The sequence below is a fragment of the Salvelinus alpinus genome, chromosome 1 (genome assembly GCF_045679555.1).
Source record: "Salvelinus alpinus chromosome 1, SLU_Salpinus.1, whole genome shotgun sequence".
NCBI classification, from domain to species: domain Eukaryota; kingdom Metazoa; phylum Chordata; class Actinopteri; order Salmoniformes; family Salmonidae; genus Salvelinus; species Salvelinus alpinus.
The window spans coordinates 87,587,044-87,659,132 of NC_092086.1; the positions used below are offsets into that span (position 1 = coordinate 87,587,044).

The 72,089-nt window shown below is 41.6% G+C and overlaps 3 protein-coding genes, 2 long non-coding RNA genes and 1 pseudogene across 7 annotated transcripts in view; 2 read left to right on the forward strand and 4 right to left on the reverse strand.

Moving 5' to 3' along the window:
- The window catches only part of LOC139532646 (protein Wnt-11-like), a 20,917-nt gene extending 6,615 nt beyond the window's left edge, over positions 1–14,302 (reverse strand). Inside the window, exons 1-5 of the mRNA XM_071330549.1 lie at positions 14,106–14,302; positions 12,458–12,653; positions 10,607–10,851; positions 7,976–8,253; positions 1,459–1,751 (exon numbers count right to left, since the gene is read on the reverse strand). Coding sequence (XP_071186650.1) covers positions 1,459–1,751; positions 7,976–8,253; positions 10,607–10,851; positions 12,458–12,540 — 899 coding nt within the window. The 5' untranslated portion in view covers positions 12,541–12,653; positions 14,106–14,302. The remainder of the gene's footprint in view (positions 1–1,458; positions 1,752–7,975; positions 8,254–10,606; positions 10,852–12,457; positions 12,654–14,105) is intronic.
- Positions 14,303–23,116: 8,814 nt separating this feature from the next.
- On the reverse strand, positions 23,117–46,815 carry LOC139532687 (uncharacterized). 2 transcript variants are annotated; one of them, XM_071330629.1, is made up of 11 exons: positions 46,378–46,815; positions 41,960–42,080; positions 39,268–39,378; positions 39,047–39,095; positions 36,958–38,771; positions 36,695–36,728; positions 34,743–36,556; positions 33,019–33,067; positions 30,996–32,803; positions 25,829–25,865; positions 23,117–25,614 (listed from the first exon to the last, which is right to left on the reverse strand). In XM_071330629.1, the coding sequence occupies exons 1-11, from the start codon at positions 46,476–46,478 to the stop codon at positions 23,762–23,764; spliced, it is 7,791 nt and encodes a 2,596-aa protein (XP_071186730.1). In that variant the 5' UTR covers positions 46,479–46,815; the 3' UTR covers positions 23,117–23,761. The 2 variants fall into 2 exon arrangements, with proteins under 2 accessions (XP_071186730.1, XP_071186721.1); XM_071330620.1 differs by having other exon boundaries at positions 23,117–25,704; positions 46,378–46,814.
- On the forward strand, positions 44,066–51,549 carry LOC139532727 (uncharacterized). Its single transcript, XR_011666645.1, has 2 exons — positions 44,066–44,398; positions 47,877–51,549. It is a non-coding gene; the product is annotated as an uncharacterized lncRNA (long non-coding RNA).
- Positions 47,060–52,283, reverse strand: LOC139532697 (52 kDa repressor of the inhibitor of the protein kinase-like; annotated as a pseudogene).
- Positions 52,284–52,312: 29 nt separating this feature from the next.
- Positions 52,313–54,215, forward strand: LOC139532722 (uncharacterized). Its single transcript, XR_011666644.1, has 2 exons — positions 52,313–52,590; positions 53,134–54,215. It is a non-coding gene; the product is annotated as an uncharacterized lncRNA (long non-coding RNA).
- LOC139532708 (cytoskeleton-associated protein 2-like) lies at positions 52,643–56,976 on the reverse strand. Of its 2 annotated transcripts, none has more exons than XM_071330650.1 (7): positions 56,599–56,976; positions 56,168–56,234; positions 55,299–56,080; positions 54,222–54,576; positions 54,058–54,118; positions 53,610–53,880; positions 52,643–53,437 (listed from the first exon to the last, which is right to left on the reverse strand). In XM_071330650.1, exons 2-7 carry the CDS (start codon positions 56,210–56,212, stop codon positions 53,161–53,163), a joined length of 1,791 nt encoding a protein of 596 aa, XP_071186751.1. In that variant the 5' UTR covers positions 56,213–56,234; positions 56,599–56,976; the 3' UTR covers positions 52,643–53,160. The 2 variants fall into 2 exon arrangements, with proteins under 2 accessions (XP_071186751.1, XP_071186756.1); XM_071330655.1 differs by having other exon boundaries at positions 56,168–56,271; positions 56,599–56,781.
- Positions 56,977–72,089: the final 15,113 nt, after the last annotated feature.

Here is a 72,089-nt window from a genome sequence, read left to right on the forward strand (position 1 = left end):
TCGGGGACGCAACTGCGCGCATCCTTATCCAATTCCGAGTTGCATATTGAAGATATTGGAAGAACTGTTCTCATTTACTATTTGTCAGCCAACTAGATGAGTAGGTCTAACAAACATCAAAAGCACTAGCCTATGTCAGTCTACTATCCCCGATAGTACAAAAGTTGACCTATTCTATTTTGTGCGAGAAATAAATATTCCAAATATAGTCTGGGACAGTCGTGGGATGCGATAGATCCCAAATTAATACAACCACTAGCATCCCCAACATTTTTTTTAGGCAATGTGGCTGATGCAACAGATCAGAACATTTAGCTTAACATTTTAATAAACTATTAGGCTATTTCTTCACAATATAAGCCCATAAATGCTGTAAGCATGAATGTTCCATTAGCGGGAAAACACCATAATCAAAAGTGACCACAAAGGTGATTATGCCTGTAATGCTTTTATTATAAAGCTGCTTTTTTATGGTGAAAATTATGTTCCCCAAACTTGAAACTCACGCGCTGCATATGTATGTATGACAGTTAAGCTCTACATCCCTTGTAAAGAGTATTAATGTGCTTCATTTTAAGAAGTTATTTGGCCACTTATCAAAACATATAGGCCTATGGTCTAGGCTACATGAGGTGTGCGACTATGATTCTAAAAAGTCACAAAAAAAAGCTGGGTATCATTCACAAGTGGTAGTATATAATTCACAATTGATAGGCTAATATTGTCACCCATCAGTTTATTCTTGATTTAATCTTGTCTTTACATGTACTAAATAATATATGTGTGAAATTCGTTTTGATTTAGAATGGGCCATTATCATGCACCTGTATCGAAACAGGGGCAGCGGGAAAGAATACATGTCATCTATGCACTTAAATAGCGAATGGAGGACGCTTTTCCTGTAGTTCATTTTCATGCCAGCCAGGTAGGCTATACTCCTGTTGTAAAGATAAGCAATGTGCTTAATATTTGCTTAATATTATGAAAGTTGAGAAATAAATATAGCCATCACTCTGTTTCTCTCATATTTGCATAGCCTATAGAAATGTTGTGCAACATGAGCTCATGGGCTCTCATGAAGTGTTTGATTCGATTTTCCATAACATTTGCATTTAATGGGACAATAGAGTTATTAATATAACATTAGAATATTTAAATTGGCTCAGAATAGGGCTCGTTCACATGGATTTTGTATTGTAGATTAGTGGCACTTAATGTGTTGTGAAAAGTGTTATGAAATGTAATGTCATGTAATATTTAAAATTGTATATAGCTGCCTTAATGTAGCTGCCTCAAATACACACATACATACACATACACACAAACACACACACACACACACACACACACACACACACACACACACACACACACACACACACACACACACACACACACACACACACACACACACACACACACACACACACACACACACAGTTCCTGTAACAGTCTCACCTGTCCTGGGTGCCGACGGAACCCAGCTTGTCGTTCTTGGCACAGAAGTCCGGAGAGCTCTGCAGGTAGACCAGTTCGTTCTCTCTGACCGGCCTGATGTCAATGTCCTTGGGGACCAGCTGCTTGCGCGTACCCATGGGTCTGTGCACAACCTTAGTGGCTGACAGGTACTTGGTCTTCAGGTCAATGGCGATGTCCTTCAGGTCCTGCAGGCCTCTCCAGCAGGTCCGTATGGAGCAGGAGCCAGACACACCGTGACACTTACACTTCATCACCAGCGCATCTCTCAGGGCCTGGAGGACGTGAACGTAAAACACTGTTACTATTGAGACAAATGCTATAGCAGAAAATATGTCAAAGATTGCACAAAGGGATTGATTTACAGTTATTGGCCCTGAAAAGAGCTATATACAGTGCATTCCGAAAGTATTCAGACCCCTTGACCTTTTACATCTTTTGTTACATTACAGCCTTATTCTAAAATGTATTAAATAGTTTTTCCCCTCATTAATCTACACACAATACCCCATAATTAGAAAGCAAAAACAGGTTTTTAGATATGTTTGAAAATTACCAAAAAAATTCAACAGAAATACCTTATTTGCATAAGTATTCAGACCCTTTGCTATGAGACTCGAAATTGAAGTAAGGTGCATCCTGTTTCCATTGATCATCCTTGAGAGGTTTCTACAACTTGATTGGAGTCCACATGTAGTAAATTCAATTGATTGGACATGATTTGGAAAGGCACACACCTGTCTATATAAGGTCCCACAGTTGACAGAGAATTTCAGAGCAAAAACCAAGCCATGAGGCTGAAGGAATTGTCCGTAGAGCTCCGAGACAAGATTGTGTCGAGGCACAGATCTGGGGAAGGGTAGCAAAATATTTCTGAAGCATTGAAGGACCCTAAGAACAAACTGGCCTCCATCATTCTTAAATGTAAGAAGTTTGGAACCACCAAGACTCTTCCTAGAGCTGGCCGCCCGGCAAAACTGAGCAATCGGGGGAGAAGGGCCTTGGTCAGGGAGGTGACCAAGAACCAGATGGTCACTCTGACAGATCTCCAGAGTTCCTCTGTGGAGATGGGAGAACCTTCCAGAAGGACAACCATCTCTGTAGCACTCCACTAATCAGGCATTTATGGTAGAGTGGCCAGATGGAAGTCACTCCTCACACCTCCTAAAAGGCACATGGACAGCCCGCTAGGAGTTTGCCAAGGGACACCTAAAGGACTCTCAGACCATGACAAGCAAGATTCTCTGGTCTGATGACACCAAGATTGAACTCTTTGGCCTGAATATGAAGTGTCACGTATGGAGGGAACCTGGCACCATTCCTACGGTGAAGCATGGTGGCGGAAGCATAATGTTGTTGGGATGTTTTTCAGTAGCAGGGACTGGGAAACTAGTCAGGATCGAGGGAAAGATGAACAGAGCAAAGTACATAGAAATCCTTGATGAAAACATGTTCCAGAGCGCTCAGGACCTCAGCCTGGGGTGAAGGTTCACCTTCCAATAGGACAACGACCCTAAGGACACAGCCAAGACAATGCAGGAGTCTCTGAATGACCTTGAGTGGCCCAGCCTGGACTTGAACCCGATCAAACATCTCTGGAGAGACCTGAAAATAGCTGTGCAGCGACGCTCCCCATCCAACCTGACCGAGCTTGAGAGGATCTGCAGAGAAGGTGCTTTAACAAAGTACTGAGTAAAGGGTCTGAATACTTATGTAAATGTTATATTTCAGTTTTTTTGTTGCTTTTTCATTATGGGTTATTGTGTGTAGATTGATGAGGGAAAACATTATTTAATCTATTTCAGGATAAGGCTGTAATGTAACAAAATGTGGAAAAACTCAAGGGGTCTGAATACTTTCCGAATTGTCCTGTGGGTTTCTTTAGTTGAACATCATATCCAATTGGATAGAACCCTAATCATCCACATTATCAGCCAATAACCAATAGTGGCTTTATTTCACTTTTGTCATTTTATACACATAAGTCTACTTATTTACTTGTGTTTGGGAACAAACACATTGTATACAAATGAAAGCTGAATTTGTCATATCCTCATATCCTCATTTACGATTGCTCAGTATGCTCAAATAGTCATCCATATATCCATCTTTCAAGCCAAACTACTACTGCTACCTCTACTGCTACTACTACTACTACTACTACTAGCCTTAACCCTTGTGTGGTGTTCGGGTCTGTGGGACCCATTTTCAATGTTATATGAAGAACATGTAAAATAACAACTTTTCATTGAGTGCACACTGTGCACCGCCCTACACATTTTTATTACATATGTGGTGTCCGGGTCCACTGGACCCGAGGGTAATAAAAGTGTGGAAAAGTGTTTGTGTAGGTGAAAACAAGTAAAAATTCAATCAAAAGGTTTACTGTGTGTCTGTCTTCCTCCTCCTAACCTGGCTCTCTCCCTGCCTGTCTGCCTGTATCCCGCTATTCTCGCACTCTTTACCATTTGTAGTGTGTGAAACTACACATTGTCTTGAGGGAACCTGCACAATGTTATTATAATACATTAGTCTGATACATTGTAGCTCCTTACCACAATCAATCAATATGGCAAAAATAATCTCTGCTCAGAGGGCCTTAGAAATAATTTTTGCAGAGAGAGAAGCTACAGTAGTGTGGAAGGAGCGTCTTCCACTTTGGAAGATGAAGACATTTCAGAATATGAGGATCAAGTCTCTGTCAATTCGGAGTCTGACAGTGAGTTGGAAGAAGAGGATGAGATTGACCCTCAGCCAGCCCCAGAACCAGCCCATCAGCAGCCAGCCCGTGGGCAACCAGCTCGTCAGCAGCTTGCAGGAGGAGAAATATAGATGTCAAAAAATGGTGACATTGAATGGTCTTCTTGCCCAAAGAATGAGCCACCCCGCATGGCTGCTAATGTGACAAGGATGCAACCAGGGCCGACGCGGATGGCGGTTACTCATGTGCAGGACATAAAGTCTTATTTTGAACTGTTCATCCCAGACACCATCCAGAAAATCATTCTGGACTGCACTAATTTGGAGGGCAGGTGTGTTTTTGGAGAGAGATGGAAGGAGATGGACAAAACTCATTTACATTTTTAGATCCAATGGGAAATCCGCAGAATCCTTGTGGAATGCAGAAACTGGCAGATAACTTTTCCGTGCAACAATGTCTCTGGAAAACGTACACATTATTTCCAGGATTATCCGCTTTCGATAACTGAGCCACCAGACCAGCTCGACGGCAGAGAGACAAGCTAGCTGCAATCAGGTCAGTGTAGGAAAAGTGGGTGGACTGCCTTCTCCTCTTTTACATCCCTTGGCCCAACGTTACTGTTGATGAGCAGCTTATGCCATTTAGGGACTGCTGCCCCTTCAGGCAGTACATACAGTCTAAACCCGCAAAATATTGAATCAAGATCTGGACTGCTTGTGATGCGACTTCATCATATGCGTGGAACTTGCAAGTGTATACAGGGAAGCCCGATGGAGGAGCCCCTGAGAAGAACCAAGGGATGCGGGTTGTCCTGGATGTGACACAGGGACTCGGTGGCCACAACATCACATGCGATAACTTTTTTACTTCGCACAAGCTGGGACAGGAGTTCCTCAAGAGGAAGCTGACGATGGTAGGAACAGTATGAAAAAACAAGCCAGAGCTCCCACCTCAGGCCGACTCGTCCCTAGTGTCCTACGTGCCAAAGAAAGGCACAAATGTGGTACTCGTCAGTATGCTACATAGGGATGGGAGAATCTGTGGCCAGGAACTTCAAAAAACAGAAATCATAATGGATTACAATGCCACAAAAGGAGGGGTGGAGAATTTAGCTGGTTACAGCTGCAAAAGAAGAACCCTACGCTGGCCCCTTGTGATATTCTTCAACATCTTGGACATCTCGGCTTACAACGAGTTTGTCATCTGGATGGCGTTGAACCCAGATTGGAACAGAGGGAAGCTGAAGAGAAGACGTCTCTTTCTTGAGGAGCTGGGCAAGGCATTGGTAAGACCTCAAATCTAGAGGAGGCAACATATCCCAAGGACCCCAGCTTCTGCAGCCATCGTGAGGATGATTCAGGAGGAGGATGCTGGTGCCCCATCTGCCCGAAACACAGAACTAACCAACTCCAATACCGGAAATAAGTGTGAGTGATGTTGTTGCATGTGTGTCTGACTCTCCTACCTTGGCCTGCTGTAACTATATATGTGAGTGAGATGTTAGTAAAATTCCTGAACTGTGTTTTCATCATTGTAGATTGCAGCCGGTAGCAACAAGAAGAAGCGCTGCGATGTGTGTGGAAGAAGGACAGGAAGACACAGTACACATCCATCAAGTGCAAGAAATACATTTGCTACACACACACAGTAAAACTCTGTCCCTCATATGGGGTGTAGACTGGCCTTAATTTGTGTTCATTTATCATTTCCATAAAATACTGAAAAATTTGTCCTTTCAATTTGTTCAGTTCAAAGCAATAAACATCAATAGTGATGCAAACCTTGTTAAATTTATATTTGTTCAAGATAAACATGATTTATTCCACCCATGTCTTGATAAAAATAGATTTCTGTTAACAAAAACTCCATTTTATTTAAAAAAAACAAATAGCACTTTATTGATATGTATGCTGTCTATATTGCTTGTAATTTATATAAGTCAACATCTAAGTATTAAGTATTTTTAGGTCAATTGTTATGGCTGTATTGTTTAAAAACCCAATAATATTGTGGGTCCATTCATTGGGTGAATAACAAAAACATGAACACCACACAAGAGTTAAGACTTGTGACTCGACGTTGACTTGAGACTGATAACTTGAAATTATCTGGCTAGGTTTTGTAAAATGTTTTCACTCATTTTGTGGCACAGAGTCTCTGTGGATTACTCTCCAAGCAGCCAGAGACAGTAGCCGCAGCATCGACATGCAAAAGAACGTGCAACAGATTGGTGAATGAATTGGACCAGCAAACTGTTAATCAACACAGGTCGGAAGAGCTAGCGCAGTGGTTCTCAAAGAGAGAGCGTTTTGGGGGGTCGCGAGTATGAAGCTGAATGGGAAAAATACATATTTTTCCTACATATTTTAATAGGCTACATATGCATATATATATTTGCCTGTTTGATCTGGTTTCTAATATAGACCTACCCTACGTACGGTATTATACCAAAAGATTGTCTCAAAAACATCTCATCTGTGCTTCAGAACCAAAAAGTTGCAGGTCTTGATTGTTGACCAATGACCAGTCATCAGCATTGACGCGCAAAGGCGAGCGCGCATATCCAGAGATTAGTGACCAGAAAGAACTTGCATTATTTTCTCCAGTTTTGCCTGACAAAAACACAGTAGGCCTTCGTTTATATTATTTATCCATATAATATACAGGTTAGAAATCAACCACGGAGGCATCTTTGCCAGAACAATAATAGGCTACCTGCCGATTTCATTGATCATGTTCATATTTCAGATAGTCCTAGTTTGGGTGGCTACTGGCTATATCATGTCTAAGGCTTGCTATAACATCGCACTGCCTTCAATATTATGGGATGAAAATGTAACATATTCTGGCGACTTAATTACGGTATTTGTGAAGAAGAAAAGGGCTATCCAGTTCAGGTGGCAACGAGCATTCGGCAGGCAGGCGGCCCTCCAAAGTGAAGCACTAAGCGTGCAGTGCAGACAGACAATGCTTTCCAGACGATCCTGCAACCTCCACTTTTTACAGGTAGGCAGTATTTTGCTTGCTCTGGACTACAGAGAAGTGACATAATATCCCTAGTTGTTATTGGCTGCTAACAGGAATGGTTGTAATGGCTGTAATGACAGGCTACATTTGCGCAGCGATTATGTGCACGTGTTAGCGTATGTGCCTCGGGCATGTGTGTGTGTGGGTCGCAAACTTTTAACCAACTATTTTTGTGATCTTGCAGGTCAAAACGTTTGAGAACCACTAAGCTAGCTAGGGAGAGAAGATTGCCATAAATATATATCTAGCTCCAAATATTGTTTGGTGATCAAAAATATTAACTGTTTACTTTGCAAGCTCACCAGCAATGGGGCATCAGTCATAAATGACTAGCATAGGCCTAGCTACTGTTCTGTTGGTATGTCAAAACTGCTTGAAATGTATAATTGACTTACATTATGAAGCTTGCGTTTGGAATTAGTTGCAAAATATATTATAACATAATCAAAATGTGTTATAGACAAAATAATGAAAAGGGCTGTCTGGAAGTCTCAATAAACAGTCACTTCATGTATAGGTTTTATTTTTTTACTTGACTTGAGACTTGACTTGAAAAAACGTGTGACTTGACTCGACTTGAATTGTTCTTGGAATGCATGACTTAGATTTTACTCGAGACTCGACTCGTTCTACTTGGGACTCGACTTGAGACTCAGATCTTGTGACTTGCTCGTGACTCAAATAATAGTGACTTGGTCCCACCTCTGAATACTACTACATAGAATGAACAGTAAGTCATCAGTGATCTGTGATAATAAGATTACTTTGTACCTGTCTCCCCACTTCACTGTTGTGCAGATGCATCAGCTTGTTGGCGTGGGAGCCTGCCTTCTTCATCTTCATGGGGGCGTCAGAGAACTTGGAGCCCATGACCAGGCCATAGTGCAGGTTGTCTGCACATCCGCCCCAGCGGTAGCCCGGCTCAGGGATCTCCCCGGGGATGGGGCCGCACGAACACAGGCGCAGGTCCCCCGACGTGCACGCCTGCGCTATGGTGTGGCTGATGGCCGCCGCAGACAAGGCATACACAAACGCTGACTCCCTCGTGCCTGTTTGGAACAAGACAAGGCCTTTTGAGTGAGGGAAAATACCTCAGTGAGTATAAGAGTATAACTTTTGTAGTAGAATATAACCTTTATCTATTGTATCATCGAACAGTTTGCCAAGTGAAACCGCAGTAAGAGTAACATGAGATAGTCACTAGACAGATATGGTTATTCAGCCGGAGTGGATCATATGGATCTAATGTAGGTGATGAAGTGTGTACACACAGAGGGCAGATATGTCAATGCTGGACGATGGAGGTAGGAGACAGGAAGAACCAGCCAGACCACAAAAACATCCCTGTATGAAGAAGACCACTATTTTATTGTTGGCCAGTGGCTTCTCAAGACTGGTCTAACAGTTGACAGATGGAGCTTGTCTTCTCCTGAGGCGTATCATCATGGAGCTATCTCTTTAAATCTTTGATTAGGTGCCAGCTCTTTGTTGTGTTTTATATATATATATCTGCACCCAAACTCAGTAAAACTGGAACTGACATTGGCTCTGCCTGGCTCAGCAAAGATCCCTTTGGCAATGGAAATAAACCCATCAAAGTAGAAGTACAGAACATGGAAAGACTCAGACAAATCACTGAAAGGAGTGTGCATATAATGAGACAATGATCGATCAAAATCTTTAGGCACGTACTGTATACATTACTAATGCTTTGTACTGGAAGGAGCAACTAAGAGCCTGCCTATTCATACGACGTATGTTCAGTTGAGTTCGCTGATAATATTTAACATCTTGCATTACTATAGAAAACTAGATTCGTGTAGGTAATGTGTGACGTTAAAGGGATTTAAAACTGAGAAGGATGAGTTGTCACAAAAAAAGATGTCTAGATCCCTTCTAATAGTCACTGTCCAACTCAAAAATGTCATCTGAAAATACCTCTTACATAATGGAATCTATTGTGCCACAAAAGAGAGTCAAGGCACTGTTAAGCTATGAAGACAACCACATCAAGTACTTGGAACATAAAGAGAAGGACTTTGTAGCACGGATATTAGGGAGGTGGGTGGCTAGGGTGATAAAGGACAATTTTCTTTCTTTCAAGGGGACACAAAGAAGAATGGTAGCCTTTGCTTGGCCCAGTCTGCTCTGCCCTCAGAGCACAAAAGACCCCCAAGGACGATGATTAAGGCTTTAAACTCTCGCTTGTAAATGATCTCCTGCAACACTTGAATTAGCTTTTTGAATCCCACCAAGGACACAGAGTTTCTACTGTGCTGATAATTTGGTCTGAGATGATCACTCCTAGTTCTATTGAAAAAAAACGTTTAGGTTGCACACCTAGCACAATGGATCTCACACCACCATTTCAATCAATTGATCTCACAGCACCATAAACAGTAGGGGAGACTGGGGTTTGTTGTCTCACGGGTTTTTGTATTTGGCATTTTATTAGGATCCCCATTAGTTACTGCTGAAGCAGCAGCTACTCTTCCTGGGGTCCACACAAAACATAAAACATGACATAATACAGATAATTAATAGACAAGAACAGCTCAAGGACAATCTAAATGGCACTGTGCAATATTGTTAAGGTTAACATGTGTGCATTCTTTGAAAGAACCTATCCACCTGGTCAATTCATGTCAGCATGTCAAAACATTGAGGTTAGGAGAATTTGTGTTTTCTTTACTTTTTTTGTTTTAATTATGGGAGTATCCATGAACAATTATGTTTGTTGAAAAGAGGAAAGGGAGAGCTATATTTCAAACCTATTTTCTGAGTTCCAAGGTCCAGCCATGTAGTAACTGCCAATCTTTATTGGCATTGGAGTTGGTTGTCACTATCAACTCCATTATAATAAATCCCAAGCTCTTTTGTGCTTGTGCTATAAAAAGTTCCCTTCGTTGCCGCTCTCTCACACATATATTTTTTATGTCACCCCCCCCACACACACACACACATGCTTGTGCAAACAAACACATACACACCCAAATTTACTCAAAATGTCATATGTTTTTCTCATGGCATAAAATGTTGAATTTGTTAGAAATATCTTTAGTTCAAAGAAAGGCTATTTCTAAGATGCTGTATGCTATATTGCTTCATTTCCTGTTACAAACGAATAAGCTACTAGCAAACATTGTGATAACCAACAACATACTGTGTGACATCCTATCCCGCGATGGGGCTGGTTGTCACAGGTGGACAGAGTGTGTTTGATGGCTTATAACTCCATGTTGGAATAAGATATGAGGGTCCCCATTTCAACCCAATACCTTGGTCTTTCTCCTAATATTGAAAATAGCCTTTTAAGATATACTGGTGCTGAGAAATACACACAAGAGTAAAAAGTGTGACAACCAACCCCGGTCTCCCCTAGATTGTGACTAGTAGGCCTACCTCTGTCAAGATCTGGACGATACCTCGAGGAGTCACTGGGGATATCAATAGAGGAACAGTTCCAGCGCATGTCAGCGAAGGTCTTCTGGCAGGTCTTCTTGACCTCGCGGGCTGCGGCGATTATGGTCTGCATGAGCTCCAGGTTGCTCCGACACAGTTGGGCTTGTGACGACACCAGGCCGGGAAGCAGCTTGCAGTGCTGGGTCTGGTTGATGTGTAAGGACGTGGGTGTGTGAGATAGGGCCCTGGAACAGAAACAGATGTAATTATAAGTACTTCATTATGATGGCTTCAACTCAGAGGTTTCTATACCGCAAGAATGTCATCTGAAAAATTCCAAGATCAAAATATTTCAAGTTTTTGATATGAAATATGATATGATTTTATGAATGCAAAAGCCGATGCCATAGCTGAAAGTAATTTTCTCACTTCTAACATACATACATTTTTAGGCCCATAACTATAGTTACGATACATACTGAACCATTGCGCTTCAAACATGTTTTGAACCAATCAAACAGATTATCAGAACTGTTGGAACTTTTTACATTTTTGGCATTCGTACCACTTGACTTGGAAGATACAAAAATACCAGAGAGAGGATGCCATTGACAATCTCTCAAGAAGTCACGAACAGGTAAAACATAACAGACCACAGCTTGGCATCAGACTATTCTCCTGATTTAGTTCAGCAGAGGAGGTTCCAGAACATGCCAAATTATTAATTCATCATTGGCAAAAAGCCTGACCCAGATCTAACTGACAGCACTACATCTATCCATCTATCATCATTTACATTCTTCATTGTTAAAAGGATTGCATTCTACCGAGAATTTTGTTTGGCATAAATCATCTGATTACGAAATCTAAAAGGGGGGCACACATACTTGATTTGCACATAGACAGAACAGAAGATTAGTTCATAGAAAAACCACCAGAGAACCTGGTCAGTCAGTGTCTGACTCTGTTTTCTATGTTTGCAGCAGCACTGCGAGGGAGAGAGAGTTCCGTGAGAACCAGCCAGTGCCTCCTGCACTTAGGCCTGTTTCGGATTAGGAGTGAGGGGAGTGGCCACTCCATGCCCAACGATAAATTGTGACAGACTCCCCTGTGCTAGTGGTAACCCAGAGCTCACAGGTGTTTATGGCTGCATCTGGTTCACATCCAGGCCCGTAGAAATATCAAGGCTGGGAGAGACCCTTTCTACTATAGAATTTAGCACAATGTCATGCAATCTCCATCTCTCTCTCTCTCTGAGGCACATTTGCTGTTCGACTGTTATAGCCTATAGAAATCTTACAACAACTCACTCATAGGTTTCAGATGCTACAATGGTAAAAAAAGAACATCCCAAATCACGTGCAGGCATAAAATGTCAATCAATCTATGAACCAAAGTAAAATATGTACCAAAGTCAATGAGGAATTTGTATATCTAAGGGAAAAACTTCCAAATTATGTCACTCTTGGTTATAATGATGTTTAACACACAAGCTGCTTGTTGCTTTCGAGTACTCTGTTCTAACAGATTAATTTTTCACTCCATAATTCCCGTTCAAATCTTCTCATTAACATTCATCAGGGGACAAATTGAGAACCTGGACTGAAATAATGCACAGCCTTTCTTTTAGTTTACCGGCAGAAAATGTGGCAAATGTTCATCCTCAGAGGGAAAATAAAGTTAAATTATATTATATTTTTCTGCAGGTTTAAATTAAATACAGTAGGAAACAAGAAGGACTTGGAGAGCTCCAGCTTCTGTTTTACTGCCTATGCACAACACAGGCCACAATAAACAGTAAAGCAAAAGGAAAAATGCACACACATAAAATACAAAATAAAAGGTCCTTACAGCCATTTGATGCCGGAGCAGATCTGGGACAGCAGCAGAATGGTAAGCAGACAGAGTGGGAGGGTGTTAGACGTTTTCTTCATAATGATAGTGTTCCAACTTAGAGATGACAGTAATGCAGGTGGCTGTTGGCTTTTAGGCTCTTATAGGTGCAATCACAAGTCAAATGCCATGACACCGTCTCCCCCTCTTTCCCCTGTTTGGTGGAATAGAAAAATACACCATTAAAGGAACACTCCACACTATTCAAAACAAAATGTCAAAAGATAATCTATGCTATAATGGTTTTGTTCACAGCCACATTTCTTATGTATAGTGGAAATCGAAAAACTCTATTTCAAGAAATGTATTAATTGTGGAACTCTTGTGCACATCCTTCCCACTGGTGCAACAACACTCACTGCAGGGGCTATTGAGAGTTGACAGATCCCCCCCCCCACACACACACACAAACTGAATTGTAATTTCTGCTTAACTTCAGATACATTTCAGATAGTAATATGATCAGTGGATGGCAACAACACACCAGCAGAGCACACTACCCTACAGCAGACAGGCTGTACTTGTACAGGGCATTACCTCCATCTGATAGGGTTTTTAATTGTCGTGTGATGATAAGGAAACTCTTTGAAAATAACTTTAATTTTATGCCTCAAACAAAACACTCATCTCACTGATTATAGTGATATTTAAAGTGGAAATAATAGTTGCTTAATACGTCTCATCAACACAAATAATAAGACAGTATAATAACACCATTATTTCACTCTATTTTCACCATGTTGCAAATCTCCCGAAGCATCTCTAACCATGTGGGTAATACAAACCTACAGCCTAATTTATATACATGTTGCGAATTGTGATCTAAATTGGCTACGCTGTACGGGAGCTCAACATCAGACCCTTTGGAAATGTCAGCTACAGCACATGTGGTATAACGGTTAGCAAGCAATCAACTACCAGCAGGCAATCAGTTTAGATAAGAATATCCGATTTTACATTAAAAACATTTATTCAACACTTAAACATTTAAAGATATTTAACATTTCTTCACAAAACCTTAAAGTTGTGGTAGTTCCATTTGTCCCGATCTCCCATTTTATATAAGGTGCATTGGGTTTATGCGAGGGAAACCACTCTATGCATGCAGAGGTTACATTGGTATTTTGTGTGGGGTGGAACTGTCAATGAAATGAATAGTTCTGCCCATGATCACCTTCAACAAATATCTATTAAATTCCCGTTGTATAATAAAGCCGTATCAGCCACTAAACCTAAACATTGGAACTGTATTCCTCATCGTTCTCTTTCAAATTCCCCTCTATCTGCATGTTTGAAGCTGTCTCCTTGTTATTATAGCCTTCTACCTCTATTCAGTCGCAGTAGGAACAATAGGTAAATAAAGCTACTCTTAAAATGTAGTTTGAGTCACGTTCAAGTTAATAAGGTAGCCTACACTCGAGTCCTTATTCGAAAATATCTGGGATATTATCTATCCAAACTAAAATCAGATATATAGTAGCCTAATCTTTAAATAGCCTAGTTCGTGTTCAACCAATTAAAAGCTATCAAACTCTGAAAATAAGCATGTCATCGATAACTTTAGACTTTGACAGTCATGTCATGAAACTAGACCATTGCTCCTCACCTTTAATGATGATTCGTGTCAGTGTAATATCCTTTTGAATTCAAAATCCTCCACAAATTCGTATAAATCCACAATTTCGCAATTCAAATGAATCCAAAGAAGTAAGCATCGTTTACTCCCCAGCAACAGTGGCTACCTCTTCTCTCTCGCAGGTTATTCAGCGTGCAGTGCCTCTCGCTGCGGAATGTGTTGGACTCATGGCAGTGGGGCAGCCTCAACTCATAAGTACTCCTGCGCCGCTTTGATCTCACTGGTGATGTCAGGCACAATTAGCATAACAAAACGTGTTGAATTTGGACTTCCAAGGAGAGACGTAAGATACCCACACTGTCATTGTCCAATCTTGCTCTACATGTTAGATAATTTTAACCAGTTGCGCTATAGTTTTTGCTATATATTTTCTAGGTTGCCCCCAACACTAATGCTCACACTAATGATAATAGTCTAATATATAATAGAAACCACGAATAGTTTCAAGTTTTAATGTCACACACACAAGTACAGTGAAATGCCTTTCTTGCAAATTCAAAACCCGACAATGCAATAATAAATAACAAAGTAATACTAGAAAAAAACACATAAGAAATAAGAAGAAATATGAAAAACACAATAAGTAAGTAAGTAAGCATACCCTGCAGTCAGTTCCAATACCATATTTACAATGTGCAGGGATACTGCAGTGATGGAGGTAAATACTGTATGTATACGGTAAGGTGAAAAGGCAACAGTATATAAGATAAACAGAGTAGCAGCAGCTTGTATGTGAATGAATGTCCGTGTGTGTAGAGTCTGTACAAACGTATGTGCATATTATGTGTGAGTGAACAGATGTTGTGTAACTGTGTAGGGCCCTGTGAGTGTGTAGGGCCCTGTGAGTGTGCATAGACAGAGTACAAAACTAAAACAAAAGGTCAATAACGATACAAGGTTAACTCAGATAGTCCGTGTAGCTATTTTGTTAACTATTTATAAGTCTTATTGCTTGGGGATAGAAGCTGTCCAAGAGCCTGTTGGTGCCAGACTTGATGCACCGGTACCGCTTGCCGTGCGGAAGCAGAGAGAATAGTCTATGGTTTGGGAGGTTAGTCTTTAACGATTTCCAGGGCCTTCCCACCACACCGCCTGATATAGATGTCCTGGATGGCAAGGAGCTCTGCCTAATAGGCCCAATAATATATGATGATGATTATTATTATTATTATGCTATTACCTTAATGGGCCTGTTGTTTAATTATCAGCATCATCTATGTATTAAAAAAAACCTGAAATGTAATTTCAACTCAATGTGGACAATTTGAATATGCTGAGTTTTGTTAAATATATTCAATAATAATAAACAAAAACAGGGGCGTACTGAAAATGTTTCATGCACATAATGATTCCACCATGGTCACCTTATTAATAATTTTACAAGCAAGGCAGGTAACTATTTCCTTATAGTTTCTGTGTTTTAATATCAGTGAATGTTCCCATGCATCGCCATATGCATTTTCTATTAACCAATAACCTGGCTCACTTTGCCTCATGCAGAGAATTCCGTAACGCTCAGTGCTCTCCCCTCAGTAAAACAACCACACACCCAAGCGCTGTAATAACCATGCAATTAAGACACCTTCATTAAGATTGTTTCCACTGTTAACACGGTTCCAGTGTGTTGTTGTCTGACTGAGGCAGAGCTCCGCAGGTCATTTGAGCGGGTGTTTTGCCTTTTTATTTTATGGGGACAAACTTAATGAGAAAGGAGCACACAACAATGTAGGCTACAATTACATTTCAGAACGCATGGTCCTATAGGACCATTAAGTATGAGTGTAATTTATGTACATTGGATTACGAGGGTAAAAACGCACATGACAGAATAAAAAGTAGGATGGCATTTTATTTTACTGGCTAAACCAGCCCAGAATGAAATTCAATAATTTATAAATGAAAATTTAGAAAAAAACGTTTATTAATATGGGAAATGTTTTATGAACAGTCCTACTGTAATGTTACATTACATTATGGAATACTTTGCCGAGTAATTTTGAAACCCTGATACAGTCTTTGCAAAAACAAAAGACAAACTGGAAAAGTTATTTCGTGATATTTAAACAACACCACAATTCATCAGATTTTACAATGCTGGGCTAAAAACCTAAATCAACTTTAATATTCATGTTCCATTTTTTTTATACCTGTAATAACAGTATAATGACAGCATTTTTCTTCTGTTTGGAAATTGTATGAAAACAGAAATGATATGTCCATTGAATATAAGTGGTTTAAAAATTATCCTGGGAGGCTCCAGTTGCTAGCTGGTGGAGCCAGAATACACGGATTAGAAATAGAATCATGACATACAAAAATATGAAGGGTTTTCAGCGTAAAGGAAATTCTATTGTCAACTGAAACTAGTAACACCATCACAGCGGCTCTTTCTCCCATCATCTGTTTTTACTCAACAGGGGTCCTCTACCAAACAGTATTATTTTTCTGGTCGGGTATCAGGAAACTTGCTTGAAACGCAATAATGGGAAAGCAAATTAATACGCGCACGCACGCCGCCGCCCCCCCCCCCCCCCCCCACCCCACCCCCTGCAGGCATGGTTTAAACCACTGACCTTGCTACCTGCCCCACGCCCAACATGCTAGCAGATCCTCTACTGGCTGCTCCAGAGGGGAGAAGGATTAAGATCTGTCACAGTTTCTTACTGCCGTTTGATCATGTGGGGTAGACACATTTACTAACCAGGACATGCCCACTTTCCCTCTGCACAGGGGGATTCTGTGGCCAAAATCTCTTTGGCAAACATGGTACAATCCAAGGTTGTTATTTGACAGTAACGTGTCTAGGGAACGCTTGGAGTTTGAGTTAACCTTTTACTGCAGTGGGCTAAATCAGGGTCACACAGAGTAGTCAAACAAATCCTATTTGTAGTGTGACTGCACTATGCCATGTTTCTGGTTCCGGCGGAGTGGGTGAAATGTGTTTTATGGCAGTAAACTGTGAATGGACATGGGTTGTACTGTGTGTGGGGAAGGAGGGGGCTGCAGCAGAGCCTACTGTAGCTGGAGCACTATAGCACCATCTCAGGGTTGACCGTTTTACACAGAGGCTCTCCATTCCTGTCTGAGCCAGGATCAACATACAGGCCTTTGATCTCCCATCTCACCTTTCAACCAACACACAGGGGAAAGGAATCCTTTTGGCTGTTCTGACTAGACAGCAAAGCCACACGACTTCATAAAAATGAAAAACCTCATAGTTGTTTTACCCAATAACAGCCAAACCTTCATCAAACCTTTGTTTAGATTTAGCACCTGCAATTATTCTCTGTATATGTATAACAAACTCACAATGCCTTGTTCTACCCCACAGAAAGAGCCTGAAGAGGTCTGAATACAATGTTTAAACGTTTGGGAGGAATGGCTTTCCCAGCTCACAATGTTGTCCCATTGTCTCCCCAATCTCAAGTGTACCAGAGCTATATCAAGAGGAGATAAGACCACTCATCTTTCGCCTCCTGGGATACAGGCCTGAATGGGCCCTGAGTCACAGCTACCCAGCAACTACCCCCTGAAAAGACTAACCTGTCTGGCATCCATTCAACCCTTTCCTTTTATTTTTCTATCCCTCCTGTTCCATGTTTCTAAGCATCACCACCAGACTGGCAAGTTTCATCATGGTGTTGCATAAACTTGTTTTAGCGCTCACATCAAATCAAATCGTATTTGTCACATGCGCCGAATACAACAGGTGTAGTAGACCTTACCGTGAAATGGTTGCTTAGAAGCCCTTACCCTTAACCAACAATGCAGTTCAAGAAATAGAGTTAAGAAAATATTTACTAAATAAACTAAAGTAAAAAATAAATAAAAAAGTAACACAACAAAATTACATAACAATAACAAGGCTATATACAGGGGGTACCGGGTACCGAGTCAATTTGCGGGGGTACAGGTTACTCCCATCTACAGGCACAGAACATTTTTGTTAGTTCAATCAAGTAACTAATGTGAATGCCATTGTATTATTGTGAGAAAGATCTGAAAGTTGATATATGCTTATGTTTGTAGCTCCCACAATGCAGTATACCTAACAATACACAGAAATCCAAACACTAAAAAGAAAGAAATGAACTAATATCAGAATGAGCAATGTCAGAGTCCGGAATATAAATATATATATGGATATAATGTTGTGTATAGACAGTATGGACAGGATATGAATAGGAAAGATGTGTACAGCAGTAGTTATATAGGATGAGCCTTGACTAGAATACAGTATATACATATGAAGTGGGTAAACATTATTAAAGTGACCAGTGTTCAATGACTATGTACATAGGGCAGCAGTCTCTAAGATGCAGGGTAATGTATCGGGTGGTAACCGGCTAGTAACAGTGCCTAAGTTCAGGGCAGGGTACTGAGCGGAGGACGGCTAGTGGTGTCTATCTCTAGATGGTAGCGGGGTGAACAGGCCGTGGCTCGGGTGGCTGAGGTCCATAATCATTTTCTTGGACTTCCTGTGACACCGGATGGATTAGATGTCCTGGAGGGAAGGCACATATACAATGCAACTGAATTAAGTGTCCTCTTGTTGATGAAGTACGAAGCTTAATATTTCAAAAGATCCTCACTGTCAGCTTAACTTCTTCTGAAAGCAGATGGAAATGCTTGAAATCTCTGAGACACAGACAGACATAGCTCTTTCTGGCTTCCTGCAACATTATTCCATAAATTATTACCTCTTACTAGCTCAGACTTTGATGAAAACGGTCTATTTTAATTTTTTCATCAAATGTTTACCACCAAACACTACGGGATCCTATTATCAGTTTGTTCTGATATAAAACATGACATTCGTGTCTATGACATCCTATATAACACAACACCATAATCAAAGAAAGCATCAAACTTTCCCTATAAAAAGGGAAAAAGCATCATCAAAGAGGCAGCTCACCAATGTGAAAATACTATCTTGATGTGTGGATTTTCAGGTGCTCTTCTTCTGAAAACAGGCAATAGTGTACCTCACAGCAGGGTCCACAACAGAAACAACGATCACCATCCAATTTGTGCTCTACAGCCAGGAGAAGATAGGAGCACATCTTTTGTGTACCATTTGTTTATAACCATTCTTAAACTCTGCTTTAAGGAGCCTAAACCCTTCAAGTGACAGATGGGTGGCACTTAATTTGGTCTTCAAGGAGTGCTCAGGCCTGTATAGGACTGTTTATCCATTCATGGACCCTTTGGCAAATGTAATTGTCCGGATCCAGAGTCCAACACCATTGGTTACTCATTTCAAAGGTGAAATTATATATTTACAGATTAATTTAAAATTAATATCATAGTTCCATACTAAAACCCAGCCACACTATAATATTAAAGGGATACTTCAGGATTTAGGCAATGACATTTTTATGTCTCTACATGCAGTTTGAAGGAAGTCGCTAACTAGGGTTCGAGCAATTGCTAACTAGCTTTAGCGCAATGACTGGAAGTCTATGGTGCCTACTAGAATGCTAGTAGATACAATAGACTTCCATTCATTGTGCTAACGCTAGTAAGCATTGGCTACCTCTAATGTCCTTCATACTGGATGCAGAGACATAAAAATGGTATCCATGAGTTGATCTGACTCTGGGGAAGTAGATAAAGGGCTTCATTGCCAAAATCCCGAAGTATCCCTATAAGTGATTTCTCAATTTGCTCTGCTGTAACTGTCAGGGTTTATAAAGTGCTTATAAAGCACATACAAAGGAGGCCTTCACAAAGACTATGAATGTTGTTCCTTGAAGACATTGTGAGATAACATTAAACTACTGAACAAAACAAATCAATATTTTCTTTAGGGTATTATGACATGAAATTAGGATCAAAAGTACTTTTTCGCCACATGCAGATAGAGGACACAACGAGACATTTCCTGTAACATGAAAAGAGATGTCAGTGTCGGCTTCTACAGACCATCCATCATACGAGAGCATATTATGTCTGACGAGGTGTTGCTGAAAGAGGAGGAAAGGGGAGAGCAGGTGATAAAGGTAGCGGAAGGATGGAGGTAAACTACCTGGGTGGGGTGATGCTTCCCTTCACAGTTCAGGTTCACTCTGCCAACACCTCTCAGGAAGACTGACCCAGACAAAGATGAAGGAGCCAACAGGGGCAAGTGCCGCCACCACAGGACCACAGGCCTCTGCACAGCATAATAGATCAATTGTGCAGCAGAAAGACATGTTTCTTTTCTCCTCCTCAGAATCAGTGGAGGGGTATCAGAGTACTGGAGCACTCTTTATTAATGCGTGACGCTTAAATCTGAAAGTGGAGCAGCAGTAGAGAAAGGGGTTACCAAAGCAGTAACCTGATCACAAGTTAATCGTCTTTGCCCTCTGCTGGTAAAGGGGCACATTTTTACTGGGCCAAGCTCAGTGGACGATACGTTGTATACACACAGCTTTGGAAGCACTAAGTTTATCAATGGCATTTCTATACATGTCACAAAGATATATTTCCAATAGTACAGTTTAGTTTTAAATGTCGGTCCAGTGCATGAAAACGTGTTTCTAGGTCTGATCGGCTGACTTGGTCTATTTGTCGGTGTTTCTGAATTATGGGGGGCGATGCCATTTGTTCCCTGCAAAAGGAACCTTTAAATAAAATCCAGTTAAGCCTGTCTGCCTTCCCCTCCAGAGTGACCTTAAATTCTAGCAATGGACAAGATTAGAGGGCCACAGGTCTAACATTAGAGCAGAACCTTGACTTCCAATAGGAAACCAGCACAGAAGTTCTAATTATGACAAGCAATTCCTTGTTTTGCTGGGAGATGAAAAGGCATTTCTTGCTTGTTATAGCAAGGGGTCCCAAAAACAACCAACCAAAAAGTCAAGATGAGATACAGTACAAAACACCTGCAACGAGGTCCACCTTTATTTCTGTATCAGTGGGGTTGAGAGGGATACCAATAGCTTATGGGACTGAGCAGAGTAAAGTTTAGGAGTTCCTTAGCTGGATGTAGCCACCAGGGTTGTGGTCAATACCATTTAAATTCAGTCAATTAAGAATGTAAACCAAACATTTTCTCATAGAGAAGCATTGAGTAAAATTGGAATTTCAGTGTACTCCCTGAATTGAAAAGGAATGGACCTAAACCATGGTGGCCACAGCTAAGGAGAATGGGCTGTAATCCAGTCTTCAAACAAGGCTCTGGGCTTGTCAGTGACGACCCAGAGCACAGCAGAGACAAATCCGTTTGCTCAGCAGTTGACCGAGGACATGGAGATGTTCCTTTCACACGGAGCTGAGCACCAACAATACATTCTTTCTTGTAAGGGAGGTTTCTGCTGTTACAGATCACAGGAAGAATATATGTCCCTTGAAGTACACTAATAGTTGAGATGGGGATGCACTGCTCTTTAACGCATAGATGGAAAGGAACTGTTTTTTCTTGGTGTGTGAGTCCCAAGGTGATGAAAGAATCACTGGGTCAAACATATTCCAGTTTATAACCAGTTTGTTTTTGCCAAAATACTATCGTAAAATAATGGTTAATTGTGGTAATTTCAATTAGATAGAAACAAACAAGATTTCTTCCGTTTTAAGTCAGGATCTACCTGAGATTAGTAGTTATTTTACAAATCAAACACTTTCCTCAAAACACGTTTTTATTTTAAAGGAAAATATATACCTGTGGGACTTACAAAATCAGTTAGATAATCTGAAATTTGAACACATTTGAAAGCACACAGAACCCCAGTCCTTTCTGCTGAGCACTAGACACAAATATCTGGCAGGCAGATTACAAAATTAAAAATGTATTGCTTGTGGAAAATGTGGTCAGTACCTAGGTCAAAATCTAGAAATGACTGGGAAATTCTCTCAACGATGAGAGGAACAAGAATTTGGCGCGTCTGTACAGCATCCATCTTTTCACAAAACTTTTCAAGCTTAGCACATCAGGAATGGTTGTCAGGATAGATTCAAGAAAGCAATCTTCTGGCTTTCAAGACTTCTCTATAGATAACACAATGTAGAAAAATGTATAATACAGTGGTTTCGCTCACCCGAAATCTGAAAATGTCTTTCATGGTGTCTTTTCATACTATAATATCTACATCATAGTTATACATTTGGAAAAGCCCATGGTTCCTTTAAAAAATACTGCATATTACAAGTGTTTTACTGATGACCATAAAATAGTTGATTTGTGAGAGCAATTATTGCATTGTCATCTTGTTAAGATCTTTGTTCTACCTGGGTTCATAAGCCTTCTGAAGTTCCTTCCTCACAGCAGCTAACCTCAGAAAGCTCATAGGTTATTGCCCTAAACCGACCCAGAGCCCAAGGTCTCACTGAAGACAGACTGATTGCCTCCCTTCAAGATTTGAAGACATCAGCTTGAAAACAATACCCCAGTGATTGATGCCCAGTCCAGAGACTAGAATAAGGATGTGTTGCAAATCATAGACAAGAGGGAGTGTAAACAAATTAAATCACACCCACCATTCAAGATAATTACCATGACAGTGGGAGGAATTAAAATTTGTATAAAGTGAAGAATCAAAAGCAACCAATGGGAGGAAAAAGTTGGAAGTGCATAGGCCTACTGCACAATAAGCAATTATGAGATGGGAGATACTTCCTTTTGTTGTTGTCTAGACCAGTTCATATGTTTGAGATTTGTCTTCATGTTTGAGATTTCCCATTAAGATTGCAAATCGGTAAGATATACAGCAAGCTTCATGGTTTATTTGGCTTTGGATCCCATATCAAAAGGTGCGGCAATGCTTACATTCTCCAATCCTCAACAAAGCAGACAGCTGCAAGTCTGCCCCCCCCCCAAAATCTAATTACTTAAATAAAATATGCTTTATAATCAAACATTTTCTTGATCAATAAAGGGGACTCTTAATATATTCCAAATTAAATGCCAAAATAATGTCGCCCTCTTGTGACTGCTTTGAACATTGATTTACTCACGATGGAATGCCTGCTACCGCAATGTGAAGTCATACAATAAGAACAGAGTCTTTTTAGAACTTTATTTTCATTTTTTGACAAATATATATGAATGTTGAACTCTTAAGGAGACAGTATTTGGAGAATTCTTTACAGAAAATGAACTCTCCTAAATAGACAAGAAACCATCATAAAATACATCTACATGATTGAACTAACCATTTCTATTTGTGCCAAGGAAGAGAATGATACAACTTATTGACAGTGAATTGATGCAAGTGATTCTTAAATTCAGTCCAATGTTATTTGGTGCTGACAAAAAAAGTTATTTCAAAAAGCCTGACGGGACTGTCATTTTCAGACATCTGTATTTTTATGATTCATGGGGTTGACTGTTAGTTTTGCATAAAGGCACACAAGCATTGGTAACCCTCAGGTGAGCATTGCTTTTTTTGTAAAGACATTGGTCCCATTAGGCAGTACAATTATCCAAACAACTTAAAACAAAAATGTTATAATAAAAAACAATGAATAAAATGACCAAAAGATTTAGATCATTCATGTATACAGGGAAATGTCTTCTAGTAAGTTAAAATGTTTGAGACCTAAATTAGGTTGGACATTTACTCAAGGGTACAGTGGGTCAGCAGTATAGGACACCAACTCAGAAACCTGCTTTACGCTAATAAGAGCTTGAGGGAACACCAACTTATTTACAGAGGATGAAGTTCAGAAAGGGACCTGGTCTCCTGTTGTATGAACCCCTGGAGGCTTCGCTTTCCCTGCCTGAAGGTACTCTCCCTCCGGGAAAATGGTAGGATGACCAGGAGCCTTAGGAGGGTTTCAATGTTACTAAAGCTCCTAATGTCTGATGCCTTCAGGGTGTCGAGCACAGTAGCTGGAAGATACCCGGACATGGGATCCAACCACTTCTCTCTCCAAGACTTCATCTCTGCTGGGAGTGAGACCAGGTCAGGCATGTCATCTTTGTACATGCGGAAAACGTGAGCATTTACACTGCTGTTTTCTAGCTTCGACATGGCGTAAGGCACAATCTCCAGGCACCTCAGGGTACTGAGGACCTTCTCTGTGAAGAACTCACTGACCTCAGCAATGGAGTGCTCTATCACCTTCTGACTAACCGCCATTTTGTAAAACTGACTCAGGGGTTCTAGCAGCGCAGAGTGCAACAACGTTATCTGCAGCTTGGAAGCTAGAGAGACAGCTTCCTTGAACCAGGCCTTGTGATGTGTGTCGATATCGCTCTTCAATTCATTGAGGGAAGTTAGGAGATCGGGCAAGCTATTCATAGCTAGCAACACATCTAGGGGTTTTCCTTGAAGAGATTGGCTCAGCTTTTTGGTCGAGCTCAGGACATTCTTCAGCACGACAGCCGAGAAGATGAACTCAAAACGTCTGACTTTATTGAAGTAAAGCAGTGCCTGGCCACTCCCTAAGCTATTCTCCTCACTTTTCAGCTCATTCAAGCACAGCATGACTACCTCCAGGAGCTCTACCATCAAATCATGCATATCATGACTCTTCTCCCAGTTCTTAATAAGCTTGTCCCTAAGCTCATTACCCTTCCCCTCATCATGTTGGAATATGGCAATGATCACCTCTTCCAGTTTGGTCTGTCGTTCTGCATCCTCTGTGAGCCACTGTAACATGTTTTCTATAGACACTGCACAGTCTGCTGCAGCCACTGCAGGAGATGACCTGGCTAGCCACACATTCAGAGACACAGCAGAGCTGACCATTTGCATGGCCAGGGGGTATTTCTGGGCTATTACAGCAGAGACAGCCCTCATCCGAGACCCTACCTCACCAACACTTAGCAAAGCTTGCCCTCTACAGTACTCCATATTGAGCCCCCATTTCTCTGATAGGGCTGTTTCAATAGCATCAGCCAAGACAGCAGTGTCCTGGCTAAACGGGATGAAAGCTACAGTCTCCTCGCACTGAGTGTCCTGTTTGTCCAAGTACCTGATGCACAGGGGGACATAGAGCTTTCCCTCAATCTCAACTGCCTGTTCCGTTATTATTGTGAAGAACTGTGAGTCCCAGAGTTCCTTAAGTATTTCCTCACGCACAGGTGGGTCATAGAAAGACATAGCCTGCCTCTGACCTACGACCCTGTCCTCTACCATCACAACACCGTCCTCCGCGACGCCCTCCTCCACCATCAGCCCGCCGACCTCCTCCTCCGCCAGCGCGACGGCCTCCTGCGCCACGCCGTCCTGTGCCTGGGCCACGCCGTCCTGCGCCACGCCGTCCTCCGCCTGGGCCACACCGTCCTGCGCCTGGGCCACGGCGTCCTCCGCCATCAGCGCGCCGTCCGCCGCCATCAGCGCGCCGTCCTCCGCCATCAGCGCGCCGTCCTCCGCCATCAGCGCGCCGTCCTCCGCCATCAGCGCGCCGTCCTCCGCCATCAGCGCGCCGTCCTCCGCCATCAGCGCGCCGTCCTCCGCCATCAGCGCGCCGTCCTCCGCCATCAGCACGCCGTCCTCCGCCATCAGCACGCCGTCCTCCGCCATCAGCACGCCGTCCTCCTCTTGCAACTCTCCTGCAAGGGGTTGTTCTGCCATATCAGCTTGGTGTTCCTCAACTGTCTGCTCATGTCTCTCATCAGGGTTTAAAACAAAAGCTCTGAAATCTAAACACACACACAGTTAGTTAAACACCCCTCTTTCCTTTATTTTCACTCTGAAGTATATACTATTACATGGTTCATGTAGAATATGTCATGATGAATCTTCATGATTTAAACATTCACTTACCACTTTCCAGCTTCAGACTTTTCATTTGTTTCTTCACCTAAATTACATAACAGAATTGAGTACATTTAAAACACATTTAATTGCTATGCATATCTCCTTTGCCAGGGGATGGGGGGGGGGGGTGATCTTGCTGTATTGTTTACTGTTATTATCTGTCTGTTTGTAAAACGGACAATTCATGAATAAAATAATTGTATGCATATCTATACCAGGGATTTTCTGGATAGAAATGGGGCTTAGGTGGTGGGCGTGGTGGAGGCGTGGCCATGGGCCTGGCAAATGGTGTGGTCGATGACCGAAAACTTTAGATGCCCTCCCAGTGACAAAATGTAGCTGTTTTAAAGCAAATTTCATGCAATTCTACAAAAAAAGGGATTCAAACAAAACTAAATCAATGGGGGCCCCATGACAAATACTCCTGAGTTAAAATTTTAGATTCCCCCTGACTGTCTTGCTTTTATTTTGGTGATTCGTTCTCAAAGATAAACTTACTTCAAAATGTACAGGTCCATCATCATTTCTACATACTTTATATCTGTGGTTTAATTTTACACAAAAAGAAAAACAAATGTTTTGTGTGTGTGTGTGAGATATATATATATATACACTGCTCAAAAAAATAAAGGGAACACTTAAACAACACAATGTAACTCCAAGTCAATCACACTTCTGTGAAATCAAACTGTCCACTTAGGAAGCAACACTGATTGACAATAAATTTCACATGCTGTTGTGCAAATGGAATAGACAACAGGTGGAAATTATAGGCAATTAGCAAGACACCCCCAATAAAGGAGTGGTTCTGCAGGTGGTGACCACAGACCACTTCTCAGTTCCTATGCTTCCTGGCTGATGTTTTGGTCACTTTTGAATGCTGGCGGTGCTTTCACTCTAGTGGTAGCATGAGACGGAGTCTACAACCCACACAAGTTGCTCAGGTAGTGCAGCTCATCCAGGATGGCACATCAATGCGAGCTGTGGCAAGAAGGTTTGCTGTGTCTGTCAGCGTAGTGTCCAGAGCATGGAGGCGCTACCAGGAGACAGGCCAGTACATCAGGAGACGTGGAGGAGGCCGTAGGAGGGCAACAACCCAGCAGCAGGACCGCTACCTCCGCCTTTGTGCAAGGAGGAGCACTGCCAGAGCCCTGGAAAATGACCTCCAGCAGGCCACAAATGTGCATGTGTCTGCTCAAACAGTCAGAAACAGACTCCATGAGGGTGGTATGAGGACCCGACGTCCACAGGTGGGTGTTGTGCTTACAGCCCAACACCGTGCAGGACGTTTGGCATTTGCCAGAGAACACCAAGATTGGCAAATTCGCCACTGGCGCCCTGTGCTCTTCACAGATGAAAGCAGGTTCACACGCACATGTGACAGACGTGACAGAGTCTGGAGACGCCGTGGAGAACGTTCTGCTGCCTGCAACATCCTCCAGCATGACCGGTTTGGCGGTGGGTCAGTCATGGTGTGGGATGGCATTTCTTTGGGGGGCCGCACAGCCCTCCATGTGCTCGCCAGAGGTAGCCTGACTGCCATTAGGTACCGAGATGAGATCCTCAGACCCCTTGTGAGACCATATGTTGGTGCGGTTGGCCCTGGGTTCCTCCTAATGCAAGACAATGCTAGACCTCATGTGGCTGGAGTGTGTCAGCAGTTCCTGCAAGAGGAAGGCATTGATGCTATGGACTGGCCCGCCCGTTCCCCAGACCTGAATCCAATTGAGCACATCTGGGACATCATGTCTCGCTCCATCCACCAACGCCACGTTGCACCACAGACTGTCCAGGAGTTGGCCAGGCGTTGTAGGGAGGTCATACAGGCACGTGGAGGCCACACACACTACTGAGCCTCATTTTGACTTGTTTTAAGGACATTACATCAAAAGTTGGATCAGCCTGTAGTGTGGTTTTCCACTTTAATTTTGAGTGTGACTCCAAATCCAGACCTCCATGGGTTGATAAATTTGATTTCCATTGATAACTTTTGTGTGATTTTGTTGTCAGCACATTCAACTATGTAAAGAAAAAAGTATTTAATAAGAATATTTCATTCATTCAGATCTAGGATGTGTTATTTTAGTGTTCCCTTTATTTTTTTGAGCAGTGTATATACACACACACACACACACAGTGAGCACCATAATTCATTGGACAGTGACCATTTTTTTGTTATTTTGGTTCTGTACTCTAGCACTTTGAGTTTGAAAGGATACAATGACAATGAGGGTGAAGTGCAGACTGTCAGCTTTAATTTAAGGGTATTTTCATACAGATCGGATGAACCGTTTAGAAATGACAGCACCTTTTGTACATGGTCCCCCCATTTTAAGGTAATACAAGTATTTGTTGAATTGGCTTCACAGATGTGTGTCGTTAGGCAGGTGTATTCATTTGTGTAGTTAGTGAATGCAGGAGAGCCGTTGATTAATAGTATTGATTATAGACTTTGCTATTGCCTTTGGAGGTTGTTGTTGGGGTGTGACAACATGAGGAAGATAGCAGTGTCGATGCAAATGAAGCTGGCCGTAATAAGGCTCAGAAATGAAAATCAATCAATCAGGAACATTGCAAAAACCCTGGGCATGCCCAAGTCAACAGTTTGGTTCATCATTAACAAGAAAAAAACAACAACCGGTGATCTCAATTATGTCAAAAGACCTGGTAGACTGAGGAAGACCACTGTGGTGGACGACCAGAGAACACTCTCTATGGTGAAGAAAACCCCTGACAACAGCCCAACAGATCAAAAACACTCTCCTGGATGCAGGTGTGTCAAAGTCTACCATATGTAGAAGACTACACCAGCAGGACTACAGAGGGTACACTACAAGATGCAAACCACTGATAAGCCTGAAGAACAGAAAGGCAAGATTACAGTTTGCTAAAAAGCACCTAAAAGAGCCCCAAGAGTTCTGGGAAAAAAAGTATTGTGGACAGATGAGACAAAGATTAACATGTACCAGAGTGATGGAAAGAGGAAAGTGTGGAGAAGAAAAAGACATGCCCATGATCCAAAGCATACCACCTCATCCCTGAAACATGGTGGAGGGGGTGTTATGGCTTGGGCCTGTATGGCTGCCAGTGAAACATGGTGGAGGGGGTGTTATGGCTTGGGCCTGTATGGCTGCCAGTGGAACAGGCTCACTTGTCTTCAACGATGATGTGACTGCAGACAGAAGTTGAACAATGAATTCTGAAGTGCACAGAAATATTTTATCTGCTCAGATAAAACCAAATGCCTCCAAACTCATTGGACGGCACTTCATCATGTAACAAGACAATGACCATAAACATACTGCTAGAGCAACGAAGGGGTTTTTGATGGCCAAAAAGTGGAAAATCCTTGATTGGCCGAGTCAATCACCGGATCTGAATCCAATTGAACATGCATTTTACATGCTGAAGAGGAGACTGAAGGCAATAAGTCCCAGAAACAAGCAGGAACTGAAGATGGCTGCAGTACAGGCCTGGCAGAGCATCACCAGGGAAGATACCCAGCGTCTGGTGATGTCGATGCATCACAGACTTCAAGCAGTCATTGCATGCAAAGGATATGCGACCAAATATTAACAATGATTACTTTATTCTACATTATGTTAAACTGTCCAATGTTTTTTGATGCCCGAAAATGGGGGGGACTATGTACACAAGCTTCTATAATTTCTAAACGGTTCATCCGATATGTATGAAAATACAATCAAGCTGTTAATTAAAGCTGACAGTCTGCACTTCACCCTCATTGAGTTTGAAAGGATACAATGACAAAGTGCTCGAGTACAGAACCCAAATAACAAAAAAATGATCACTGTCCAATGAATTATGGTGCTCACTGTATATATATCAAAAGTTTGGACACTCCTACTCATTCCAGGGTTTTTATTTATTTGTACTATTTTCTACATTGTAGAATAATAGTGAAGACATCAACACTATGAAATAGTACATCATGTAGTAACCACAAAAGTGAAACTATTCTTCAAAGTAGCCACCCTTTGCACACTCCTGGCATTCTCTCAACCAGCTTCACCTGAAATGCTTTCCAACAGTCTTGAAGGAGTTCCCATATACACTGAGCACTTGTTGGCTGCTTTTCCTTCACTCTGCGGTCCAACTCATCCCAAACCATCTCAATTGGGTTGAGGTCAGGTCATCTGATGCAGCACTCCATCACTCACCTTCTTGGTCAAATAGCCCTTACACAGCCTGGAGGTGTGTTGGATCATTGTCCTGTTAAAAAAAAGATTATATCTCATATGGTTCACGCTTAGCGGGACTGGCGTATCGCTGCAGAATGCTGTGGTAGCAATGCTGGTTATGTGTGCCTTGAATTCTAAATAAAATCACTGACAGTGTCACCAGCAAAGCAACCCCACACCATCACACCACCTCCTCCATGCTTCACGGTGGGAACCACACATGCGGAGATTATCCATTCACCTAATCTAATCTCACAAAGACACAGCAGTTAGAAGTAAAAATCTCACATTTGGACTCATCAGACCAAAGGACAGATTTCCACTGGTCTAGTGTCCATTGCTCGTGTTTCTTGGCCCAAGCAAGTCTCTTCTTATTGGTGTCCTTTAGTAGTGGTTTCTTTGCAGCAATTCGACCAAGAAGGCCTGATTCACGCAGTCACCTCTGAACAGCTGATGTTGAGCTGTATCTGTTACTTGAACTCTGTGAAGCATTTATTTGGGCTGCAATTTCTGAGGCTGGTAACTTACTGTTAATTGAAATGCATTCCAGGTGACTACCTCATGAAGCTGGTTGAGAGAATGCCAAGAGTGTGCAAAGCTGTCATCAAGGCAAAGGGTGGCTACTTCGAAGAATCTCAAATATAAAATATTTTGATTTGTTTAACACTTTTTTGGTTACTACATGATTCCATATGTGTTATTTCATAGTTTTGAACTCTTCACTATTATTCTACAATGTAGAAAATAGTAAAAATAAAGAAAAGGCCTGGAATGAGTAGGTGTGTCCAAACTTTTGACTGATACTGTATATACATTTATTTTTTTACCGTTTGGACATAGGCGGCCCGGAAAAAAACACTTAAGCGGCCCGTCCAAGACTTTTCTATGCAGAAAAAAACCTGTATATCAATCAAATCAGTCCTTAAAACATGAGCATTGGAATGCTAGAAAGAGTATTGCTGTTAATTTACCTGCTCAAGACATGGGATGCTTTCTGGGTCAACTTCGATGCACTTCTCAATGACCTCCCTTAGTCTTTGAACAGTTGGGTAATGCATGAGAAGCATCACAGTGTCGGTTTTGCTGCCCTTGCAGACAGTGTTCTTCAGCAGAGCCCTCATGGAGTTCAGGGTGGTCTTCATGAGGTCCCACTCCATACTGACGCTGGGTAGAACAGCCACCAGTCTGAGCAGCATTGTCACTGTGGGATGGCTTTGAGATTCTGGGTGAAGCAGTATCTCAGAGATAGAAGCTGGTGGTGACATGTCCTGGTATTTCTCTTTCCACACTGTGGCCCAGTTACTGATATCCTGCTCTACTGTGTCAGGATCAGGCAGGTCAGACAGGTAGAGACTGTATAGCTTGTCTGTGGACTCTGCGCGGATTGGCTCTGAAATGGGCTGTGGATTGCAGGTGGGAAGAAGAGACAGGAGCTTCAAGGCTTTCAAATGACTGTCGGAGAAGTTGTACTTCATTTCGTCAATGAGGCAGCTCAGTACAGGAACACTAAAGTTGTCCCTGTAGTACACCTCTGGAGACTCGTAAGAGTTAGCTTCCTCTGGGAAACACACTTGCTGAGGGGCCACCTTGGATGCTAGTTGCAATGCCTCTTCAAACCAAGGTGTGTGTACAGTGCTTATGTTCTCCAACATCTTGTTCAGTGTCTCTATGATTGGTACGATCTTCTCCACCTCACAGATGATGTCAGCAGGGTTACCACAGCGGAAAACAGTGCTGCAGTTCCGAAGAGGAGAACAGGCGTTCTTCAGGATCACAAGTGTGACGACAAAATCCATCTCTCTCAAAGCAGTGGCGAGGACCTGTGCATGTAGCGACATAGTGCCCGTGGCGCTGGAACTAACTGAATCCAGGCAACTCAAGACTCCCTCCAATGTGTCGACTAGGAGATCAAAAAAGTCCTCCCTCTTCTTCCACCTGGAGCAACAGGTTTCTGGAATCTCCTCCAAGGCCTCCCGAGGTGTATTCAGTAACCCATCCACAGCCTGTGCTAGCTCTGCCTCCAGTCCAGGTGACTGGTCAAAGAACAGTAGAAGATCTTCCACAATTCCCAGCATCTTTGTGACAGGTGGGCAGTGTACACTTCCTGCTAGCCAACAGGCAAGACCACAAGACTCACTGGGTGTGATGACAGACAGAGGATAGCTCTCGAGAAACTCCAAAGACATCTTCTTCAGGCTGTGACAACCTGAGCCCATGCGCATGAATGCTTGCCCACGACACTGACTCATCGGCAATCCCCAGTCTTCGGTTAAAGTTGCTGAAAGATTCTTGGCTTGAACATCAACGTCACAGGTTTCAAAAAATCGCAAAAAACCAATGAGCTCTACCTTGGGGGCACATTCCCCAACATATCTGACGAAGACAGGCAGATAGCTCTTATTAGCAATTACAACAGGTTTATCTGTAATAAGAGAAAAGAAGGGTGACTCCTGTATTTCTAAGAGTATGACTTCCCTGATGGATTTTGTGAGAATCTCTACCATTTCCTCCTCTCCTACGTTAAGCGTGGACTTGCCATCTCTTCCAAACCAGTGGCACAGGCCGAGATCCTGGATGAGAAGGACTTGATCTTCTTTGGAGAGTTCGGAGAGCTGGCACTTCTTTTTCCCTAGACGTGCAGCCAGTCTGAAAACCATTTCCAAACTCTGTCGATTATCTCCAGTGTGCCCATTCTCATCCACCGCTTTCATTTCCTGGTTCTCTTTCTTGTCAGAAGACTGATTCTCAAGGTCCTCTGTTCCATCTTTGCCATGATGGACTGAAAATATAAAAGGTAAATGATTTAATTCAATTGACTCAGTTCAAGTTCTATAATGTTCTATCAGAGAGAGTTCATTTATTTCGTCACTTGACAAAACCTAGGTCCATCCCTATTACCAACATACTAAATGGTAAGTGTTATTACATATTTATTACCTTACAATGAATCCCCATGTGACCATGTAATTGTAACAAATATTTTCTATAACATACCTTCCATGTTGGCTTCAGAGTTCTTCATCAGACTTTTGGATTCCTTATCCTAAAAAAATAATTTAAAAAGACATTAAAAGGAAATCATTTATTTTAAAATGACATTTCAGTATAGACTGCACTGAAAGACTACATAGGTTTAACGTATTAGACAAAATACACTGCTCAAAAAAATAAAGGGAACACTAAAATAACACATCCTAGATCTGAATGAATGAAATATTCTTATTAAATAGTTTTTTCTTTACATAGTTGAATGTGCTGACAACAAAATCACACAAAAATTATCAATGGAAATCAAATTTATCAACCCATGGAGGTCTGGATTTGGATTCACACTCAAAATTAAAGTGGAAAACCACACTACAGGCTGATCCAACTTTGATGTAATGTCCTTAAAACAAGTCAAAATGAGGCTCAGTAGTGTGTGTGGCCTCCACGTGCCTGTATGACCTCCCTACAACGCCTGGGCATGCTCCTGATGAGGTGGCGGATGGTCTCCTGAGGGATCTCCTCCCAGACCTGGACTAAAGCATCCGCCAACTCCTGGACAGTCTGTGGTGCAACGTGGCGTTGGTGGATGGAGCGAGACATGATGTCCCAGATGTGCTCAATTGGATTCAGGTCTGGGGAACGGGCGGGCCAGTCCATAGCATCAATGCCTTCCTCTTGCAGGAACTGCTGACACACTCCAGCCACATGAGGTCTAGCATTGTCTTGCATTAGGAGGAACCCAGGGCCAACCCCACCAGCATATGGTCTCACAAGGGGTCTGAGGATCTCATCTCGGTACCTAATGGCAGTCAGGCTACCTCTGCCGAGCACATGGAGGGCTGTGCAGGCCCCCCAAAGAAATGCCACCCCACACCATGACTGACTCACCGCCAAACCAGTCATGCTGGAGGATGTTGCAGGCAGCAGAACGTTCTCCACGGCGTCTCCAGACTCTGTCACATGTGCTCAGTGTGAACCTGAGCACACGTCCTCCACGGTGCCAAACGTCCTGCACGGTGTTGGGCTGTAAGCACAACCCCCACCTGTGGACGTCGGGCCCTCATACCACCCTCATGGAGTCTGTTTCTGACCGTTTGAGCAGACACATGCACATTTGTGGCCTGCTGGAGGTCATTTTGCAGGGCTCTGGCAGTGCTCCCCCTGCTCCTCCTTGCACAAAGGCGGAGGTAGCGGTCCTGCTGCTGGGTTGTTGCCCTCCTACGGCCTCCTCCACGTCTCCTGATGTACTGGCCTGTCTCCTGGTAGCGCCTCCATGCTCTGGACACTACGCTGACAGACACAGCAAACCTTCTTGCCACAGCTCGCATTGATGTGCCATCCTGGATGAGCTGCACTACCTGAGCAACTTGTGTGGGTTGTAGACTCCGTCTCATGCTACCACTAGAGTGAAAGCACCGCCAGCATTCAAAAGTGACCAAAACATCAGCCAGGAAGCATAGGAACTGAGAAGTGGTCTGTGGTCACCACCTGCAGAACCACTCCTTTATTGGGGGTGTCTTGCTAATTGCCTATAATTTCCACCTGTTGTCTATTCCATTTGCACAACAGCATGTGAAATTTATTGTCAATCAGTGTTGCTTCCTAAGTGGACAGTTTGATTTCACAGAAGTGTGATTGACTTGGAGTTACATTGTGTTGTTTAAGTGTTCCCTTTATTTTTTTGAGCAGTGTAATAATCATGGACATTTATTTCAACAGTGAAAACTTACCAAGCAGATGCCCTCTAAAGCCTGGGGAGTGACCTTCAAGCACTTAGTCACCATCCGGTCCAGATCTCTGCTGAAGTTGGTTCCCACCTGCAGCATGGCCAGACATGGGGACCTGTCCTTGGGGCTGGTGTTCCTCAGGTATTCCTGGAACATCTTGTGGCGCATCACTTCCCCACAGTTCTCCAGTACCGTGCTGGGTAGCACAGACATGATCCTCAGCAGTGTGTTGATGTTCCCAAAGTACTGCATGAGTGGCAGACGGAGAGTCTGAAAGATGGTGTCTGGTATGGTCACGGATGCAACTTTGGTCTTCCACTTCACCCTCCAGCAGCACAACTCGGTGAAGAAGTTGTCGGAGTCAGGCAGATCACTGGCGTAGAGAGGAGGCTTTGACCTCAGGATTTCAAACATGTAACTCACAGTCACAGAGCAGGGAACCAGGGAGAGGAAGTTTAGGGCCTCCTTGTGGTCCTCAGAGAAATGATCCTTAACAGCATTGGTGAGGTTGTCCACTAGGGGCACACTTAGTGCATCTTTGTAATACAGAGCTGGTTTCATCATGCTATCCCTGGACGCAGAGGAATTATCAGGCACTTTTATCTGCACACCTAGACTCTGGGCGAGCGCACAAGCTTCATCAAACCAATTCTGGTGAAATACTTTGATGTTTGTTTTGACCCTGTTAAGAGTAGCCACTATACCACTGATCTGGCAGAGTTGGGATGCTGCGCTGAAATGATCCTTCTGGAGTCCTGCACTCAGTTCCCTGGTGAAGGACGAGGTGTTCTTCAGGGCTACCATGGGCACAATAAAATCAAAGTCCCTTATCAAACGCAGCAGTGCTCCAGCTTTTAGAGAGAATGAGGATTTCCACCTCTGTGGGTTGCTCTTGATTTTCTCCAAACATTCGACAAGGGGCTCCAGCATCTGCACAAAGACTTCATAGGAATCGTGCTTCTCCTGCCAGACGGTACAGAACTTCCCCTGCAATTCTTGAACCTTTTCATAGCTTTCCCTAAGACCAAATGCAATGACATGATCCAGCTGTTTCTCAAGCATAGGCATGCTCCCAAAAAACATCAACACCTCTTCAAACACATCCAGGGCCCGTTTGACTGCTGACACAGGGGTGGATTTTGACCACCATATGTTAAAGGAGTAACAAGAGCAGTGTGTGCATATTGCAAGGGGGTACTTTTCTTGGATTTTGCAGGCAAATGCTTTCAGCTTGTAGGAGACATCACCGGATCCTAGGTAGGCCTGACCTCTGCAGTAACACAAATCGAGATGCCACTCTTTGGTGACAATTTCCAATATGCGCTCTGACATGGCATCACAGTCAAGATCCACATCCAGAAATCCCATGAGTTCCAATCGCATGACATCAAAACTGTCCACAAACCTGAGGAAGAGAGGAAGATGTTTTTTCTCCCCTAACTTCACAACGCGGTCGATGAACAGAGAAAAAAAGGAAGTGCCCACCTCCACAAGAATTCCCTCCCTGACAGCATCCTCGCATACTCTGAGAACTTCTTCCATCTCAGACTTCGACACATATTTCAATGAGTCTTCAACCTCGCCATCCTGTTCAGCAGAGGCCTCACCAGGCTGTCTGCTCTGGCTGTTATATGCAGCTGTCACAGCAACCTGCAGAGCAGATTTGAGTGCCTCCTTATTAGTTTCTGTGGCTGGGAGTTTCGGTTGCCCCACTCTCTCGGTCTCCATCTCAGAGGGTATGATGTCCTGTGGTTCTTCTTGTGTTTCTTCAACATTCTCTTTTAGAGTGTGATTCCCATCATTCTCAGAGACAGGTTCTGAAATAAAGCAGTGAAGAGCATGAGCCAAGAAGGAATAATTAATAAAACATAGGTATTAATGCAAATATTTTGATATTTACACAATAGTGCAATAAATATTATACAATTATTATATTAATAATTGTACTTCCTTACCAGCTTCAGGCTGCATCTCTATTACCTCATCATCCTATGAACAGAAAATAAAAGCATTAGCAAAATAAGACTTTTGTTCAGTAACTGAAACCTACAAATGTAAATATTAGTAAGAAAACAAGTTCAGAAATATCCAACATCCACTTACAGTACTTTAATTTTGTGTAGTTTTTCAAATTATTTGAAATCTTCAGTTTATTTGATTGCGGAGCAAAGACTTTAAAAGCAACAAGAACACAACTTTAATATTAAAATAAACTTACCATATGCAAAAACTGCAATATGTCAATATGCTTCTCCACATAGGACTCAACCATGTCTTCCACATTGAAGTGCACGTCTTGATTGACATAGACAAATGCCATGTTGCACAGTCTCTGATCCTCCGGTGTGGCTTTCAGGTAAGACTGGTACCGCTCCAGCACCATGTTGTACTGCCCATACACGTCTGCCTCTGCATTCACACAGGGGATGGTTCCCAAAACTCTCAGCAGGCTCTGCACATTTGGGTAAAATGCAATGTCTGGGATTTTCAATGTTGCAAACACTGTTGTGGGCAGGATCCTCCGCTTGCTAGCATGTCTCCACTTCACCTCCCAGCAACCAAGCTCATCGTAAAACGTGTCAGGCCGGGCAAGGTTGTTCAAGTTTGCGTCCGCCACTTTATCCCTGCGGATACTGAAATTGTGGTCAGCCATGTAAGACGGCACCAATGAGAGCCATCTCAGAATCCGAACCATCTCAGTGCTAAACACCCGCTTTACCTCCGCAACAAGGTACTGTAAGATCTGCCTGCTCAGAGTCTCTCTGTAGAAATCCTCCAGAGGGGTTTCAGTTGCAACTGCCTCGCCAGTCTCAGGTGAGCTCTCATCCGGCCTAGCGACCTCCACTCCCAGCTTCTTAGCCCTGCCCACTGCGTCAGAAAACCACTTCCTGTGGAATATTGCGATCTCCTGCAGATGTTTGTTGACCAGCTTTAAGGCGTTGGAGATTGTGTACTGCAAGGTGCTGCTGATGCTGATGGCTCCCCTGAGACTCGGGTTGAGGATACTCACGCAACAGAGGGTATTCTTCAGAACAACCAGGGTGATAATGAAATTGAAGTTCTTCAGGATCGGCTTGAGCTTGGCCATCTGCTCACAAGTAGCGGTGTCTGCGTTCGCAGCCGAGCACACCTCGTTGATGCAGGCGAGGAATGGTTCAAGAATGTCCAACATGGTCTGGAAGGCATCAACACCATACTCCCAGGTGTTCTGGGAAGCCTCTATGATCCTGTCCACTTCACCTTTAAGGTGGCTGTATGAAGACTTGATTTTCACCTCCAGTCTTTCCCAAAGATCTGGGGATCCTCTAATTATTGTGGCGACCTCCTCCACTGTGTTCACAACCTTCTGGATATAAGGTATGGGCATGGAGCGGATTAGCCACATGTTAAAGGCGTATGGGTCACTAGGTGCTAGCACTACCTGAGGAAACTCCTGCAGAATCCTGCTGGTGAGATCCTTCATTTTCTGACATAAACCACCTGTGGTCAGGTAGGTAAGTCCTCGACAATGCTCCATCCGCAGCCCCCACTTATTCCGAATTTCTGAGAGCAGCATGTAAAACAGACCCTCAGCATCTGCATAACAGGGCAGGAAACCCATGAGGTGTTTCTGAGGGAACCCTGCCACAGTGACGGACCTGATGAAAACTGGGATCTGATCTTTTCCCTCGATGTTTGTCACACCTTGAAGCAGGATGGAGAAAAAGCGTGCCAACCTCAAACTGTTCCGGATCTCCTCCCGCATGAGGTCCTCGCTGAACTGAAGGACTTCTTTCTGGTCAATTTTTTCAACACAGATGGGGTTGAGAGACTGTTGTCCTCTGTGGTCTCCCATCGGTTCATCTGTGTTGGGGTTTGCATCGTTCCCTATGCTGAATCCAGTGAAGGCAAGGGTTTCCTTAAAGTAGACTTTAAGGATTTCCTTTGCTTTGGAGTTGGCGACATCCTCTCTCTTTTGTTCCTCTTGCTGTAAATCACATGTTGCGCTATTCTCTCCTGGCTTAACTTTCAACTCAGATGGAGCATCATCTTCTGTAGTAAAGGAGAAAACATGGACAAGAAATTGAAAAAAAGTGTAACTGAATAAATACGTTGAGCCATTTCTACAAATACCCTATCAAAAGGTGTACTTTCCTAACTTAACATATAGCCTATGACAATACAGACCACATTACTATGAACTACTAGTTGCTACCCAATTATGTAATTTCTGGTAGGAAAATAGATATCATTTTGCAGCGAGTGGCCAAATATGGAAATATTTTCTTCTTATGGTAAAACAAACAAATGAAAAGAAATAGATTTACCAAACCAATCCCCTTTAGCTTTCTTCAAGGATGCAAGCTCTGCCTCAGCCTAAATGGATTAAAGACATACTTAGATGTAAACTGGAATTAATGCAATAGTATCAGATTATACACTTACTGAGATCAGGTTAGGATGACTTTATTGGGTACAACATTCAGGGTCATGACCTTATAAGGGACACTGTAAACCACTTGTGTGTTTTAAACATGACAATACTTACAGGTTCTCTTGTTCTTTTATTCCGGTTGTGGCCTGATGGATTATTCAAATGGCTTGTAAAATCAAATCTGGTTGGAATAGCACCCTCTTTCAAGGATGTTCTTAAAGTGCTCTGAAAAAGAAACAAGCAAATAATTATAACAATTTCAATGCCACTCTTTTGCATGCCTGAGAGTAAGAACCTACAGGGAGAAGCATGACCTTTTAATACAGACCTACCAGTGGTCTTCAGATAGACCTAGTGCATTATGATTAAGCTAGTCCCAACAAAGGTCTACATGACTTTGTTGGGACATCACGTCACACAGTATGTGGGAAACCTATTCTACAATAGTTTTTGATTCCCCTAAGCATGTGACAAGACATTATTTCTAGTGTGCAAGAGATTTTATTCTGAGAGCAATGTACATAATAGAAGGTGCAGTGAAATTTGCCATTTTACAGGGTCAGCCAGAGTATGACATAGCCTACATCCCAAACCCGGTCAATTGGTCTATTAGCTAATGCATAGATGAGTCACCACCTGAATAGGTCATCTGTAACTCATGACTCCGCCCTATTCCTGAACAATATAACTGAATGAAAACGTAAAATTAATGTTTTAATATACAGTGCGTTTGGAAAGTATTCAGACCCCTTGACTTTTTCCACATTTTGTTATGTTACAGCCGTATTCTAAAATGGATTCAATAGTTTTTCCCCCTCATCAAACCACACAAAATACCCCACAATGACAAATCAAAAACAGTTTATTTTTAAATGTTGCACATTTATTAAGAATTAAAAAACGGAAATATCACATTTACATAAGTATTCAAACCCTTTACTCAGTGCTTTGTTGAAGCACCTTGGGCAGAGATTACAGCCACGAGTCTTCTTGGATATGACGCTACAAGCTTGGCAAACCTGTATTTGGGGAGTTTCTCCCATTACTGTGCAGATCCTCTCAAACTCTGTCAGGTTAGATGGGGAGCGTCGCTGCACAGCTATTTTCAGGTCTCTCAAGAGATGTTCCATCGGGTTCAAGTCTGAGCTATGGCTGGGCTACTCCTGGACATTCAGAGACTTGTCCCGAAGCCACTCCTGAGTTGTCTTGGCTGTGTGCTTAGGGTCGTTGTCCTGTTGGAAGGTGAACATTCACCCCAGTCTGAGGTCCTGAGCGCTCTGGAACACGTTTTCATCAAGGAGGTCTGTGTGCTTTTCTCCGTTCATCTTTCCCTTGATCCTGACTAGTTTCCCAGTCCCTGCCGATGAAAAACATCCCCACAGCATGATGATGCCACCACCATACTTCACCGTAGGGATGGTGCCAGGTTTCCTCCAGACGTGACGCTTGGTATTCAGGCCAAAGAGTTCAATCTTGGTTTCATCAGACCAGAGAATCTTGTTTCTCATGGTCAGAGTCCTTTAGGTGGCTTTTGGCAAACTCCAAGCAGGCTGACATGTGCTGCGGTAAAAGGCATGATTGGTGGAGTGCTGCAGAGATGGTTGTCCTTCTGGAAGGTTCACCCATCTCCACAGAGGAACTCTGGAGCTGTCAGAGTGATCATCAGGTTCTTGGTCACCTTCCTGACCAAGTCCCCTTCTTCCCTGATTGCTCAGTTTGGCCGAGCAGCCAGCTCTAGGAAGTCTTGGTGGTTCCAATCTTCTTCCATTTCAGAATGATGGCCAGTGTTCTTGGGGACCATCAATGCAGCAGAAGTTTTTGGTAGCCTTCCCCAGATCTGTGCCTCGACACAATTCTGTCTCGGAGCTCTACGGACAATTCCTTCAACCTCGTGGCTTGGTTTTTGCTCTGACACGCACTGTCAACTGTGCGTAGACAGGTGTGTGGCTTTTCAAATCATGTCCAATCAATTGTATTTACCACATGTGGACTCCAATCAAGTTGTAGAAACCTCTCAAGGATGATCAATGGAAACAGGATGCACCTGAGCTCAATTTTGAGTCTCACAGCAAAGGGTCTGAATACTTATGTAAATAAGTAATTTTTAATACATTCGCAAACATTTCTAAAAACCTGTTTTCACTGTCATTATGGGGTACTGTGTGTAGATTGATGAAGGAAACATTTTCATTAATCCATTTTAGAATAAGGCTGTAAATTAACAAAATGTGGAAAAAGGGAAGGGGTCTGAATACTTTCAGAATGCACTGTAATTAGTGATGGGGGAAAAAATCTATATTTACATATCACAATTTTATTTTGGATGATATTATATCAATACTTTGACTCCAGGCATCAATTTGTAAAAAACAAACAAACATAGTCGGCTGTCGGTTAGTCGGCTGTACCTGCACAAAAACTCAGGTATTTGTCATCCTATAGCATGTTCTCCAACTTTAAAAAAAAAAGTGAGCCAATAAAATGTTTTCAACACTTATTTCCATGACTGATCAAAACAAATTTTCTCATGCTCTCTCGTCTCTCTGCAGCAGACAGATATTGAGCAGAAGTTTTCCCAATAACATATTAAATCTGCTCAGAATTAAGATACAAATATATTCTGTTTGCATCAATATGTTTGCAACATCAAATCGCAGTATCGAATTGCAATATATATATATAGAATTGGGAGCGTCGCAATATTACTCGTATAGGCACCTAAGTATCGTGATAATATATTATTGCGAGGTCCCTGGCAATTCTCAGCCCTTGATAACTGGCCTCTTCAGTAAATAATAATACTTACGTCACGACAGATCAAGGAAGGCTCAAAATGATTTGCACAAATTTGGAAGGAATTGTGTAACTCCTCAGGGGTTTTTGGCTCCAAGTCAGATCGATGACAATTATTTAACCATTGTTTACATCTGAAAGGAAAAATTCACAGGATTAGATTTCAAAACTGCAATAGGGATAAGCCTGCCCCCATGTTATAGACCGATGAAAAGATCTATCTGCATATCACTAGCAAACCGTCCTGTGACGGAAGGTAGGTCTACTACAGTAAACCACGGTAATGGATTTGCACTGAGACTGATTTTTTTCACACAAAACATGTATGCCAAACAAAAACATTGATTTCAAAGTTAAACTAATCATACAACTCTTTGAACAAGGCCTACTTTTAAAACAATTTACACAGACATTTTTACAAAAACGCATTTACTGGAAGAACTGTGCAGATGCAAAGTTAGGTAACAGAATTTTGGTACATTCTCCCTCAGTTTTTTGCATGACCAAGTTTTCACAAAAAAATTAAATCTGCTCAGAATTAAGATACAAATATGTCTGCAGAAGGAATGAGGTGTAAGCTATTATATGAAACCTTGGGTTTGAAAACAATATATTTTGGTTATTGAACTACAGTAAGTGAAGTGGACCTACACCCAGTAACAGCTAGCCATTTCACATCGGTTACAGTCGCTTAGGTCATTAGTTTTGCCCATTCTAACGTTCAATCGAACCGTAACTACGGCCACGTGACTCACTGTCTGTAGGAGAGAACCATTTCCCTGAAGAGGGTGGTGTACCTAATAAACTGGCCTTTGAGTGTATTTGGACCATCAGCAACATAGGGAGGGGGTGTAACCTGCTACATCAAAGCTAGATAGCCTGCTAGCTAGTCTGATTAAACAAGCTGTAATACAACATTTGTATTTACAGACGGAAACGAATGCCTTCAAAATCATGTAAATGTTCCTTACAAGCCAGAATGTTGAATAAAATTACATTTAAACTTTACTGGTTGTATGTGCGGTTTGTCCTTCAGCTGCTCAAAAATGTAGACAAAATATCTACAGGAATGTATTGTTTACCGAACTTCTTAGAAAGCCGGTAGGTATATGGTTCGGCACCAAAGTAAAGTTAGTTTTAAATACACTCAGTACTCCTTGTATATAATCTTGTTATTGTGTTACTATTTCATTTTTTATTGAGCAAATATTTGTCTTAGTTTTTAACTCTGCCTTGTTGGGTATGGGCTCGTATGTAAGCATTTCACTTAAGTCTACACCAGTCGTATTTGACGCATGATGTGACCAATAAAATGTTATTGGATTCAGTTCTCTTGTCAATAGCTATTGAACCAAGCATGCCATGACAATGAAAATTGTATATTCTGAATCGGGGAAGGATGGAGAACAATCCTGTGAATTTATATTTTCTTATTTGGATTTCAATTGTCAAAAATATTTTATCGAAGACAGATGGTTCTCCATCCTTCCCTGATTCAGAATATACAACTTGCCATGGCATGCCTTGTTCAATAGCTATTGACAAGAGAAAACCGAACATCCAATATAAAACAAACTTTACCTCGGTGCAGAACGAGTCATATAGAGTGCAATAGTAATGGCTAACTTCACCATGGTTCGTTGGACAAAACCTATGGGGAAATTGAGTTTTTGGTTAAATGCCAAAAAAAGATGGTCTGTAGTAAACAAGCTTCAGAGATCTTATACATTTTGTTCGAAGATAAATCTTCATCAGTCACTGAATTTTGAAGCATTTATGTAATTTTTTAAAAGCACAAAAAGGATTCATAAATCATAAAGATCATGTTAACTGACTGACTGATAATGTCATAGAACAAAACGTATAAGATCTCGTAAGCCTGTGTTAGACATAAGGTCTGAGGTTATCATAAAACTCTACTTTCCCCATAGGAATGGCTGAACTAACTAATGTTTTTTAGGACTACAAGCTGGCGACCTCTATAGACGGTTTGGTTGTTTAGCAACAAAACCGACGCATGCGCAAATATGGAGCAAAACAGACGGGGTTGCCTTAGATTTGTAACTATATTTTGTATCCAATGCTTATTGAAAACATACATGTGCCCCTGTCTCAAATACATTGTTACAGTTGTTGGTTAGCTAGCTATTATTATTGACTAAATACCTCAAAACAAGAAATGGTATCAAAAACAAGATGAAACGAGTCATTTACGATTCCCCACATAGCAGTTTGCCATTGTTGTAGCCATCTGGCTATCCAGAATCACAACTACTCACGGACTTCTGCTCCACTGAAGCATGCGCATCGTTTTCGTGACGTTTTCAGTTTACCCATCTATACCTACCCGCCCACTAAAAAGTTTGGTAAACAATAACTAGCTACTTTGCTGTGGATATTTTATCTCAAATTTCAAGCAGGGGAAGGACAAACCGTGCAGACAATCCGTAGAGTAAGTTTAAATGTAATTTATTCAACATTCTGGCTTGTAGGAACATGTACACGATTGTGCAAGCATTGTTTTAGGCTGTATATAGACCCATTTGGGATTTAGTGGAGGGTAAACACAGTTTACGCACCTTTTTAATTGGTGTTTACGCACATTTTTATTTCGTTAATACACTTTTTATTGCGTTCCCAGCGTTGATCAACGGTCACAATGTTAATATTCTTGATCGGAGTTAAAAATCGCGACCGTCTCTCTGCGAAGAGTGGAATCATGATTCAGGTATGCTCGTTATGTTCGCCTACTCCCCCCGGATTTGTCTTGTTAGAAGCAAAGTCCAAAGTCAAACTCCGCCCAGGCACAGACGTGAAACGAACTACCTCAGCCCAGACCAGTGGTGTAGTACTTTGAAGTATTTTTACTTAAGTATTTTTGGGGAGTATCTGTACTTTACTATTTATATTTTTGATTACTTTTAATTTACTACATTCCTAAAGGAAATAATGTACTTTTTACTCCATACATTTCCCCTGACACCCAAAAGTACTTACATTTTGAATTCTTATCAGGACAGGAAAATTGTCAAATTCACTAACTTATCAAGAGAACATCCCTGGTCTCCCTACTGTCTCTGATCTGGCGGACTCACTAAACTGACATGCTTCATTTGTAAATGATGTCTGAGTGTTGAAGATGGAAAATGGTGTTGTCTGGTTTGCTTAATAAGGAATTTGAAATGTATACTTTTGATACTTAAGTATCATTTACACCCCCCACCCCCCCCAAAAAAACTACTCTGAGAATGAGTGTACAACTGGCAAATAGTCACTGATATTTCAGTCAGATGGCTAGAAGGATGGCGTTAGAAGCTAACATTAAACAGATCTTGACCCCAGCAGGAGCAATTGACTGAAATTAAGCAAGCTATAATCTTAACAAAAGATTGGCTACATAGATTCACATAAAATAACTTTGCTTTACAGCAAGTAGTGAGAGGCAGTGGTGAGGCAGACTGGGGTGATGCAGGCTGCAATGCAGAAGGCAGCAGAGTAGCACACAGAGAGAGGAAGCAAGCAGAGGTTACAGCAGTTCCCAAACTTGGGGTCCCCTGAAATTTAAAATGGGATCCCTGAGAGAATCTGTAATCGTATCAAACACAATAACATGTTCTCTTCAAATGCATATAGAATACAACTATGGGCCTTTTATACAAGGGCATTTTACAATACAGAATTGCAGTGCAGCTCACATGAGATACTAAGAACATGAACGTGATTAAAAAGATAACACATTTCAATATAAAGATCTCCACATCCTATTTCTCTGGACTTTCCTAGTGTCCAGTCCAAATAAATATTTTTTCTGAGGGCGACCTGATGTGCATTGTGTAACTACATAAAATTACATTAGGCCTTCCCTATTGACCTGCATGAAAATGGAATCAAACAATGCAGTTCTAAAAATGTAATGTTTTGGTTTATATCGGTGGTGGTTCGTCTGATCTCGATCGCCCACTGGAGTTTATAGTTTACCCACCTTTGTTTTACCACTACATCACTGATTCCAATTAATTGTGTATTACATCTTGATTAATCTGACTACCCAATTTAGCTAGCTAGCTATCTAGCTACAGTACAACATATGAAGAGGATGTTGTCAGATTAAAGATAACTTTCATAACTTTGATGGCTGACCAGGGACCACCCTCTCACTAAAACAGACTTCTAATTCATCCTTAACGTTCCACAATTAATACGGTTTCCTTAACCACAATGTAGCCTTTTAGCAAGCTAGCTAGCAAACAACCCATCTTTGCCATTACCATCAACGTTAGCACAAGCTAGGCTAACTAGCAAGCTCTAGAGGTTTCAATGGATCAGCCAGCTAGCTAGTTAGCTAATGAAGAATAACAATTTTACTTTAAAAAGTATAGTTTGTAGTGGATTGTACACTATTTACATCTAACCCAACTACATTGCACTTACCGCTCCGAGTCCAATGGAAATCTGAAAAATGGGACGTCTGATTTATCTGTATAGATATTACAATTTGGTGCGGCACAGCGGTTGGGCATTTTGGGATCCATGCACTCACTGGTTCAGAATAAATCGTGCATCGTGCAATTAATCAGAAATCCACCCGTATTGAATCTTTAGCTTAATATTTGTACAAAGTCTTTAAATTAACTTTGTACCTAGCTAGGTAATTTAATTATTTCATTCCGTAAAAAGTTGATTTGTTGAGCGGTGTAGTTGCCCGAGTGTTCCTAAACCAGGAAGAACACCTTTGTAAAGCGGAAATCGACACCGCTTGGCGCATTGATCTCTGTACAATGTGCACAATTGTATATCTTTGTATTTTTCCTTCTATGTATGCAGTGGCGTATCAGTACGATTGTAATAACAAATGTATTTTAATAGCTGTATTTTTTTAAGTTCCGCATATGACAACCGAGTAAATTATATCGGAATACCACGAGGCCTCATAAAACGCCTACTTGTCACGTGACAAGATGACTTAACGAGTTCATGGTTGTCAAAAAAGCCTATTAAAAGCTTTGAAAACTGTGGTTATAACAGAAATAGCTACATCTTATCATAGACATACATTGGGAAAAAATGTACTTTATACTGTGAATTGTGTGATCAAAGTCAATGAGGAAAGAAACATTTTCAACAATTTATTTGAGAAATGCAGCTATCACACAATAAAATGGTGTAAATAAATGTATGACAATAATTGCAATTCTTATTAGACTGAATCAAAAACGTTGATCTTTATTTGTAATCATTCTTACAAAAAGAACACAGTCTTAGATCAAAGCAGGTAGCCTAACAGTTAAGGGCGTTCGGCCAGTAACCGAAAGGTCACTGGTTTCGAATCGCCAAGCCGACTAGGTAAAAAAATCTGAAGATGTGCCCTTGAGCAAGGCACTTAACCATAATTGCTCCTGTAAGTCGCAATGGATAAGAGCGTCTGCTAAATGACTAAAATATAACAGTATTTCAATCACATTGGACCTAGAAGAAAGTACTCCCAGAAGACTTATGTAATAAGAATACATTTTCAGTTCTGTAATTTACATAACCAGTTGCATAAACATAAAAAAATTACCTATACATAAATTCAAATCACAAAAAACTTGAGTTGAAACTAAGTGTTTTGTTGCATACTAAATCTAATGATTCCCTCAAAAACTTGCAATGGTCATTGATCAACTTTATACAGACAAAATAAGTGGTTTCAAGTCAACATATCAAATTTCCAATAAATAAGAGGTCAGCTCTTGTCACAAATGCTGAAGACAGACTACAATTTATACAAGAACAAGTCAACAGGCTGGCATACTTGCTCATTAGGGTCATGAAATTAATTGGATTTAACTTTCATTGTTAGGGTACATCTTATTCTTAACGTAACTATCAACCATAAAGTCCAGGTCATGTCTGGCATAATGTATGACTCTTGGATCTGTGTTTGTCAGGTGTGTTCTGCAGGTACATCTGAAAACGTTTACGAGAAGCATTGCCGTCGACATCCTCAAGGCCCAGGACTGGCAGGTTGCTGAGCACCCTCAAGAATGCAAGCACATTGGGGAAGAACTTCACTTTAGCAAGCTGCAGCGTCTCATGGACGGTGGAGGGCAGGGTCACCATGCCCCTATTTTTTCCACTTCACCCTCCAGCAGTGAAGCTCAGCAGGGAGAGTGTCTGCGTTGGGAAGGTCGTTCCTATACATCTCCATGTTGTTATCTTCAGACATGTTGAATTTCAGCTGCCCCATGACAGCAGGGACGAGCGTCAAATATCTCAGGGCGTTAAGGTGGTTCTCAGAGAAGAGGTCATTCAGTTCTTTGATGACCTGGCTCACCACTGGGGCAGTCAGGTGCTCTTTGAAGTAGCTTTCGGGCTGGATCTCTGTTCCAGCTTCTGGGCGGTGCTTTCTCAAGTACAGCCTGGGAACCTTGACCGGAATCTCTAGCGCAGCAGCTAGGTTAACAGCCTCTTCGAACTAGAACTCATGGTACACCTCAATGTTATCCAAGACCTCGTTCAGCGAGTGTAACACAGCGGTCAAGCTGCTTGCAGCAAAGTAGACATCTGTTGTTGGCCCTTGCAAGTTCTTGCCGAAGGTCCTTGTGAATGACAGGGTGTTTTTCAGCACAACCAACGCTGCAACAAACTCAAAATCAGCCAGAGCCTCTGATATCTCCAAGGCATCATGTGTGTCTTGGCCACCTCAAATGAATCATGCCTCATTGTCCAGTTGGTACGGCAGGCCTCTTTCAGATCACTGGCCTTCTCTTCATTGCCCCGGTAGAAAATAGAGATGGCATTCTCCAACTCCAATTGCAGTGAAGGCGACTTGTTGAAAAAAGACTCAATCTTCTTGAAAGTAGACATGACAATCTGAATGCCTGTCAAAGCCACTCCACTTGCCAGTGAGACATTCAAGGCACAGGTGGAACTTGGCGTGTGCACTGCTGTGGGATACTTCTCTGTGAGTTTGGTTGCAATGGCTTTCATTTTGCTAGAATGCACACCGGAGCTGAAGTGGGCCTGCCCTCTGCAGTAGTCCATATTCAAGCCCCATTTCTTTGTCACCTCAGTCAGCAGCCTCTCCATCAGGGTCTCCTCATCTCCCTCAAAAGGAAGGAATCCCACAAACTCCTCCCGCAAGCAGTTGGCCTGGTTCAAAAAACGTAAGAATATGGGGATATGGCACTCACCCGAGATCTCGACCACATCGTCAGTGACCAATGAGAAGTGACCCTCTAACTTCCTGTAAGTGTTTATCACGGACACAGTTCTCACAGACCTCCATCATCTGCCTCTGCTGGGTGGAAGTGCAGCACTCTGCATTCACAGCGCTAGTCTCAAACCTTTTCCTGAGAGCTTCGTCACCACCAGCATTCATTCGGTACTCCAAAAATGCCTGGAAGTTGCCTGGAAGTCTGTGCTTCTTCTCCTCAGAGGTCAGCTGGGGGGGCTGGTTTGTCTCAGAGTCATCTTGGCCTTCACCATCATCTTTGCTAGTCTTTGATTGGTCCACAGAGTCCACTATAGGAAAATAAAGTAATATTGATTAAAAATAAGATGAGTATAACTTTTTGCTTATGTGGGTCCTGTGATAGGGCATTGTCTCATGATGAAAAGGGAAATACATCCATTACTAGTCATTCAATTTAAACCTAGAATATTATTGCATTGCAATGCATTCAGAAAGTATTCAGACCCCTTGACTTTATCAACATTTTATGTTACAGCTTTATTCTAAAGTTGAAATAATCCCCCCCCCCCCTCAATTTATACCCAATTCCCCATAATGACAAAGAGAAAAGAGGTTATATTTTTTGTTGTTGATGTATTACAAATAAAAAATAGCATATTTAAATAAGTATTCAGACCCTTTGCTATGAGACTCGAAATTAAGCTCAGGTGCATCCTGTTTCCGTTGATCCTCCTTGGTGTTTCTATAACTTTATTGGAGTCCACCTGTGGTAAATTCAATTGATTGGACATGATTTGGAAAGGCACAAACCTGTCTATATAAAGGTCCCACAGTTATGGGGGATGCCAGAGCAAAAACCAAGCCATGAGGTTGAAGGAATTGTCCGTAGAGCGCAGAGACAAGATTGTGTCGAGGCACAGAAAAAAATCTACAGATTTGAAGGTCCCCAAGAACACAGTGGCCTCCATCATTCCTAAATGTAAGAAGTTTGGAACCACCATGACTTCCTAGAGCTGGTCGCCAGGCCAAACTGAGCAATCAGTGGAGAAGGGCATTGGTCAAGGAGGTGACCAAGAACCCGATGGTCACTCTGACAGAGCTCCAGATTTCCTCTGGAGATGGGAGAACCTTCCAGAAGGACAACCATCGCTGCAGCACTCTACCAATCAGGCAAATACAGTGGCTAGATGGAAGCCACTCCTCAGTGAAGGGCACATGACACCCCGCTTAGAGTTTGCCAAAAGGCACCTAAAGGACCGTCAGATCATGAAAAACAAGATTCTCTGGTCTGATGAAACCAAGATTGAACTCTTTAGCCTGAATGCCAAGCGTCACGTCTGGAGGAAACCTGGTACCATCCCTACGGTGAAACACGGTGGTGGTGGCATCATCATGCTGTGGGGATGTTTTTCAGTCGCAGGGACTGGGAGACAAGTCAGGATCGAGGGAAAGATGAACGGAGCAAAGTACAGAGAGCTCCTTGATGAAAACCTGCTCCAGAGCGCTCAGGACCTCAGACTGGGGCGAAGGTTCACCTTCCAACAGGACAACACAGGAGTGGCTTTGGGACAAGTCTCTGAATGTCCTTGAGTGGCCCATCCAGAGCCCGGACTTGAACCGATCGAACATCTCTGGAGAGACCTGAAAATAGCTGTACAGCGACGCTCCCAAACCAACCTGACAGAGCTTGAGAGAATCTGCAGAGAAGGAATGGGAGAAACTCCTCAAATACAGGTGTGCCAAGCTTGTAGCGTCATACCCAAGAAGACTCGAGGCTGTAATCGCTGTTGAAGTTGCTTCAACAAAGTACTGAGTAAAGAGTCTGAATACTTATTTAAATGTGATATTTCAGTTTTATTTTTAATACATTTGCAAACATTTCTAAAAACCTGTTTTTGCTTTCATTATGGGGTATTGTGCAGATTGAGAAAAAAAAAAAAAAACATTTTAGAATAAGGCTAATGCAACAAAATGTGGAAAAGTCAAGGGGTCTGAATACTTTCTGAATGCACTGTACATTGAAACAGCCTCAACATAAGATGCACAACTTACTTTTCCTCCCTTTCATTTGCCTTGCTTCATCTTCACTCTGTAGAATATAATAGCAAGAGAGAAACAATAACAAGCTGTTTCATTTGAGTATGACTAGTGATTTGTTAAATGGAAAAGAAACCCCTACCAGCTCTTTAATCCTCTTGCGTTTCCTACTTTGTGGCTTATTGAGTTGGGATTGTAAATCAAAGATGGTTGGTATGGCATTATCCTTCAGCCTTGTACTGTAGGAACTCTGGAAGTATGAACGATTTATTAAACTACCTATTTGATGGGTGTGTGTAGCACTAAATAAGTACACATCTCTGTTCAACTACATCAATTTCAAATGTTAAACGTTTCAGCTAAGCCAAAATAAACAAATGCCAAGCAAATTGCATCAGTATTACTTACTGCTTTACAAATCACGGATGGTTCAAAATGCTTAGCAAAGTCTGTAGTGTCTGTTCAGCTGGTCAGGTGTTTAATCTTCAAGATCCTTGCCATGACAGTTTTCCACCCACTGTTTGCATCTGTGCACAACAGACAAAACAAACTATTCTCATTCATACATTTAGCTTCATTGAATGAGATTGAACTAGTTATTAAAATACTGAAGATATGATTGCTATAGTTAATGGTATAATCACACAATCACATTGTGTGCTGTGTTGACAATAACATGCAAACTAAAACATGGTGTCTCGCTAGCAAGCAGCTTGCTGTATGTTTTAACAACCAAACCCCAAAAGTCTGGTTATGCAATTATTCTGCAAGCATGCTGCAAAACTAGCTACAAACTAGCCAAATAGCTTGCACAGTGCACATATCTAGCTGACAGCTAACGTTAACTTAGTTAGCTTAATGTGCAAAGTCAAGCATGGAAAACCGTCTTATTAACGTACCTTTCAGTGTCCCTTGGAAACCTGAAGAATAGCGATGCTGACCGATTACTTTTTATGGTGCTGCGCAAAAGTTTGACATGGTTTGCTTATGCTAGTATAATGCTTTTCAAAAGTAATTTACTTCAATATGAACTTATCCAGAAATTAGTAAAGAATGGACTCGCACGCAACAGTGCTTTATGTGGCGTGGAGGAATCAACGCGACAAGCGATTAAACCACGACCTTCCCACAATGCTTTGCTAACATAACCCAGTGCGCATGTTTGTCACCGCTCTGTTCATATCACCTCAGGGTTCCAATACTAATATTAGCTTTCCTTGCGCCCTTCGGAGCAAGACATGCCTGCACAATTATTCACACAAGACATTTCAAGAGTTTTGACATAGTTCATGTTTGGCCCTCCGAAACTCGTTAGCCAGGTATAGGACAGTATTTTCTAACTTACCATATCCCAATTTGACTAAAATTACAGTCCAGCAGGAGGGTAGTTGGATCCAGTGAGTAATCAATGAATACATTTCTTTGTTAAGGTATGTTATTGCATGATTTCCCATTTCAAAAGCAATAATTCCACCAGAGAACCACTGTTATAATTTTATTGAATAGTGTCACTTTTCCTGGATGTGCAACACACATTTCTTTATTTCCTACCAAATTATTGAGGGTGATAAAAGGTGTGCTGTACGTAATTTATCCATGGTAAAACCTAGTGGTAGATATTAAATTATCAACTCTGCATTAAAATAAACAATACATTCATTAAACAAACACAGTAAGACAGCAGAGAGAATATATACAACAAATAAAAGAGAAGGTGTAGCAGGTCAAGCTATGGCAAATGTCCCTTCCTTATGAGAAGTAACAACTAAGACAAACAGAAAACAAAAAGGCATGCCTAATTGAGGCACCCAGTCTTATTGTATTAGTAAATCTTGCCACACAAAGCCCATATTATCACAATTTGGATTAACAACCATTATGGATGGTAAAACAGCAAATAATCTATTTTCATTATTTTAAAACCCCTTTTGTAAAGTGCCCATCAGTTCCATATTCTTTCTATTCATTTTCAGGCCTTCTCGTCCCACTCATCCAAAGACTCAGATCCTCTCCAGGTCTTTGGGATGGTCAGGCAGGTCCTCCAGGAGAGCAGGGTTCCTCCTGTAGATGTAAGCGTTGGCATCGTCGTCCAGATTCACCAGCTCTGCCAGCGAGGACACACAGGTGTCGTGGTCTGTCAGCATCACAGGCAGGTGGGATGACTTGCGCTGGATGCGACAGGAACGACGGACTGGTGTCAGGAACTTCAGATCCTTGATGGTGTTTTTTCGCCTGGAACCACTTGCACATGCCTCACCGTTGATTGTTCTCTTAACACTAGAAGGGGAAAGAGATGGACAGAATTGTGTGGTTAGTTGACAGCCATGTTCAGTTTAATATACATTTCAATATAGAGATGTGAAGTAGTGATGTTCTCCATGACCTCCAGAATTTCCAATAATTGTATGGAAGTGATTGTAAAATAGGTATTTAAGATAAGAAATATCACCTTTGAAGGTATGGAGTTGTCTTCAGATTGTATTTCACCATGGAGGCTCCCTCTGGTGTAGTCTCCATCAAGCATTCGTCATCATAATCACTATCGACTTTCTCAACATAACCCTTCCTTACTTTCTTCTCTGAAGCTCCCGCTCCTACTTCACTTTTCACTTCCTCAGACCTGTCAAAATTATTCTCAGCAAACTCATTCCTCTCTTCAAATCCATAATTTGTCCCGCCCTCCACGATTTTCTCTTCAGATTCCTTTTTCTCATGTGGCTCTAAAAGAAAAAAAAGAACACACCAATGAATATAACACATGACTAAAGTTTACATGATAAAATGTTACTCTTACATGATTTGAACCTTCCAGTTGCATGATTTGAATCAGGCAGATGATGCCAAGTGAGCAAGTGCATTTGACTGTTTGCTGTGAATGTACTGACCACAAAACTTACCATCCACACATGCTGAGGGCGTCTCCAATGCCTCCAAAGCATCACAAAGGTTGACCACAACCTGTGATAAGACATAGGACAGTGGTGGTTAGGTTATATTTAAGAATTTTGATGAATAAAAGTACAGTACCAAAATAATAAATTACTAAACAAAGGTTTCTTACGTCATTCATTTGAACCTCTGGATCAATAGGGAGAAAATATGTATCAGAGTTGTCAAGCAAGTCCAGCGTCGTGTTCATTATCAGTTGAGTTGAGGCACAGGCTGCCTCCTGCTCAGGGACCACCATGTCATTTTTAGGCCGAACAGTCGGTTCAGGCTCAGGACCAGGTTGTTGTGACGTCTGATCAGAGGGCTGAGGCTCAACATTGGTCTTTTGTGGTGAGAAGGCTGTGAATACTGGGTGGACTTCAGGCTTGGGCTGCACAACTGGTTTATACTTTGGGAGTGCCACTGCTGATATGGGAGGCCTTTTCAGAGTCTTTCCCTTGGATGCCAGCCACTGTGCCAGCTTTTCTCTGGCAATCAATGATAAAAAACATCAGTTAAAACCAGTGGTGGAAAAAGTACCCAATTGTCATACTTGAGTATGAAGATATAAAGATATATATAGATAACTTAATAGAAAATGACAAGTAAAAGCAAAAGTCACTCAGTAAAATACTACTCGAGTAAAAGTCTAAAAGTATTTGGTTTTAAATATACTTAAGTAAATGTAATTGCAAAAATATACATAAGTATCAAAAGTTAAAGAAAAAATCATTTCAAATTGCATATATATATATATATATATATTATTAAAACGGCACAATTTTGGTTGAAAAAATAGATAAATAATTTACAGATAACCGGGGACACACTACAACACGCAGATATAATTTACAAACAAAGCATATGTTTATTGATTGACCAGATCAGAGGCAGTAGGGATGACCAGTGATGTTGTCTTAATAAGTGTGTGAATTGGACCATTTTCCTGACCCGTTAAGATTTCAAAATGTAACACTTTTGCGGGCCAGGGAAAATGTATGGAGTAAAAAGTACATTATTTTCTTTAGGAATGCAAAATTAAAAGTTATCAAAAATATATATAGTAAAGTACAGATATCCCCAAAAACTACCCAAGTAGTACTTTAAAGTATTTTTACACCACTGGTTACAACTATTTTGAGCAGTTGACCAAAGTACCAAAAATATCAGTTATTGGACAATTCAAGAATGTTAAACAAAAATCACAAACCTTTTCTCTTCAGCAGTCTCTGTGTTAGCCCTGTACTGGCTTAGGGTGCTGGCAACCGGAGGCTTGCGAACTTTGTCAGTTGTCATCTTAGGCTTGGTTCTCTGTGGCAGCTCTTTCTCCTTTGATGTCATGGCAGACCTACTGGAGCTTTGGAGAGCTGTGGTAAGTAGAGCCATTCTGGCAGGAGGGACTGCAGAGCAAAAGCCTGTTGGACGGCATGTGGCTGGGCACTTAGAGACTGGAGGAGGCCCATTGGACACAGACTTGGATTTTGAGGGTTGACATATTTGAGGGGGCTTGAACATGGAACGCTGAGACAAGTCAGCAACAGCTTTGGGCCTGACCTTTGTCAAATTCCCAGGCTTTTGGCTTTCAGCTTTGGGTGCCGAGGTCTTGGTAGCTGCTTTGCTTTCTACCCCTCCCTCCAGGCCACTAGGCTTCCTGAAGGTGCTTATTTTGGATTGGACAACCTTTCCTTTGTAGGTGCCAGGGACAGGTTTAGCTGGGACGGTAGCTGGCTCTGAGGCCTCTGCAACCAGTTTTCTCTGTCTGACAGCCTGTTTGGTGAGTAAGGTTTGGCTGAAAGTGTTGCGTCTCTTTGTATCACCAGCGGTTGCCATCTTGACCTTCTTCAGAGCATCTTCTCCCTTTCCCAAGTCCTCCTTTTTATTGCTCTTGGAATGCAGAGGGGCAGATGGAGCTGCCACTGTTTTAGTAGAAGCAGCTCTGGTAATAAAGGACTTAGTGGGTCCACTTGCTGGTCTGGCATTCTCTTTGTTACCCTAATAATAGCAGACAGGACAAACAAGAAATAATACATTGAACAGAAAAGTAGTAGGCCTAACAGAAGAAAAAAAGAGCTACATTACCTTTTTCAAGTTGGTGTTATTTCTTGTAACTGTATCCATTTTCATTGGTGTCACAAATGGCAGACCCCTTAAATATTTACAAATATACTTGTTCAGTAACAGACCTTGAATAAATAGATAAAAAGCCAGGAAAAATATGTTTTACAAGGAATTCAGCTTGTATAACGTCAGCTGGCTACTAAAATGTCTTCTCTGTTTGGTTATCTATATGGCTAGTTACCCACCTAACTAGCAGCTTAGCCTCTAGTAATAAGAATCTTTGATATTAGTGTTGTTAGATAGCTAGCTGAAAGGCGTTTTTCGACCACGTTGTCTTGCAAAACGTAGATTAAACTGGCTAAATGTACAGTACGTTAGCTAGCTGGAAAACTTCAAAATACTGGTGTCAATTTCAATAGCAAATTAGATAAACAATTTTAAATCGCGCTTACCTTCTGATTCAATGTATTGTAGACAAAAATAAAAACGGACAGCCACAAGCTAAAACGTCCCTCGCAAAACAAACCCCGATTCAACGTTGGCGCTGTATTACGGAAAATAAGATTGGTCCGGATTGGTCGAGATGTTGTCGGGAAAACTCAATTTAGCCAATCGAATGTCTCGAGATTAGGTCATAGGACAATTTGGAGGAGGGTTTGGGCGGGTTCATCTGAGATGAAGGCATACGTCTGTATTTTTGAATGTTTGAACCATAATAGAATTCCTAAAATACTGTCTGACTGCTACACCCAGACCAGAGAGGAAGACAACAACATTTGATATAACTTTTATAAAAAATGTATAGACTGATTAACGTCCTAATGGTAATCCAACTTTAGAATCACCTACATGCTGCTTTATTAACCGAGATCAATTGTGTATTGCTGCGTTCATAACCAAGTGTGAAGATGTTAATCACAAGTTTGCTATGAGACTCGAAATTGAGCTCAGGTGCATCCTGTTTCCATTAATCATCCGTGAGATGTTTCTACATTTACATTTTACATTTAAGTCATTTAGCAGACGCTCTTATCCAGAGCGACTTACACATTGGAAAGTTCATACATATTCATATTTCTACAACTTGTAGTCCACCTGTGGTAAATGCAATTGATTGGACATGATTTGGAAAGGCACACACCTGTCTATGTAAGGTCCCACAGTTGACAGTGCATGTCAGAGCGAAAACCAAGCCATGAGGTTGAAGGAATTGTCTGTAGAGGCAGAGACAGAATTGTGTTGAAGCACAGATCTGTGGAAGGGTAGCAAAACATTTCTGCAGCATTGAAGGTCCCCAAGAACAGAGTGGCCTCCATCATTCTTAAATGGAAGAAGTTTGAAACCACCAAGACTCTTCCTGGAGCTTGCAGCCTGGCCAAACGTAGTAATCAGGGGAGAAGGGCGAGTGGTCACTCTGACAGAGCTCTAGAGTTCCTCTGTGGAGAAGGGAGAATTTTCCAGAAAGACAACCATTTCTGCAGCACTGCACCAATCAATTCTTTAAAGACTCCCAGACCATGAGAAACAAGATTCTCTGGTCTGATGAAACCAAGATTGAACTCTTTGGCTTGAACGACCCTAAGTACACAGTGAAGACCACGCAGGAGTGGCTTCGGGAAAAAGTCTCAATGTTCTTGAGTGGCCCAGCCATAGCCGGACTTAAACCCGATCGAACATCTCTCGAGAGATGAAAATAGGGGTGCAGCGACGCTCCCCATCCAACCTGACAGTGCTTGAGAGGATCTGCAGAGAAGAATGGGAGAAATTCCCCAAATACAGGTGTACCAAGCTTGTAGCGTCATACCCAAGAAGACTTGAGGCTGTAATCACTGTCAAAGGTGCTTCAAAGTAAAGAGTCTGAATAATTATGTAAATGTGTTGTATTTTTTAAATACATTTGCAAAAATGTCTAAACCTGTTTTTGCTTTGACATTATAGAGTGTAGATTGATGAGGGGAAAACTATTTAATACATTTTAGAAAAAGGCTGTAACAAAATGTGGAAGAAGTCAAGGGGTCTGGATAGTTTCTGAATGCACTGTATATGCATCTCAGGAGAAACAGGGTTTCCCATAAGGATCTTTAAGCTCTGCCAATTCACAAAAGGTGAACACATTTTGAAAGGGTGTGTAGAGTATCTATTGGCACTGTAATGCTGTACAGGTGACAAATAATCTTGGCAATGTTGATTAACATGGAACAAGCATATCTCCTGTCCCGTTTTAGTAGTGCCAAAAATAAGCGGTCTAATATATATATATCAAATTTATTTATAAAGCCCTTACATCAGCTGATGTCACAAAGTGCTGTACAGAAACCCAGCCTAAACAGCAAGCAATGCAGGTGTAGAAGCACGGTGGCTAGGAAAAACTCCCTAGAAAGGCCAGAACCTAAAGAGGAACCAGGCTATGAGGGGTGGCCGGTCCTCTTCTGGCTGTGACGGGTGGAGATTATAACACAACATGGCCAAGATGTTCAAATATACACTACAGATCAAAAGTTAAACACCTACTCATTCAAGGATTCATTTATTGTTACTATTTTCTACCTTGTAGAATAGTGAAGACCAACTATAAAATAACACACGGAATCATGTAGTAACCAAAAGTATTAAACAAATCAAAATATATTTGAGATTATTCAAATAGCCACCCTTTGCCTTGACAGTTTTGCACACTCTTGGCATTCTTTCAAACAGCTTCATGAGGTAGTCACCTAGAATGTATTTCAATTAACAGGTGTTCCTTGTTAATTTGTGGAATTTCTTGCCTCTTTAATGCGTTTGAGCCAATCAGTTGTGTTGTGACAAGGTTTGGGTGGAAAACAGAAGATAGCCCTATTTGGTAAAAGACCAAGTCCATATTATAGCAAGAACAGCTCAAATAAGCAAAGAGAAACGACAGTCCGTCATTACTTTCAGACATGAAGGTCAGTCAATCCGAAAAATTTCAACTACTTTGAAAGTTTCCTCAGGTGCAGTCGCAAAAACCAAGCGCTGTGATGAAACTGGCTCTCATGAGGACCACCACAGGAATGGAAGACCCAGAGTTACCTCTGCTGCAAAGGATAAGTTCATTAGAGTTACCAGCCTTAGAAATTGCAGCCCAAATAAATTCTTCACAGAGTTCAGGTAACAAACACATTTCAACGTCAACTGTGAATTGCTGCAAAGAAACCACTACTAAAGGACACCAATAAGGAGAGACTTGCTTGGGCCAAGAAACACGAGAGATGGACATTAGACCGGTGGAAATTTGTCTTTTGGTCTGTAGTCCAAATTGCCGATTTTCGGTTCCAACCAATGTGTCTTTCTGAGACGCGGTGTGGGTGAACGGATGATCTCCGCATGTGTATTTCCCACCGTGAAGCATGGAGGTTGATGTGTTATGTTTGGGGGTGCTTTGCTAGTGACACTGTCTGTGATTTATTTAGAATTCAAGGCACACGTAACCAGCATGGATACCACAGCATTCTGCAGCGATATGCCATCCCATCTGGTTTTGGCTTAATGGAACTATCATTTGTTTTTTGACAGGACAATGACCCAACACACCTCCTGGCTGTGTAAGGGCTATTTTACCAAGAAGGAGAGTGATGGAGTGCTGCATCAGATGAACTGGCCTCCACACTCCCCCGACCTCAACCAAATTGAGATGGTTTTGGATGAGTCGGACCACAGAGTGAAGGAAAAGTAGCCAACAAGTGCTCAGCATATGTGGGAACTCGTTCAAGACTGTTGGAAAAGCATTCCAGGTGAAGTTGGTTGAGAGAATGCCAAGAGTGTGCAAAGCTGTCATCAAGGCAACGGGTGGCTATTTGAATAATCCCAAATATAAAATGTATTTTGATTTGTTTAACACTTTTTGACTACTACATGATTCCATATGTGCATAAATTGGTCATCAAATTTAATCTGATCTTCATCGAAGTCACAACAATAGACAAACATATTGTGCTTAAACCAATAACACACAAATAATCGTATTTTTCTTGTCTATATTGAATACATAATTTAAACATTCACAGTGTAGGTTGGGAAAAGTATGTGAACACCTAGGCTAATGACTTCTCCAAAAGCTATTTGGAATCAGCTAACCTGGAGTCCAATCAATGAGACGAGATTGGAGATGTTGGTTAGAGCTGTCTTGCCCTATAAAAAACCCTCACAAAATTTTAGTTTGCAATTCACAAGAAGCATTATCTGATGTGAACCACAAGAAGCATGCCTAGAACAAAAGACATCTCAGATTTGGTCATTTTCTGCAAACAAATGCTCTAAATGACAATATTTTTATTTGGGAGAAATGTTGTCAGTAGATTGTAGAATAAAACAAAAATGTTCATTTTTCCCAAATAGATACCTATTAATAGTAAAACCAGAGAAACTGATAATTTTGCAGTGGTCTCTTAATTTTTTATAGAGCTATATGTATGTGTGTGTTTCCTGATCTTATATTTCTCAGATATAGGACAGACACTTCAGAACAAATTTCCCTTAGATTTATTTTTGTGGACTATCTGTTGTTCCATGTAGTAAATCTGTTTTTTAATGGGTTTGTAAGCAGTAAGGCCAAATAAAAAATTTCATCAAATCAATTTAAAATATTTTTTGATTCTTCATTCGGTTTTAAAATTCAAAATCACATTGCAAAATTATCCTTGGTATGACCTTAAAACAAGTCCATGTACTATAGCTTAGTAGAACCCTAACTTTAACTACTAAGATGGATAATAATATTGACTGCATGAATACATTTATTTTTCTATGTCGTTCACAAGATTGAATTAATGAACAGAGACAGTGTGGGCCTGGGGAGGAGGGCCTGCCACAGGGTACGTGTTCTAGCGGTTTCAAAGTAGAATCTGTGTGACTCTATCTAACGTTTCTTACATGACCATCACTCAAGCTAGCTTTCGCCAGGTTAGTTATAATAAGGGCCACCAACAAGTAACTTTAGTTATTTAGCTAACTAGCTAGCTAGCTGCCTGCCTTCAATGCTTGGTAGCTGTATTGACACACAAGACAGGGAGCTTATATTAAAAACCACCAAACATTGAGCTAAAGCTAGCTAGCTGTCAGGTGTGTGTGTGTGTGTGTACACTGTCCAAGGATAGCTCAAGACAATCCAGCCCCAGCTAACACGGCTTGACATATCAAGTTTTGAACATCACCCTCTCTCTGCCATCAGGTGAGTATAGATTAATTATCAATTGTCTATATGGTGTATGTAGCAAGCTATAGCTGGTCCTTCCCTCCACCTAATAATGGCAGAGATTAAAGGAATTAAGATTGAACAATTCAGCGATCTATCTTTCAGTTATTCTCAATGGCAATTAGTAAGTGTACTGTATATCTATAGAGAAATAGGTGGGCATACTGCGTATGGGTGAGATTGACGTTGGCAGTGTTGACAGCGACACATCACATATAGGCTGGCACAACACTGCTGCCCTTCCTTGCATGGTATGGCTCTGTGTATACAAGAGTATAATGCCAGATTTCCCTGTTTTTCTAGAGAGAGACAGGTACAGTGTGTAATGTGCGATTAACTAAATTGACTTTGCATTTGACTCTGTGTATAATCTTCATTCTCCATAGAGACGCTGGATTTACAATCCCTCATATCCCACACATGTTCAGTAGAGAGTAACATCCATAGACATGGAGCTGCTGCATCATCTAGACCAATTCCTACAGGTAACACGCACACAGGAATGGATGAGCTCACAGAAAGGCTTAAATTCTGCACCGAGAATCTTATGAGCTATATGTGTGTGTGTGTGTGTGTGTGTGTGTGTGAGGTAAGGGGGCAGTGTGTGTTTCCTGATATGTACAGTGGGGCAAAAAAGTATTTAGTCAGCCACCAATTGTGCAAGTTCTCCCACTTAAAAAGATGAGAGAGGCCTGTAATTTTCATCATAGGTACACTTCAACTATGACAGACAAAATGAGAAAAAAAATCCAGAAAATCACATTGTAGGATTTTTTATGAATTTATTTGCAAATTATGGTGGAAAATAAGGAGACACAGGATGAGCAGTAGAGGGCGTTGCAGGAGCAGATGTGACACTATAATACAGTTTAATTTACACATATCTCATTTGCTGCAATATTGTGTGAGCCAGTACATACACTTCCTACCTAACACAAATTACACATCATCCCAAATACATTTGCAAGATAGCAACCTCCTCTTAACTACTTGCCTCCTGTTTAAAAAAACTCTCATGTCCATTTACAACATTAATATACTCCAAACTTAATCTACAAATACACATACCTCCTAGATATCCTGACCAAACCCTTCAATGGATTCTTCCAGGTTAATTCTCAAACCCATGCATACAACACAGGACACTGCGATAACCTTCCCCTTCCCCTTCCCCTTCCCCACTGCCACACCACACATAAGCAATTCTCTATAAGATACAGAGGTTCCTACTTTGGAATTCCTATCTTCACATTTCCAAAACATAATCAGCCCTCAATATATACACTACCGTTCAAAAGTTTGGGGTCAGTTAGAAATGTCCTTGTTTTTGAAGGAAAAGCTACTTTTGTCCATTAAAATAACATAAAATGGATTAGAAATACAGTGTAGACATTGTTAATGACTATTGTAGCTGGAAATGACTGATTTTTAATGGAATATCTACATAGGCGTATGGAGTAGAGGTCGACCGATTATGATTTTTCAACGCTGATACCGATTATTGGAGGACCAAAGAAGCCGATACCGATTAATCGGCCGATTAATATATATATATTTTTGTAATAATGACAATTACAACAATACTGAATGAACACTTATTTAAACTTAATATAATACATCAATCAAATCAATTTAGACTCAAATAAATAATGAAACATGTTCAATTTAGTTTAAATAATGCAAAAAGAAAGTGTTGGAGAAGAAAGTAAAAGTGCAATATGTGCCATGTAAAAAAGCTAACGTTTAAGTTCCTTGCTCAGAACATGAGAACATATGAAAGCTGGTGGTTCCTTTTAACATGAGTCTTCAATATTCCCAGGTAAGAAGTTTTAGGTTGTAGTTATTATAGGAATTATAGGACTATTTCTCTCTATACCATTTGTACTTCATATACCTTTGACTATTGGATGTTCTTATAGGGACTTTAGTATTGCCAGTGTAACAGTATAGCTTCCGTCCCTCTCCTCGCCTCTACCTGGGCTCAAACCAGGAACACATCGACAACAGCCACCCTCGAAGCATCGTTACCCATCACGCCACAAAAGCCACGGCCCTTGCAAAGCAAGGGGAACGACTACTCCAAGTCTCAGAGCGAGTGACGTCACCGATTGAAACGCTGTTAGCGCGCACCCCGCTAACTAGCTAGCCATTTCACATCAGTTACACCAGCCTAATCTCGGGAGTTGATAGGCTTGAAGTCATAAACGGCTCAATGCTTGAAGCATTGCGAAGAGCTGCTGGCAAAACGCACGAAAGTGCTGTTTGAATGAACGCGTACGAGCCTGCTGCTGCCTACCATCGCTCAGTCAGACTGCTCTATCAAATATCAAATCATAGATTTAATTATAACATAATAACACACAGAAATACGAGCCTTTTGTCACGCCCTGACCTTAGAGAGCCTTTTTATGTCTCTATTTGGTTTGGTCAGGGTGTGATTTGGGGTGGGCATTCTATGTTCTGTTTTCTAGGTTTGTGCATTTCTATGTTTTGGCCGGGTATGGTTCTCAATCATGGACAGCTGTCTATCGTTGTCTCTGATTGGGAATCATACTTAGGCAGCCTTTTTCCCTTGTGCCATTGTGGGAAGTTGTCTTTGTTAGGGGTACTATTACCACTGTAAGCTTCACGGTCGTTTCTTGTTTTGTTGGCAACATTTATTCAAATAAAAGAGAATGTACGCTCACAACGCTGCACCTTGGTCTTCCTTTAAAGACGGCCGTGACACCTTTGGTCATTAATATGGTCGAATCCGGAAACTATAATTTCGAAAACAAAACGTTTATTCTTTCAGTGAAATACGGAACCGTTCCGTATTTTATCTAACGGGTGGCATCCATAAGTCTAAATATTCCTGTTACATTGCACAACCTTCAATGTTATGTCATAATTACGTAAAATTCTGGCAAATTGGTTCGCAACGAGCCAGGCGGCCCAAACTGTTGCATATACCCTGACTCTGCGTGCAATGAAGGCAAGAGAAGTGACACAATTTCACCTGGTTAATATTGCCTGCTATCCTGGATTTCTTTTAGCTAAATATGCAGGTTTAAAAATATATACTTCTGTGTATTGATTTTAAGAAAGGCATTGATGTTTATGGTTAGGTACACGTTGGAGCAACGACAGTCCTTCTTCGCGAATGCGCACCACATCGATTATATGCAACGCAGGACACGCTAGATAAACTAGTAATATCATCAACCATGTGTAGTTAACTAGTGATTATGATTGATTGATTGATTGTTTTTTATAAGATAAGTTTAATGCTAGCTAGCAACTTACCGTGGCTTCTTACTGCATTCGCGTAACAGGCAGGCTCCTCGTGGAGTGCAATGTAAGGCAGGTGGTTAGAGTGTTGGACTAGTTAACCGTTGCAAGATTTAATTTTAATTCAAGGTTTAAAGGTTGCAAGATTGAATCCCCGAGCTGTCGTTCTGCCCCTGAACAAGGCAGTTAACCCACCGTTCCTAGGCCATCATTGAAAATAAGAATGTGTTCTTAACTGACTTGCCTAGTTAAATAAAGGTGTAAAAAAAAATACCGATTTCCGATTGTTATGAAAACTTGAAATCAGCCCTAATTAATCGGCCATTCCGATTTAATCGGTCGACCTCTAGTATGGAGGCCCATTATCAGCAACCATCACTCCTGTGTTCCAATGGCACGTTGTGTTAGCTAATCCAAGTTTATCATTTTTAAAGGCTAACTGATCATTAGAAAAGTATTTTGCAATTATGTTAGCACAGCTGAAAACTGTTGTCCTGATTAAAGAAGCAATAAAGCTGTCCTTCTTTCGACTAGTTGAGTATCTGGAGCATCAGAATTTGTGGGTTCGATTACAGTTTAAAATGGCCAGAAACAAAGAACTTTCTTCGGAAACTCGTCAGTCTATTCTTGTTCTGAGAAATGAAGGCTATTGCGTGCGAGAAATTGCCAAGAAACTGAAGATCTCGCACAACGCTGTGTACTACTCCCTTCACAGAACAGCGCAAACTGCATCTCCAAAATGCAGCTGGAGGTTGAATGTTTGAAGGGGTAGGGACTATAAAAAGTTTGGGAACCACTGTGTTAAGTAATTATTAAACCAGTTACAGTACATACAGCCTGGTCTAGGCCAATTGAGGAAAGCCTCTGAATTAGCAGTGAGCGATCAACAGTATCAAAAGCCTTTGACAGGTCAATGAAGGGGGCAGTACAATGTTGCTTTTTATCCATACAGTTAACCACATCCTTTATAACTAGGAATGCAGCAGAGATGGTGCTGTGATCTGGTCTAAAACCCGACTGACGTACATTTCAAATACATTTCAAAGATAAGAAAGCTGAGAATGAATCAAGGATTCTAATATTTTAGCTAGGCAAGAAAGTTTAGACATAGGGCCATAATTATTTCGGCCACAAGGGTCACCACCGTTATGAAGGGGGTGTACATGGGCCGCCTTCCATATCTTGGGAATAGTACCAGATTTAATCGTCAGGTAAAAAACTATGGAGCGGGTTGTGTGTTTAACATGACCCCAGTCATGTGCATCTTGTCAGGCATCGGTGTGTCTCAGGTCCTCACCCCGTAGACTGAGATAAAAGGAATGATAATTCAGGGCATGACTATGAGGCAAACTTGGCCCCCAGATGGCACGGTACAATACATGTTTGTTCATAACACCGAAATGAGGCGCTGAGAATGTGTCCATTGATATTGGATGTCATTCTAACTGAAGAAGTTGGGACACATTTGATAAGGGTGAAGCGATCTAGTGAGATCTAGGCCTGGTCCAGTAACAACCCATAGGCACTTGTGTAGGTCTTTTTAGTCCACTGATATCCTGTACCATTTTGTCCAACAGGTGGCCAGTGGGATTTTACTGGTCATGACCTTCTTCCTCATCACTTACACCTTTCACTCCACCTGGGTGACCAGCGATTTGTATTGATGACTTAACATGGGACTGATAAGTGGGAAAATCCTATCATCTGTTAATGGCTGCTTGTTACCTGTGACTGCTGAATTTCAATTAAACTGTGTTTCTATTGACCGGTAGGCCATGGGGTCCACCGAGGAAAAGGCCTATGAGCTCATGCGGGAGCTGGATGTCAGCTACATCCTGGTCATCTTTGGTGGACTGATGGGTTACTCCTTAGGCGGTATGTCTACAAAACCAGTAGAAACTATCAATCCCCATCACTCTATGGAAAATCACTTTGTTGAATTATTACAGCTACTTATTATTACAGCTTCTTAACATATGTATTTCAGATTAAGTTATTGAATTAATGATAATTAGAGTTGTCAATGTCTAATACATAGATTAGATGGAGCACTTTGTGCATGTCCATAAATACATTTCAACTTGAGAATGTTACTAATGCTTTAGATCTGCTAACACTTCCAAGTTCCTGTGGATGGTGCATATAAGGGGCCATATTAAAACCTATGTATTGTGATAATTACTTTGTTTGCTCTATAACCTGTTAACTCATATGCCTTGCGACTGTAATATATAGGCCTAAAGGCCGAGACAATAAGAAGACACAGTGGCAGAATAAATTCAACCAAACTTTTAGTTTATCACAACACCGGATAACAACCTCTGTCCAGTGAAGTCCATAAAGCATATTGCATGTACAGTAACAGAGGGTTACATGACCTACAGCATGGTCAAGTAAGTTAATGTTTCCAACATTTTCAGACCACAAAACAACTATTGATTTAGAACCAGAGAGAGTTAACGCTAGTTGCAAAGAAAACAGGAGCTGCCTCCACCATTCCAGCACCATTTCAATTTCAACCTTTCAACATCATCAAATCACCTCTGCTTAGTCTAATACAATGACAACTAAAAGATACCAAAAACAATTTAGTCCAATCAAAGTAATCTAAATATGATGTGACTGTCCATAGTTCTGATTTCTGTGTGCGTGTGTGTTTGTGTGTGTGTGCGTTCCTGTAAGTAGAAAAACATGTTGACTCACCCTACTTGTAGAGAAACACCAATGCCATCCTTCTCTCTTTCATGTTGACGAAACGGTCTATCACTCTGTTATATAGTACACACTATTATTTTTTTGCTGTCCTAGGCTACCTGGCTAAAATGCTTGCTCGCTAGCCTAACTTCCATTCATCGGCAACGTTAGTTAGTTAACGTTAGCCTTCTAGGCCTACATCTAGTTAAATACTGGACTTACATTCTCTCAGGCCAGGGGCAAAACAATGCATGAATTATTGGTTGGATCAGAATTGCCGTTACAATCATTGGCCGGTACAGAGAATTAAGTATAACCACAAGTCCAAATCCCTATCTCCATCCATGGCTAATTTAGGAAAAGGCAAATTTTAGCTAGCTGGCTAGCTAGCAACCGGAGGACAACAACACGAGATGTAACAATTCAAGTTTTTCTGTCAATAACGTAATACTCTGAATGGGATTTGATAGGAGTGACGCCAAAATCCAAGCTGGCTTCCCTTGACACTTTTTTTTGGTGTACCAGGACCATTCACAGTTGAGCCAGTGGTGACCCGTCATTTGTTCTGTGCCTGTTTTGCATGTTATTTTGCCATTAATATGTTTCACATATCAGTTTGCAAACAATGTGAAAAATATATATATCATTGAGTTAATAAAACCACATACAAACATGGTCTCTTTTTTGCTTTCTTGAGTAAGGCATCTCCAAAATGCATTTGTTTCAGCCTAGCTCAGTGCTTTCTGTGGGGCAGCCAGCAAACAATATAGAGCGTAGGGGTTGGTAATGTTCTCTAGTTGTGCCGTGATTGGCTCAGTGTTCTTTCTCTCATGGAGACACTACGTCACCACAAAATCTATGGTGAGACCTCGAAAATTCAAGCCCCTTGTGTGCTGCCATAGAGTTATATTAGAAGTGCCCATCCAAGAAGTCTCAAGGTCATTTGGCCACAGATAAGATGTTGTTAAATCACGTTATATCTACCATAGCTTTGATTGGACTGATCATGTCAACATCATCATTTAGAAATCTTAGCTAGCAAGCTAGCAGTCATCATCATGAATCAAGTCGACAATCTACTGGCAAATCCTTTTGAAAACGTATCGCTGCTCGTCCGCTATTGGACATAAACATTACACAACAAGTTGGAAATCACAAATTCGACAGTGAATCAGGAATCAGTGGCTAACTGGGTGTGTGGTCCAAGTCTGGGTTTAAGGGTCTCTTTTCCAAGCTTAAAAGGATAAACATTCTACATTGGCCATGCTGTCGATGCAGCATGACTTCTGTTGCGTTCAAAACAACTGGAAGCTCGGAACTGGGAAATCTCAGACTTCAGTGGTTCAAGACAACTGGGAACTCCGACTGGGAAAATACGTTTTGAAAGGTCATCCGACTCTAAATTCCAAGTCGGGAACTCTGGCCTCTTTCTAGAGCTCCGACCTGAAGATCACTAACGTCATGATTCAACCTTGTTTTTTCCGAGTGCCCAGTTGTCTTGAAACCACCATAAATCCATAGAATGCCAGACTTTGATGACATAAATAGCCTACTGTTCTGACTTGGTTGTACACATGTAACCTATAGTCTGTTTTAGAGAAATGTCATCATCAAATATTGTGAGAGCTTTCATTGTCTGCTTATATCTCCCCTTTATTTATCCTACAATTCTGACTTGGTGTACAAGGAGAATACCTTAAGAACCGCCCATGTTCTGAATTCTGTTGCTGTATATTTCAAAAGTGCTGAACAAATAGTTATATTGACTACGTCTGTCCTAGCTCGTTCATTAATGTTTTAATCAAAATTACAGATTCACTCTAATCCGCTCGTCGTCCTTTTTTGCCATAGTTTGTACATCTCAATTGTCAGTAGAAACCACATTTGTTTAAGCAAGGCAGCCATATCAGCTATGTTTTTTTAACCTCTACAGTATTGGTGTCCTGACCTCGGGACCGTTGAGCTAACGTAGGCTAAAGCGATTAGCATAAGGTTATAAGTAACAAGCACATTTCCCAGGACATAGACATATCTGATATTGGCAGAAAGCTGAAATTCTTGTTAATCTAACTGCACTGTCCAATTTACAGTAGCTATTACAGTGAAAGACTTATCATGCTATTGTTTGAGGAGAGTGCACAGTTATGAACTTGAAAATGTATTAATAAACCAATTAGGCACATTTTGGCAGTCTTGATACAAAATTTTGAACAGAAAGGCAATGGTTCATTGGATCAGTCTAAAACTTTGCACATACACTGCTGCCATCTAGGGGCCAAAATCTAAATTGCACCTGGGCTGGAATGATACATTATGGCCTTTTTCTTGCATTTCAAATATGATGGTACAAAAAAATACAAAAAAGCACGTTTTTTTCTTTGTATTCCAGATCAAATGTGTTAAATTCTTCTACATTCATTTCACATTTCCCCAAACTTCAGTGTTTCCTTTCAAATGGTATCAAGAATATGCATATCCTTGCACCTGGTAAGGTGTTGTTGGGACTCTTTAAAACATTTTCTTTTAACTAGCCAAGTCAGTTAAGAACAAATTCTTATTTACAATGACAGCCTACACAGGCCAAACCTGGATGACGCTGGGCCAATTGTGGACCGCCCTATGGGACTCCCAATCACAGCCGGATGTGATACAGCCTGGATTCAAACCAGGGTGTCTGTAGTGACACCTCTAGCACTGAGATGCAGTGCCTTAGACCGCTGCGACCGCTGCTAAACAATACTATTGTTTAGTATTTTGTTGTGTTGTGTAGTGGCTTTGCTGGCATGCATCTCAAAACTTTTGAGTTTGCCCTGTCGTGGAAATTCTTACACAGGAACACTCAAAGTCAATCTTAAATTAATCATTGTTTATTTGTCAGCGCGCTGGAGAGGTTCCAACCAACTCAATGCACCATAGAACACATGTCAATCAGGAGCTCTCCTTGGGCAGTCCCAGCAGTTGTCTTATATGGCTATACACAGACAAGTTATATTTGCATGATTTAGCAGAATTAATTAATCATTACCGTTTTGTTTCATTCATGTGACCGACCAATACTGGTTCATGACATGTGACAGACCAATACCTCACGCCGGTTCTTCTCTCTAAGCTGAGACCTTGAAACTGAGATATCTTTCATTCGTTCTCAAAACAAGGTCTGGGCATACTGCCAAATTGTCTGGGCGTACTGCAAATTGTTCAGTCAGTCACTTGCATGAACACAGAAATTGGTTTTGTCAAACCCTGATCTCTTTCACCTGTCTTAGTGATTGTCTCCACCCACCTCCAGGTGTCACCCGTTTTCCCCATTAGTCCCTGGGTATTTATTCAGGTGTTCCCTGTTTGTCTGTTGCCAGTTAGTCTTGTCAGGTCAACCAGCGTGTTTTTCCGTGCTCCTGCTTTTTCTTATCTCTCTTTTGCTAGTCCTCCCGGTTTTGACCCTTGCCTGCCTTGACTCTGAACCCACCTGCCTGACCATACTGTTTGCCCTGATCTCGAGCCTGCCTGCCATTCTGTACCTCCTGGAGTCTGACCTTGTTTATGATCTTTTGCCTGTCCATTACCGACAACAAGAACTTTGAGCTGGACATGGCCTACATTACGAGTACTGACTGGTCAGTATATACAAGCTAAATAACCCCCTTTACCTTCTGTGACTACTGTCTTAATCTCCTTTGTATTTATTGTCACACCCTAGAGTATTAGGGCATTCCAGGGGTTATTTATATCAAATATCTCTAGTTGAATGTGTTGTTGTTTTCACTTTGTTGGCTCGGGTGTTCGAACAAGAATCCTCTCGGTTTCTGGCCAAATACTTTAACCTCTAGGCTACCTGCCATTACATGTAAACTCCTCAAACTCAACTCTGGACCTCGAAGCCAGACCCACTGCACTTTTTCATTGTTCCCCCCCTAATCAGGGACTGATTTAGAGCTGGAACACCAGGTGGGTGTAATTAATTCAGGTAGAACAGAAAACCAGCAGGCTCCGGACCTAAGAGTTGAATACCCATTGATGTATTTTTATTTTAAAACACATTATTAACACTGTCCTGTGTTTACCCCCTTGAGGGCTTGTTGTCCGGGCCTCTGGCAGTCTCTATGGGGGTGCCACAGGGTTCAATTCTTGGGCCGACTCTCTTCTCTATATACATCAATGATGTCGCTCTTGCTGCTGGTGAGTCTCTGATCCACCTCTACGCAGACGACACCATTCTGTATACTTCTGGCCCTTCTTTGGACACTGTGTTAACAACCCTCCAGACGAGCTTCAATGCCATACAACTCTCCTTCCGTGGCCTCCAACTGCTCTTAAATAGAAGTAAAACTAAATGCATGCTCTTCAACCGATCGCTGCCTGCACCTGCCCCCCCGTCCAGCATCACTACTCTGGACAGTTCTGACTTAGGTATTTGTAGTTGTCCACATATTCTAGGTGTCTGGTTAGACTGTAAACTCTCCTTCCAGACTCACATCAAACATCTCCAATCCAAAGTTAAATCTAGAATTGACTGGAACGAACTACAAAAATCTCTGAAACTGGAAACACTTAACTCCCTCACTAGCTTTAAGCACCAGCTGTCAGAGCAGCTCACAGATTACTGCACCTGTACATAGCCCATCTATAATTTAGCTCAAACAACTACCTCTTCCCCTACTGTATTTATTTATTTTGCTCCTTTGCACCCCATTATTTCTATTTCTACTTTGCACATTCTTCCACTGCAAATCTACCATTTCAGTGTTTTACTTGCTATATTGTATTTAC

Bases quoted from the DNA above. Each gene is read 5' to 3' on its own strand.
- LOC139532687 (XM_071330620.1), bottom strand. From the start codon at position 46,478: ATGGATCCCAAAATGCCCAACCGCTGTGCCGCACCAAATTGTAATATC. The intron at 42,081-46,377 runs GTAAGTGCAATG...TTTTCCTTTCAG, and splicing joins TTTCCATTGGACTCGGAGCG to ATGTAAACAATGGTTAAATA. The intron at 39,379-41,959 runs GTAAGTATTATT...TTTCTTTTTCAG, and splicing joins CTTCCTTGATCTGTCGTGAC to AGCACTTTAAGAACATCCTT.
- LOC139532708 (XM_071330650.1), bottom strand. From the start codon at position 56,212: ATGAAAATGGATACAGTTACAAGAAATAACACCAACTTGAAAAAG. The intron at 56,081-56,167 runs GTAATGTAGCTC...TGCTATTATTAG, and splicing joins ATAACACCAACTTGAAAAAG to GGTAACAAAGAGAATGCCAG. The intron at 54,577-55,298 runs GTTTGTGATTTT...ATTGATTGCCAG, and splicing joins GAGACTGCTGAAGAGAAAAG to AGAAAAGCTGGCACAGTGGC.